This window comes from Populus euphratica, unplaced genomic scaffold (assembly GCF_000495115.2).
Source record: "Populus euphratica unplaced genomic scaffold, PopEup_1.0 scaffold37.1, whole genome shotgun sequence".
Classification (NCBI taxonomy): domain Eukaryota; kingdom Viridiplantae; phylum Streptophyta; class Magnoliopsida; order Malpighiales; family Salicaceae; genus Populus; species Populus euphratica.
Window position 1 is genome coordinate 239,630 of NW_011499909.1, and position 62,125 is coordinate 301,754.

General features: G+C 31.3%; 4 protein-coding genes and 1 pseudogene across 6 annotated transcripts; 1 reads left to right on the top strand and 4 right to left on the bottom strand.

Moving 5' to 3' along the window:
- Positions 1-8,976: 8,976 nt before the first annotated feature.
- On the bottom strand, positions 8,977-15,654 carry LOC105133716 (uncharacterized). 3 transcript variants are annotated; one of them, XM_011037801.1, is made up of 14 exons: positions 15,523-15,654; positions 14,134-14,207; positions 13,406-13,492; positions 12,686-12,761; positions 11,549-11,613; positions 11,143-11,244; positions 10,928-11,017; positions 10,776-10,850; positions 10,637-10,669; positions 10,389-10,469; positions 10,262-10,300; positions 9,930-9,995; positions 9,587-9,631; positions 8,977-9,502 (listed from the first exon to the last, which is right to left on the bottom strand). In XM_011037801.1, exons 1-14 carry the CDS (start codon positions 15,563-15,565, stop codon positions 9,320-9,322), a joined length of 1,059 nt encoding a protein of 352 aa, XP_011036103.1. In that variant the 5' UTR covers positions 15,566-15,654; the 3' UTR covers positions 8,977-9,319. The 3 variants fall into 3 exon arrangements, with proteins under 3 accessions (XP_011036103.1, XP_011036105.1, XP_011036104.1); XM_011037803.1 differs by lacking the exon at positions 14,134-14,207 and adding an exon at positions 13,113-13,172 and having other exon boundaries at positions 15,523-15,598; XM_011037802.1 differs by lacking the exon at positions 14,134-14,207 and having other exon boundaries at positions 15,523-15,653.
- A 3,503-nt stretch (positions 15,655-19,157) lies between these two features.
- Positions 19,158-24,168, bottom strand: LOC105133717 (probable WRKY transcription factor 75). Its single transcript, XM_011037804.1, has 2 exons — positions 23,762-24,168; positions 19,158-19,440 (listed from the first exon to the last, which is right to left on the bottom strand). Exons 1-2 carry the CDS (start codon positions 24,067-24,069, stop codon positions 19,269-19,271), a joined length of 480 nt encoding a protein of 159 aa, XP_011036106.1. The 5' UTR covers positions 24,070-24,168; the 3' UTR covers positions 19,158-19,268.
- A 6,421-nt stretch (positions 24,169-30,589) lies between these two features.
- Positions 30,590-51,007, top strand: LOC105133718 (sphingosine-1-phosphate lyase-like; annotated as a pseudogene).
- Positions 36,403-44,541, bottom strand: LOC105133794 (ABC transporter G family member 28-like). The gene is made up of 15 exons (XM_011037917.1): positions 44,467-44,541; positions 43,532-43,662; positions 43,341-43,417; positions 42,559-42,834; positions 41,366-41,429; positions 41,121-41,267; positions 40,958-40,992; positions 40,687-40,760; positions 39,572-40,485; positions 38,458-38,754; positions 37,863-38,342; positions 37,502-37,650; positions 36,962-37,251; positions 36,656-36,789; positions 36,403-36,556 (listed from the first exon to the last, which is right to left on the bottom strand). Exons 1-15 carry the CDS (start codon positions 44,539-44,541, stop codon positions 36,403-36,405), a joined length of 3,297 nt encoding a protein of 1,098 aa, XP_011036219.1.
- Positions 51,008-52,496: 1,489 nt separating the features above from the next.
- On the bottom strand, positions 52,497-55,807 carry LOC105133719 (uncharacterized). Its single transcript, XM_011037805.1, has 5 exons — positions 55,426-55,807; positions 55,271-55,337; positions 53,903-54,702; positions 53,187-53,466; positions 52,497-52,769 (listed from the first exon to the last, which is right to left on the bottom strand). The coding sequence occupies exons 1-5, from the start codon at positions 55,429-55,431 to the stop codon at positions 52,750-52,752; spliced, it is 1,173 nt and encodes a 390-aa protein (XP_011036107.1). The 5' UTR covers positions 55,432-55,807; the 3' UTR covers positions 52,497-52,749.
- Positions 55,808-62,125: the final 6,318 nt, after the last annotated feature.

The window sequence follows — 62,125 nt, forward strand, 5'->3', positions numbered from 1 at the left end:
TAAAAAAAAAGAACATGAGGTCCTTTTCTACTATGCCTACCTTTCTCAACTCGGAGCCTATCAGCCCCACAGGCAGGGGGGGGAAAACCCAGAGAGAGAAGGGAAGTCGTGTTGCCGAGATTTTCTGATTTGATTTAGTGTTAGTTGGATTGGTGGCCAGATGCAAGTGATTTTAAAAAAGTTTTTCAAAATTAAAACGATAATTGATCAAGTAAGTTTAATAAATTTGATTAATTTTATAATATAAATAAAAAAATATGTAGTTCAATTAATGAAATTAAAATAAAAAATTAATTAAAATATAAATATTGAAGAATCTTATAGAATAACAAAACAAAAATTAAAAGAATAACATAGAAACCCGTAGAAAACAAAAAAAGATAAAAAAATATGTAGTTCAATTAATGAAATTAAAATAAAAAATTAATTAAAATATAAATATTGAAGAATCTTATAGAATAACAAAACAAAAATTAAAAGAATAACATAGAAACCCGTAGAAAACAAAAAAAGGTAGAAAAAAATGACCCGAACCCATTCGGGTTGCTTTAGTTGAAAGCAAAATCAACAAAATTATGAAAATCAATTATTAAACAACTCAATATTGACGAGTGAGGTTTTCATAATTATTCAAAATTTGTGAAAAAAATCTATAAAAAACATATAAGAAAATAACACAGCTTAATCTTTAATTAAATGAATTATGAATGCTGAAATTGGAAAAAAAAACATGAGGTTTTATATTTAAAAACAATATGCTAACTCAGGTGAATTTCTTAAACTTGAGTTAATCTTTCAAATTTACAACATGTAAAATTATATATATTAGCTCAATTAAGAAACTCAATTTTTAACCATTATAATTTTGAAAGATGAAATCGAAAAAAAAATCAATTTAGAAATTTTTTCAAGGTAAAAAAATAACAATAAAAAAAAATAAGGATCGAATTTGAAAGGAAAAAAAACTAAAGAAGAATAAAATTGTAAAAAAAAATAGTTTTAAAAATTATCTCAAATAAAAAAATAGCAATAAAAAGAATGAAAACCAAATATGATAGATAAAAAAACTAAAAGATGATGAAATTAAAAAAATTAATTTTATAAATTATTTCAAATAAAAAAATAATAATCAGAATAACAAGAAACAAATCTGGAGAAAAAATAAATTCAAATGTTGCTTTGAAAATTTAGAGTCAAACACAAAAAATCAAGGTTGCGAGAGAAAAGAATGGAAAAAAAGACCGTCAGCGTCAAACCGAATATTTACATAGCCCTGGAAGCCACCATATCACCCTTAACACGTCGTTCAACAACGTGACAATAACTTATACACTGACGTATGTAATGCACGAGTCAATAATTTTTTTAAAAAAATATTTATACTTGTTCATTTATGAAATTGCCCCTTTATCAAATTGATTATAACAAAAAAAATACCAGAAAACTTTTTGAAGGTAATTAAAGAAGTTTTATTTTTAAGAGTAATTTAGTTATTTTACTGTACTTGAAAAAAAATTATAAAAAGCCCTTAGACTCCAATTTTTTAAAAAATTGGTTTTAATGATAATCTAGTAATTTTAGAGTGCTTTTTTTTTCAACAAAAAAAAAATCAATCTTCCCCTAATCAATCCAATAATGACCAATAAATTACATGAAAAAGATATATTACCCTTAACAACAATGCCATTAGTTTTTGTTGAAATGGGCAAAAACATCAAAATATTTTTTAATCCATGATATTTTGTGTCTTTGTTTATAGTGAAACCCTTATCCTTTTAGGTTTTTGTTAATTTATTAATTATTAGATTTTTAATTTTTATATGATTAGTTTTAAATTTGTTTAATTAATATTGTGTGTGTATTGATTTTTTTATTTATCAAAAATAAAATCAGAAGATTATTTTGTTTTTATTCAAAGTATGGTATCAGAACATTGATTTATGAAATCTTTGAACCCTCAAGTTTTTTTTTTTAATCTTTATTGGTGTAACGTAGCAGCAACAATTTGTATCTCCTCGAGCCTTTTTGACAAAGGCAATAATGTAGCTATAACAAGATCTTCCATGCTCAGAAACAAGTGACAAGTGGTGTCAAAAAAATAATTGATAACAAATTGGCATCTTGTTTGCCTTCCCAAATCAGACTTCCATGCACTCTTGTGCAAATAAGAAATTGAATTGAATGGATCCCTTGATAAATTCAGGAGGAGTAACGGTTGTGCAGTAGTAGGAGAAATAATATAGTAAAAAAAAGGGAGAAAAAGAAGAATCAAACCAGTAGAGTTGAATTGAACAAAATTAATGCCAAGAAAAAAAAGAGTGAAAAAGATATTAAATTGATTTAAAAAATCTTGGTTCCTATTATTGTTTAAACTAACGATGTTTTTAGTGCCAAAATCGTTCAAATTATGATGTTTGGTCCTAATTGATAAAAATACTTGTTGCCAAAAAGAGAAAATTCTTTTATATTTGAGGCAAAAAACCAAATCACTTGCGTAATCATATGATAAGAATCAAAAGAAGTATGTAAGAATCCAAAAGTAAAGAGGTAGCTGTTGATATCTATAACCCCAAAAATTATGAACCGTTGTATATTCTTACTAATTGTCTGTAAAATCTAAAATGCTTTATCAACAACATTCTATGATGGAAATGATGAGTTTCAAGTTTTTATCCTAATCAAGAGGCTTTCGTTATCACATAGCATGGAAAGTAAGTCCCTCTCTTTAAGTATTATGGAGAGCCAACCGAGGTTTTTTGAAAGCTAGATCATTATGACAAAGTGGTCATTGAAAGATCATAATGGCAATGTAGCATATCAAAATTCAATCAAACATCCAAGGGTATATATATTTTTTCATGGAAAGTTCACGAAGAGAATTTAAGTAAAGAGCAAGTTCTAAACTTGCAAGGATACTTTTTCTTTTTCATTCAATGAAAGGTGGTGCATCATATAAGTTTGAAATGGAAGATGATATTGTTGAAAAACCTGTGATATTGTTAGTAATAGTAGATAGTAGTGGTTAGGTCTCAGATACTATTTTACTTGTTTCTAATAATATATGAATAATTGATTATAGCGTTATAAATTATATGTTCTTTGACTCTAAACATATCTCATCTCTTAATTCATCCCCACAAAGATTTATTTTCATTGGAAATGATACTTTGATCTTAATTACTAGATAAAGTTCTTTAACCCTTACTGATACCCTGAGTTTATATTAGATTCTAATTATTCTATTGTTTGATTATAACGTGCTATCAATTCCTAAAATAATCTCAAATTTATTTTATAGGGTAATTTTCTTGTTTAATTATTTTGTTTTTAAAGATATTTGAACCAAAAAAATGATTGATTATGATATCAAGCGAGAAAAGTTATATTGCTTGGACTTAAGGTCAAAAAGTTTTAATACTTTATGTCAAGATTTAATGATGGTTTGTTTTGATAGGAAGAAAACAATGGTTGAGATTTGGTTATGACATTGACATCTAGAGCGTGCTTTATTGAGTTTATTTGAACTTTTTTTTTAGTTTTCAATATGATATTTGTGATGTAACAAAAAACCATCATACTTCATTTATAGTAAATTTAACTAAAGGACCATATTCATTTATGAATATGTTTTTTGATGTATGGGGTTTATCTAAAGTCAATATTTTGGATGGGTCATGTTGGTTTGTTACTTTGATTAATAACTATATTAGGATGACATGTTGGTTTGTTGCTTTGATTAATAACTATATTAGGATGACCCAAGTATGCTTAATGAAATCTAAAATTGAGATAAACTTGTTATTTTAAGAAAATTATAAAATAGTTGCATCTTAATATAAGATATATGTCATGGTTTTTTGTAGTGATAATAGAAGAGAATATAATAGTTATGAACCTTGACAATGTTTGGAAGTACATGGACTTGTTTATCAAACTATTTATTCCAATACATCTTATAAAATATGATCAATAAGTGTAAAAATGTTTGTTTAAGGTTGTTTATGCTTCATTAATCAAATCTTGTATACCATTATCTTATTAAAGAAAAATACTTAACTCCATAGCATATTTAATCAATAAGGTATCCTTTAATTTTATTAACTTTTAAACAACATTTTAGGCTCTCACTAATATAACTTATACCTCAATAGTCCTAACCTTACTATCCAATATTTTTTGTTATGTTGCATTTATACATCTTTATTAACATTGATATAATAAATTAACTCTTTAAATGTTATATGTTTTTTTTAAGTATGTCAATAATAAAAAAAAAGATACCAATATTATCATTCTCCAACTTAATAAATATTTATTACAATGGATATTATATATATATATATATATATATAAAGAAATAATGTGTTTTTTCTCTGAGCCTAAAATTCAATGGGAGTATTAAAAGGAAATTCAAACTCGTGATTTTCAATACATGAATTTGGATATTAAAAGTGAAGACTTATAAGCTAGATTAGATAATCAAGAAGGTGAAATGGATTTAAATGGTGTAATTTCAAACCAAAATGATGATGAACACTGGGAGATAAAGATGTTACTATAAAAAAAATATTTCATTTGAGTTGAGATAAAGATATTACTATAAAAAAAATATTTCATTTGAGTTGGAATCTCTTACAACTAATATATGAAACCAATTAATTATTAAGGATATTACTTACTTGTTATTTGAGTTAGTAATAAAAGTACCACATCGTTACTTTAAAGATATTTCTAAACACATATATGAACTTAAAATTTCTAGTAAATTTAAATATCATATGAGTTATTATATATCTATTCTTAATAGTGTATCCCTGTGAAAAAGTAGAATATATTAGTTCTTGAACCCTTTACTAAGAAAGAAAACAATTGGATATTGATGAATTTACATGGTTAAGTGCAAGACTAATAATATAATCAAATATTTTAAACAATCTTTAGCTAAAGCTAGCATAGTTAGAGTCTTATTATCTTCATATAAAGTTAACTAATAATATAATCAAATATTTTAAACAATCTTTAGCTAAAGCTAACATAGTTAGTGTCTTATTATCTTCATATAAAGGAGATAAAAAAAAGTTATAGATTTTATTTTTAAATACTTAATATTGAAAGATAAAATTAAAAAAAAAATATTCAATAAAAAAACACGAGTCAACCTAGCTAACCAAGAAAACCGATAACCAGGGTCATGAAATCGTAATAGCTCCATAGATAAAAAAAACATTAAAAAAAATTATAAAACTTAATTCCAATCATCCTAATATTGCAAGATGAATTTGAGAAAAAAATTAATTAAAAAATAAAAAAAATAATTGAATCAACATGGTTAACTTACATAGCTCGTGATCGAGTTATAAAACCAAGATAACTTTATATAAAGTAAATTAAAATAAATTATAAAATTAATACATAGTAAAAGGATAAAAATAAAAAAATAAAAAACCTAAATTTTAAATTAAAAAAAATCCATAAAAAAATTGAAGGACCAAAACATAATATATTAATATATATTATGCTAATCTAGCTAGCATATGTTAATATTAATATTAATATATTATACCTTTTTCATTCCCTCAATAAAAAAATCATAGTAGTATTTTCTCTATATTGAAAATTCATATAAGCAAAGTCATTATTTTACTAATGAAAGGAAATTCCTATCTTAATCAAAGCTGACCTCTTAGAAAAAGCATCCGTCATCCCGCCATAGGTTTGGTTTCATTGTAGGGGACGCGGCTGTGCCTGAAGTTCCATGATCAGTGACTCTTTCATTAAAAGACGGATAAAAAGCTAGGCCCTTTGGCTTCGCTTCCTGGTGGTTTCTAACTTTTGAGTTTAGACTCTAATATATCATAACTTATTGCATATGTTAAGGAATATTGGAATGCCTAAAGTTCTATGATCAGTGACTCGACTCTTTCCATTTAGAATACGGATAAAAAGCTCGGCCTTGTGGCATTGCTTCGAGCCCTAGGTGGTTTCTAACTTTCGACTACAGACTCTTATGATCATAGCTTATCGCATATGTTATGGAATGCTGGAGTTCCACCTGATCAGTGATGCTAGCTAGTAACGTGATCGACAGAAATGGAAACATGGCATGCATTGCTCCATCATAGCAAATTAAGCCCTATATTATTCAGCTCACTACGATATGCCAACGTACTAGGTTTTCTATAAAGTTTACAGTGAGAATATTAGAGGATAAAGGTACACGTATGGGCTTAATTATATTTATACAAGTCCCGAAACTTTTGACATATAGTCATTTTAATCCCTCTAATTTAACTTTGGGCTCAACAACCCTCACATTTTCAGTCCTTTTATCACATATGGTCCTTCTGCATAACCCATTCCCCCCAAAATGCCTACTACGTGTACATATATAAATTAATGGATAAAGGTACACGTATGGGGTAGACATGCCCAAAACTCACTCCATGAAATGAATTTACTAGAGTCTAAAACTATGTTTTATCCTTTATATTTTATTTATTTATTAATATAGATATTCAATAAGAATTTATATGTATTTTAATTAATTTTATATATTTTAAAATTAATAATACAATAATTGTAAATTTTAAAGTACATAGAATTTAGACAAATAATATCTAAAAAAGCAGACCTATACCTAGATGTTCGTACACTACTATTTTGGTTTTCGGAAGAAAAACATTAGCTTATAAAATATTAAAAGGTTTCAGCCACTTTCATCGGACTTTTATTTTATTAAGGTGAGGGTCCCTCGACGTGAAGAGACTTGAATAATATACACACACTAAAAAAGTTCATAATTCATATGTTTTCATGACAGCCACCACCTATTTCAAGCAAGTGGCCCAAAAGTTGCTTTACATTTCATACCATAATAGCAGTGCTTTTGCGAGGAATATTCCATTCCATTAATATTTAACTTGCTTTTCGTTCCTTGTTGTTTCCAGTCATGCAGCATCATAGCATAGAATCATGTTAAGTGTACGACTTTCACTGAACAGGGTAAGACCCAAGACTGAATTAAAGAAATAAATATTGCTGTGGCAATTTATCTCCTTGCCTATTAACAGTTACAATTTGCAGGCACTAGTACGAGGAAAAACCCTAAACCCCCAAGTTTTTTTTTTTTTTCGATAAATAAAAGAAGCCAAAGGGTCTAGAGAATACCACACTCCTACAACTACATTGCTTAATTGACTGCGAAGGTTGCCATCCAAATCCTTCATGATTAACTTGACCAAGTGATCTAAGGGTAACAGTAATGAGCTTATACAAGGTAAGTAAGCAATACAGCACCTGAGAATAGTCAGGACCCAGAGAGCTTGTGCATAGAACTTGAAATGTTCATGATTCAACACACATGGGAGTTGGGCGATCCTTCTCTTGTTCTCTGATGGTAGATGTTCATTTTCTGCAAACTGAAAACATTCATTGTAAGAATTTGATGTTAACGAAAGCAAACCCTATCTCTAAAAGCAAGTGCATAACATGTACTGTGCAGCTATGGAAGGACATGTTGCAGCATCAACCTGGCCTTGGACATAATATGGTTTGGATATTGAACCTTTCTTTCATAATTATGTCAAAATCTTAGCTCTATTGTTTACGTAACTGAGATTATTGCAGATATCCAAACAAAAAATAGAAGGAAGCTTTTGCAACCTCAACATAGAGGAATAATCGTCTGTTTGTTAGAACAAATGTTTTTGATAGAAGACCACGGAGTTGGGTATTGAAAGTAACCTGCATTATATTTAATTGAAACAAGAATTGACTACCTGATTAATAGCAACATAAAAAAATATATTAATTTTTATGCTATGTAGTCAATCAATGTGGTATAGATTTTGTTTATATAAATATATTTAATTTATTAATAAAAGTTTACTTATCTTTAATATCAATCAAATATTTAGTTGCTTGTAGATTGAGTATTTATTTTTATTTTTATTTAATTTAGAAATATTATTTTTTATGTTTTTTTTATTTTTCCTATTTAGATTAGAAATTTTATTTTTTCTTACAATGTAGGCCAATGACTGTTTTTTTTGACTTTAAATTTTGTATTACTATGTTTACTTTTTAACATAATAAAAAATAAAAAGACCTAAGAGATAACTAGAATTTAATTATGGTGACATGAGATCTAGATTTGAGGTTGAAAGTCTTCTTCTAAATGCAGACCCATAAAAATAAGTAATATAAACTTAACTCTTAAATATTAATATCCACACACAATTTAGTTCAACCTAGTGTATACAACTCGCTTAGATCCAAAAAAAAAATTTGAATAAATTGAATATATGATTTATAAAATAAAATAAAATTGAATATAATTATTAAAAAACCCACCAATTTATATTTAAAAAAAAAAACCCGTAACATCGATGGTGTGACACGAGTTTAGTTAAATCAGGGCTCACTCTGACCCATATATTTATCAAAAAACCGACCCGATTTACTTCAACCTAATATATACAACTAGCTTAGATCCAAAAAAAAAATGAATAAATTGAATTTATGATTTATAAAATTAAATTGAATTGAATATAATTATTAAAAAACCAATCAATTAATTTTTTAAAAAAAACACCCGTAACATCGATGGGGAGACATGAGTTTAGTTAAATCAGGGCTCACTCTGTCATGGAATCCCGACCCATATATTTATCAAAAAACCGACCCGCGGATATTAAAGAAACAACCCGTCCACGCTAAAACATGTCAAAACAATGACTATGACATGTGTTGCTTGGAGCAACTATCAGCTTCAGAAAATGGCTCCAGTTCCACTACACCTGCTTCCTTCTTAAATGCTTTACTGTCAACCGTCTCTCAAGATGCCAGCACCATTTTGGAATTAGCATCCAGGCTGCTCTTCGATCCTTAACATGAGATGAGATGCTGCTTATCCTGAGGAAAGCAACGCCAACAGTTTTAAGCCAAGAACCATGCGCGCCAGTGATACATTTGTAACATCGAAAAACAAATCTCCCATCAAACCGAAGACGTGATGAGGAGAGTTCTTCCATTATTATTTGGCATCATCCTTTTAAGCAGAAATTCTCACACGTATTAAGAAGTACCTTGTTTTCCCCCTTTCCCCTCTAAGATCCACTACTCATATTTCTAACCTATATTGTTCATATCAAGAATGATATTAACCTTTAAACATAAGCATCTCTACAAAACTCAGCACCATTCTGGTATTTGTATTCATAAGGCGACTCCTACCACCAGTAACAGCCAAACTTGAAGCATCTCCCAGAGTAAACTAATTACAGCACAGGAGTAAAATGATTTTCATTGGAAAATATCATCATGATTGCTGTTTACTTGAACTTGTTTGTTGCGCTACACTGTTTATTGCGCTGCGGGTTCTCATAAGAAATGCCGGTTTAAACCACCTTGTTCCATTACTTGTTTCTTCTGGTGTATGGATAACATTTGAAATCCCAAGGCTGCTAGCAACCTCAGCCACTCCTGAAATCTCAGTACTTCCCTGGAAACGTTACATTAAAAAATTTAGATGTCAAGAAAATATATAAATAAGGGTGTAAAGTGCAAAATGAAATTCAATCTTAACCTTCTGGCTGGAGGCTGATGCAGCATTGCGAGGGAGCCTTTGAACCTGAGAAAGGAAAAATCAAGGAAAGGAAATTGAGGTAATTATATTCTTCGAAGTGTTGGGAAGAGTTTCAGACAAAACACAAACTGAAAAGGGGGAACATCAAGCAAGCTCATAGCATGGAATAAAAGTCATATACCAATTTTTTAAAACTTATAAGATGGCTATATTAGATTATTCTTGGACTGGGAATCAGGGTAAGTCATAACATATGAAAAATCATAAAAAAACTCTCATTGAAGCTCACAGAATTTATTTTGGCCACAGGCAGAAGAAACAAAGTTTTCAAGAGTAAACAAACCTCTTGAGATCCATTCAAGGCAGAAGGAGTTGATGGTTCACTTGATGGAGCAGGTAATGCCCCAGCCTGGTTAATAACAAGACAAAAACTAGTGAAAACGGTAGGCACTAGAAACCATATTTGGAACATATAGCACTTTAGCAATGCTATTTTAAGCATATGGCCAATGATTAGCATAACAGAAAGAATCATTTGGCCCAGATATGTCCGGTAAAAATAATCAAATTCTAATCTCAAACAGATCTCCCCACTAACCTAAAGCAAGAGAAACAAAACAGACATTATCTAGCTTTTAAAAATATAGGTATGGTGTCTCCAATAACTACAGCTACCTTTGATGAGAATGCTAGCCGTGAACTGGAAGCTGAAGTCTGCAGAATTTGTGGAGCATGGTTAACAGTAAAGTCAAATAACAAAGTATTGAAAAAGGCAAAAGGAATCAAAAAGATGTCGACGTGCCTGGACATTCTCTTCAAGTAAGTTGTTTTCCAAACTGGAGGCATAGTCACACAGCCTCTTTACTCCTAGGGTTGTCAAATCCTAAATAGATGTCAAATTAGATAACAGTTACCACAGGTAGAATAAACGAATCATTTCTGATAGCACTGCATATGATAATATAATATCAAAATCAATAACAGTTACCACAGTTGGAATAAACAAATCATTTCTGATAGCACTGCATATGATGTTGATATAATAATTACCTGTTTCCCTTCAATTCTGCTAATTTTTAGTTCCTAAGAAAATTAAAAAAAAAATCAAATAAGTTTCTGATTTCACATCCAGAATGAATTTTTAAAAAATGGATGAACAAAAGGAATTATTAGTATCGAGATTGATCACCAATGTTTCAACAGCATCACGGACATATCGAACATCGTTGCCGATCCTACTTGAATCTTCTCGCAATTCAGTAACCTACATGTGCCAACATACTTTCTATATCAGTATTACTACTGCACTAACAAATTAGCTAATATCCAGGTTAGACCCACCCTTTCTTGAGTACTGGCTGTCAGTTCTGCAATGGCATTCAAATTTGTGTCCACACCATCAATCTTTGAAGATAAATGCCTCCTGGTACTCTACAGACCAAAAAAACATGTATTGGGATAAGAAAGCTCTAATTTCAAAATCCATAAGCAAAATTAAACATTTCAACTCTAGTTTTATTTCATTGAAAAACCAATACAAAAGTTCAAAATCTTACCCTGATTGACCCATAAACATTCTCTAGTTGTTGGCCTATAGAAGTGCAAGCATCAGATAAACTACGCCTGGTTGCAAACATCATATCAGGAAGTTTCCAACCCTGAAAACATACAACAATTATAAGAATAGAGCACCAGTCAAACCAAGGAACAGGATGGAGCTCAGGACATATCAACAAGAGGTAGAGTGATAATAAACTCAAGTATTAACCAATTGCTGAATTTTGGTTACTTAGCACTTCAAACCTCAAGGGAAGAAATATTTTTTCAGTATTAATAATACTCCATTAAATGATGTAATACAAGGAACATGAATTAGATCCTTATGATATATTGTAATGTTTGACAAAATGGTGCCTATACACACATTACACCAAAAGATCAATCGAAAAAGGAAACCATTACCTTCCACCAAACATAGCCATATCCAACAACTATCACCACAACAACTACACCATATTTATTAGCGCCTGCACATTATAGAAGTGTCAGAGAACAGTCCAAAATTAGTGCATAATCAAAGCCAGCATATATTATAGGAACTTGACCAAAGATGAGTAATTAGCAAGTTGTTTATATGGAAGATTAGCACTTGATGTCAAGAATAAGAACATGGTCTAAGATTTCTCAAGAGACTATACAGAGATGAAGTTGTAAAGAGATAAATAGCACTCGCGTGCAAAGATGTATAGAAGCAAAGACAAATTTGATCGTTGTTTAAATATGAAACAACAGAGCATACAGTTGAGGACCCAGATACATTTCAGTGAAGTAAATTTCCTAAATTGGAAATCGAAACATAACAAACAAGTAAATGGAAACTCAAGTTCACAACACACAGATGAACAACAATGTTGGACAGTTTCAATCGATGGTTAAATGTGAAACTGTCACAGCATAACCATTGAGAAATGAGAAACCTGATACAGTTCAGAGATGTACATTACCACATCAAAAAAGGAAAAAAAAAGGTTGGGGGGGAGGGGTGTAAAAGATTGAATAAAGCAAGGACATCCATAGGCACATAAACTTTACAGGTATATTACAACAGAGAAGGACCTAGCAGCACCACTTCCCCTCCGAGAAAATTAGAAATTACAAGAAACATTAAAAAATTTATTCTGTTGTTCTTTGTGTCATGGATTTTTGCAAGAGAAAAGGACTTTAAAAACCCAATATTATATTACATTGGACATTTATTTTAGTGTATTTCGTATTTCTCAGTGTAGATGGGTATCTGTGTGACAATATAGTGCAGATTCAGCCATAAACTTTTTCAAGCAGACTGTTGACTGGAGTGACAAATACATACAATGCAAATATGGTAACTATGTGAAGCAGACTGTGATTCCTGGAAATACAAGTTGCACAACACAATAAGGAGTATATAGCCTCATGATGCTTTCAGTAATTTTTCAAGCAATAAAATGGGCAAAAGTTCCACCATGACCAGTCCAGTCCACAGATGTGTGGTTAGAACAGGATGGACACAACATAACTCATCTCCTGTTTCAGATGCAAGAGAAGGATCAGAATCCAAACCTGTCCCATTTGCAGTTACAATTGTGACTGGTCTACTTGATGCCAACATTTGCAGCTCTTGTCGAAGGCTGGTTACCTGTAAAACATGCAATCTAGTACTCTCAATCTCTAACAGACACTTCAACCTAAAGCACATGATAATTCATTTCCTCAAATGATGAGCACATATAATTACAAAAGAAAATTTGAACAAATTAAGTCCTGAACAATCAAATTAGATCCAATGAGTGACTGTTTAACATTCAGGCATTCACCAAAAAAAAAGGAAAAAAAAAAAGATGAACAAAATTTTGTTCCTACGCAATAAATCATTCAGACAGTACAAGTTCTGAAGTTTATTTGGTTGTCCAAACAAATGTCAGGAAAGAAAGCCTAAAAAATAAATTATTTCCAGAGTAGGAAGCACAGCAAAATGAGTATTTCTCACCATCTTATCCTGTCACTTCGAGATTTTTACTTTTGCTACCAAATGAAAAAAAAAAAATCCCTGTCATAAAAGTTAGATTTTAAAGAAGATTTCATTTAGTCACTTCAAAATGCAAGCAGTCATCACCAACAACACTATCAGTTACAACTGGGTTACTGGATTATCTTCGAGAAAGTGCAAAGGCAAAATCATTATCAATTGAATTGGATTAAAAGATTAAAGCATGTAAGAATGTTGCAAATTGAATTTGAATAGGGAGAACTTATAAAGAACCATAAAATTGACAAGCAAACCTGAGCCATCAAAGAGTCATTTGGAGGCTTGCTAGACTTGCTAACTGATGAAGCAGTATCATCTTGTTTAAGTTGCCTGAGAGCAATCTGTGGAGAAAGATAAATCACTAGCAATCAGTATGAAGCAGACTAAGAATTGCTGAGAATCTAATGCTACATTTTGAATCGCATTATAGTTTCTAAAAGACATAGGCAACAAGTATAAAAAAAGTACTTGACAAAATATTTTATCCAAAGAGTCAATTAAACAACAGTTAATCAGTGACAACAGATGCTACAAGCAACGTGGTAAACCAAATTTTATGCAAATAGCTGGGTTCAAATAATCAAGGCTGTAACATCACAATAACATTCAAGTTGTATTGCATTCAATGAGGTCCTACATTAATAGAACCCAAAAATTAAACAAAAGACAGATTATCTCGTGAATGACTGAATTGAAACAATGCAAACCTAAGACACGAGATTTTCAATGCACTCCACCGTAGACACTGAAAAATGCCAGTAAAGACAAGCAATAAAAGACAAAAAAATCATCACAAAAGCATGTCTAGTAAAGATAATACGAAGTTATAGGTAAAAGGGCTGATGTAATGGATCATAATCCACCCGTTAAGACATAAATAATAGAGATACTGCAAGCAAGTCTACTATGAATGAAGATAAACCCCCAAATATTCATTGAACTTTTTGAACTTCTAAGAGATCACAATAAGTCATATAAGTACCTTGAAAGCTCCTGAAACAAAACTAGAAACATCAGGCATGCGCCCCTCTTTCGCAAGAACCGAGCCAAGAATACCTAAAATCCAGAAGACAACTAATTAAGTAAGAAAATTATTTCTACAGAGCATGGCTTTGATTTAGATCAAAAGGAAACATCTGAAGGTACAAAGGAGAGAAATTTGCTTATCAAGGCTAGGATCACACATGGACATTACTGTACCAGTCTGATTAAGATACACTAGACAGAAGCATTAGACATGCATAACAGAGATGGAGTTATTGACTATCAGCAAGGGGGTCAATAAGGTGGTTGGAATAATGGCGAGATGGGGGTAAATAGGCTTCCTATGAAAGCTTGACCAGGACCTCGGTGATGGGTTTAGGGGTACGGAACAATCTAGAAAGAATGAAAGTGATGCCTAGTCTATTAATAATCCCCGACCACTAAAGTACCCTAAGTGAGTGTTCCCCAGCATTCCGCCCATTCTGGACTCATATTTCTCCAACTAAATAAGATATGGCCCAGCTAACATGATTATTAGATTTTAGACACTGAAGTTGTTGCCCCTCACGAGCACATATTTTCACTTTTTTTCTTTTTTGCCTACAAGATAGAAGGCACTTATTATTCCACTTCAAGGTACTACATTTGTCTAATTAAATACCCGATTGCTAACTAGCCCAGCATTCTAGAATTATCCCATCATCTAATTCAACTACCAGTGGCAAGATAAGGGATTCAAGTTCATTTTTTTCTGGTATCATATAAAGCCAAATACTTACATTCACTTCAAACACAAGAATACTCATTAGTATTATCAAGAAGCAGAAGTAATCAAACACAATAATACTCATTAGTATTATCAAGAAGCAGAATCACTTTTAATAACTGTAAAAACACACACACACATAGAGAGAGAATTCTAGCTATTTTGAGAGCTGCACGGTAATTTCACAGCAAATCAAGTATGACCGATGACATCAATGCAACAGAACAAAACCCCTTGACCAGACAAACTAGACCAGAATCTCACCAACTCAGTGTTGCAATTAACTATAGAGCAAAAGAAAGCAAACACACCAAAAAGAAAAAAAAAATCCCAACTTTATATCAAGAGCCTAAGGTCCCTAACACTGACAAAACCCCTCCCTAATACAATCGCACATAAACAGGCACATACTTCGTTTCAAATTTAGAGCTAACGAACAACATGTTCACACACTAAAAAACAATCGAATCAAGGGTTCACCTCCAAAAACCTAAAACTCACTCACTGCTCCACACATCCCAAATTAAAAACAAATACAATCAAATCAATTTGCGACTAAAATAAAGAAGTTCAAAGTTTATAGGAAAATTAGAAACATAAGATCAAACAAATTTAACGGACCTGCACCGACGAGAATAGTTAACTTGCCGAGAGTAATAGCCATGGATGGTTAGCCACTGATAACAGTAATAATAATTTAATAAATAGATGGGTTTTTTTTTTTAAGTTTGATTTTGAATTAAAAGAGTGCGAGCAAGAACAGAGAGCATGATTTTTTTGGGGAGTGAAAAGGCTAGCATTTAAGATTGGAGACCAAGAAATATATATTTGTGCTTGGGGAGTGAAAAAGCTAGTATTTAAGATTGGAGACCAAGAAATAGATTGGAGACCAAGAAATATATATTTGTGTTTATGCTTGTGTTGTTGGGCTTTGTAGAATCGGGCTTTTGTCTGGTGTGGTGCTGGCTGCTGTCCAGCAACTGTCCGTTTTAAATTTATATATTAAGATAATATTTTTAAATTTTTTTTAAATTTAGTTTTAATATCTAAATACTATAAAAATTCAAAATATAAAAAAAAATTAACTTAGAACAAAAAAAAAAAAAAACAATACCACCACCACAAAAACAGATGCACCTCGTAAACAGACGGAAAGTGAATCAGCTTCCCGTATCTGTTGATTTGTAATCCACCTTTAATTTCGGCTTTGTTTTACAACGTTACCCCTCCAACATCTAATATGCAAAAAATACCCCTTTCTTTTTCATTTTATTACGAGCATACGCATTGATGTGAGCATGATTTATTAATTTTAACTGTTTGGCGGTTGATTTAGCATAATTCTGAGGGCTGAGGTCAACATTCAACTCCCAATATATTATAACAAGTTTTTTCACTATTGTTTTTTCTTTAGATTTTTTTTAAGATTAAAAAAAATTAAAAAAAAATATAAGGGAAGTTAAAGTTAAATTTTCAATTAGTTTAATATTAAAAATTAATAAAAATAATTTAAAAAAAAAAACATATAGAAAAATACTATAGCAAAACAAAAATTATATAGAAAAATATTCTGACAATCCATAATGTTTTTAAAAAATTACGAAGTAAAATTCTCAATTAACTTGATATGAAAAAAATAAAATTGATAGAGATATTTTGAAAAAAAATTCATAAAAAAAAATATGTAGAAAAATATTATAGTAATTCATAATGTTTTAAAAAAAATACAGAATTAAATTTTTAACTAGTTTAATATTAAAAAATTAATAAAGATAATTTAAAAAATACAAAAAAAAAGACAAGTTTAAAAAAAATATAAAACCCAAAAAAATTTATAGAAAAAAAAAAGAAAGAGAAAATCAAAAAACAATACACAAAACAAAAAAAAATAACAAAAAAAATATGGCCTGGTAAAGCTATAATACTGTTAATATATAGATAATTATTATCACATGTTTTTTAAACTCCAAGCTGTGGGGGTTTGTCATCGTGAAAAGGCAAACTTTCAAGGATAGGCAAATCAGGCGAAGCGGGGCTACAAACAGACAAATGAAAGAAAGAAATCATAAGGCTGCGTTTTATTTTTTTAAGTTAAAAATTAATTTTTTATATGTTTTGGATTATTTTAATGGGTTAATTTTAAATATAATTTTTAAAAAATAAAAAAAATATTATTTTAATATAAAAAACATTTTAAAAATAATCACGATTATATTTTCAAATACATCAAAATCCTTTCACCGTGACCATGTTTGTTTGTGCTGTTTGGATGCAGATCCTCAACACATGTAGACAAATCAAAAACTCAAGAGTCTGAACTCGATTAGGCTAATAAAAAATATTTTTTTAATATAAAAATATAATTTAAGTAATTAGATTTTAAATATATTTTTTAAAGATTAACAATTTTTATAAATTTTAAAATTATATAAAATTTACATAATTATTAATTTCAAAATACATAAAATTAAACAAACTAATCTAAATATTTATGTTAATAAAAAAAAATTCCTTATGCTATGCTTCTTCGAATTTCATGGCGAGCGCGCGTGCTTGCACTTTGTTTTGGAATGAAGGGAGCTCCAGATGGCATGGCAGTCTAATTTTCTCTCCAGATTGCTTTGTACAATCTATAATCTTCACTGTAAGAAAAACACGGTGGCGTACTGATCAATATCTATCAATCTGTCGTTAAATGCCTTACTTTGTGTTGATATGTGTCACGAGTGGGGTTTAGTTTGGTCAAATAACTATTAAATATAGCTTTATAGTGTATATATATAGATTGACTCCTTTTTTCTTTTTTTCTTTTTACATCGAATCGTTTTATTGTATTTATATAGTATTTGAACTTTAAATTATTTTTTATTTGAAAATATATCAAATAATATTATTTCATTTTAAAATTTTATTTTTAATTTTAATATAGTTTACCAAGACATTTTAAAAAAAATAATTTAAAAGTGTACATATAGCAACTTTTATATTGAGGTTTAATTTTTACCTTGTAAACGAACATACATGGAGATTATAATTACATAGCGGTTGGTTATTATTCTAAAACAAAAAATATAAAGATAAGAAGGATAAAAAAAAAATATTTAGTTGAAAAGATAGGAATATAAAAATAAATATATTTATGAAATAATTTAAAAATAATTTTATGTATTTTTAAAACAGCAAATGCAAAGAGAACTTGTCTCCAAAGATAATATTTATTATTTATAACATATCATTGTAAAAAGCTTCCAAATTAAAAGTTATTAAATTAATACATGTAAAAATAATTTTAAAATCCAAATAACAGATCGATCTGGTGTAAAGCCTAAGTCACAGGTCAAACGGACCTAAATTGACTTGAGTCAGTGTAAAAATAAAAATTGTTGTTATTATTATTAAGGCTGTAAAACCCGATTCAAGAGTTGACTCGAGACAAGCCCCGAGTAACAAGTGGGGTCGACTATTGACCCAAGTTAATATATAAATAAAAATAATAATTATCACGGTTTTAAAACTTGACTCGGAAGTTAACCTATGATACAGACTAAGAAATGTGTTAAGAGGGTCAACATGAGCTGATTTGAATCAACATAAAAATAAAAATTATTATTTTAATAGTTTTAAAACTTGATTCGATAATTAATCTAAAACAAGGCTTAGATCATAGATCGAGAATGTCAATATAAGAATAAAAATTTATTATTATCATAGTTTTAAAACTCAACTCGAAAGTCAATATGAGGCAACGTTTAGGTTATAAATAAAAAAGGTTAACCTGTTTAACTCAAAAAAAAATTTAAAATAATCAAAGTAACCTTAATAATTTAATCTATTTTTTATATATAAATAAAAATCAACAAGTATTTGACCCGGATTTAATCCTGAATTAACTTGGTTATTTTATTGAATCAGGTCAAGTTAATTTTTTTTTTATTTTTTCTTAAACTCGAGTCATCTCAAGTGTAGAGTTGACCTAATTTCAAGTTAACCTATCAAATAAATTTTGGTTCTATAATATTTTTAATTTTAAAACTCAATATGAAGTAAAGTAAGAAAAATAATATCTAATTATTTTTAAAAATATATAAATTTAACAATAATATATATTAGAAGTAAAATAAATTTTTTTATGTTTTGTTTATCATATAACCAAATAGAATATAGAAACTATCATTTTATTTTATACACTATTACCAAAGACGAGTGTATCTCCATCTCTTTTTCTGTTTTATCTTTTGTATTTTCATTGTTACTACCTTTTATATCTAGAGATAATAACCAATACTAACATAATTTACAAGTCTAAGCGATTAAACTGCTATAATTTCTTCAATCTAACTTAATGTAGGGACTTAGTTACAAGGATATCAGGAGTAGATTTGCATCTGCCTCAAGATATGCTCAAAGTTATCTGTAGACTTTTCAATCTGATGAGAATGCGTTCCTTCATAGGTTGTCACCACGATTCCTTCATCTTTAGTTAATCTTTGAACTTGCTTTTTCACATTACACCCTTGATGTGTGCACCGATAGTAGCTTCTGCAGACAGAAAACAAAGAAATAATTAGTTACATAAACTCTATGATTAAGGTCAATTAAGATATGTTAATTTAACAAAACATGACTAATTTAGATATTTCCAAGTCAAGGGGATCATGCAGTGATTTTCTTTCATATATAATACTGGGTCGTCCAAGTTCTTCCACCTCAAGGAAGCCTACCTATTAATTAATAAATAATTCTTCATTGTAATTAAAATCTTTCATGAATCCATCATCCAAATTATATATTCACTATATATTCCAAAGCATATCGTGGTCACAGAATACGAATTATTTTCCTATCGTTGGCTACTTCAACCGAGGCAAGTAAAGCGAGGAAGATAACGTTTACGTGCTAACAATTCACTAAATTGCATTAAAAATTAATATTCGACACGTAACTATTGAAAAGATGTTGAAGGAGCACTAGTGGACCTTGCGAACAATATTTTTCCTCTACTACAGGATCGAGTCCCGGACACTTGGAATTAGCATCCTCATCAGCAACTTGAAGCCACCGATGAGACAATGTGCCATTCTGATGCATATTCATTTTGGGACTGTTAGGTATTGAGCTTGGATCACGAGAAACATCAAAAGAGAAACTGCGAAACCGATGAGAAAGAAGGAGAGGAGTCATAATACCTTCTGTCCCTGCCAACAATTTCCAAGTATTGATAGTTTCTGGCTCTCCAGGTCGTGTGATAATCAGAGTTTTTGGAACAATATTTGGGATTTTTTCTTGGATCATAGTAGACTTGCGCACAAGAGATGAACACCATCTCTAATACGAAAGTTTAGATTATTAAGTGAAGGATCTATCTACCACACACACACCTCTTTTTTTCAATGGGATAGTTGCCACTCATACCTACCTAACAAATATCTCCCCCTCGTATGTAAGTATGATCCATTCAAACACAAATCCTCTTTTAGCTATCTAACCATAATCATCACTCGTCTCAAAGAGTTGTTTGTGTTCAAGAGAATGTATGACATTTGCATTATCCATGCACACAAGAGCTTGCTTACACACAGATAGATATCATCTTCAATTTAAAAACTTAAACTAAAAACTTAAACTATTGGCTCATGCATCCAATTTATAACCATCTCTCATTTTCTCATTTATTTATAATATATAATTATTAGTCATATGTGCAATCTAACGTTTCCTAATTTTACAGCTTCCAATTTCTATTTCACCCTCTGCTATATGAATTCGCCTCGACTGAAATGACAAAACCACAGAAAGAAAAGGTCAATCTCCATCCAAAATTTTGCACAATTAAGATTATGATACAGAACTAAATAGTAATTACAATTTAATTAGTACTTAATATTAAAATAAAACAATTTTTAATAGGTACATGAATATATTAAAAATAATGAGACATTGTCCAGTATTGAAAATAGCTAGACGGAATTGTAGAAAAGGGCAACACACTCACACCAAATTGATCAATCATACCATCTCAATTTATTTTCTATATATATATAAACACTAGATTTTTTTATATATTATGCTGCATGTTAGATTATTTTTTTATAACATTAAAAACAATTCTAAAAATGTTAAGAAGTAAAACATTCTATGCATATTAAACTGAAATACTTTTAAAATTTTAAGATGGTAATATATTGGATGATATATTTTAAATAAAAAATATTTAAAACAGTAACATGAAACCTTGATAACCCAATAAAATCTAAATCAAAACAAAAAAAAAAGCTTAATTTTATTTAACCAAATATTAAAGACTGAGAATGAACTAAAAAAACATTCAATTAAAAGAAAAAAGGCTAAATTTAACATATAAAAATCAAACATTTAAGGACAAAATTAATGAAAAAATAAAGAATTGTATAGAAAACAAATAAAATAATAAATGTTGAATAATAAAATTGATAAAAAAAAATGAGTTGAAAAAAAAAAAAAAAAAAAGATGCAATTGTAGAGAGACTGAATCTCAATATGCAAAAACTAACAAATAGATGATAAAATATGATAGCCTTCAATTAAAAAACAAAAACCTGACAGAAACTCTCCCCAGATCCTAGGCCTTGTCCTGATTCAGGAAAGAAGAGATTTTTTCAAGCATGAGCCTAGCGTTCTCCCCAGGAGGAGAGAGAAGATGGAACACATGATTCTCTCCTTTGGCCTCCATGATCTCCACTTCTCCACTCCATTCATTCTCCCTCAACTTTTCATAGTAGCGCCACCCCCTATCTCTCAGCAGATCCTTTTCAGCGACAGCAACAAGCACCTTGGAGCACTCCAGCCGAGCCAAGTTTGGATCGACAAGTGGATTAAGTAAAAGGTCATCGCACCCATTTGATGTAGGGCATGACAGACGCCACAGACCTTCAGCGAATGCTCTTTGTGATGATTCCTTGGGCTCATTACCAATAGGATCCTTACCCCAGAAGTATGGATGACCTGAAATTCAATGAGAGATAAAAGAAAGGAACGAAGCAAACTGACATTAAACTGGAGGGCCTAATACCACAATAGGAAGGTAGGGCCCGCGATGAATAATCAAACAACACTAAAGAAGGCTATTTTAGGCTGCCATAAGCTGGCGGGCGGGCGGGCCGCTGGAGCATGCTTTGGTGAGACTAGCTCAGTACATGAATAATTGTGCTAAACTGCATTGACCGACATTTAGACAGAAAATCATTGCTGAGACTAGCTCAGTACATATATACTAAAGAAATAGTGGCCCTTAATATTTTCTATAATACTGTAACAGATCCAATCAGAAAATTCCGTGTTTTTATTTATATCCTTCTTCCTCCATAATTCTACACTCGCGCACTTTAGATTAATACTTGCTATTTTCCTGTAACATTATTCTCTTAACTAAGAAATGAAAATACAATATTTATGCATTTATAAAATATATGAACTAATAAATTGAAAAATAAATGCTAATGTAAATAAAATTTTAAAAAATTTTGATGTATAAAGATCAAAAAATCATAATTTCTAATATAAAACTAAAGTGAAAATATATCTTTATTGTTTTGCATTTTAATTCTTTTTATTTTAATTATAATCCTTTTTAACATTTTTGATAAATTGGTAATGAATTTACATATAAAATAAAGAAATTAAAAAAAAAATTAAATTATATATAAAAAACTATTGTAAATTATTGTTATAAAACACTTATTTTAGAGTTTTTATTAATATATTTATATATAAATGCTTTGAAGACAGGATTTGAAGTATGAAAATCATTCCAATCTCATGAATAGAAATAAACAATCTCATTAATAAAAATAATAAGAGAATTCAATTCTTCTAAATTAAATAGCTTGTAGCTAAAATTTAATTGAATAAATTATAATCTTGCTTGTTTGTTTAATAAAAATAATTTTATTTAAAAAATAATTTTTATAAAAAATAAATAATTTTTAATATTTGATAAGATTACAAAAATAAATCGTAAAATATTTTTTAATGTTTGGTAATGTTAAAAAAATAAACTAAAAATAAATTATTTTAATTTTTTAAAATTTATTAAAAGAATGATAATCATATTTTACAGATAAAAAATTTCATGGAAAATAAAATTGAAAAAAATATAATTTTATAAATTATTTTAAAATAAATTAATAATAATAAAAACTAAATTTAACAGATAAAAACTTGAAAGATAAGGAAATTTTTAAAAAAATATATTTTATAAATTATTTTAAATAATATAAATTATAAAAAAATATGATCAAATTTAATAAATATAAAAAATTTAATTAAAAAAATAATAATTAAAATTAATATAAAAATAAAATTTAAACAAATATTAACAAAATAAAATTTAAAAAATTAATTAAAAAATTTATAAGTAAGTTTGAGATAATTAATGGATAATAAAATATTTTTTATTTAAAAGAAAAATAAAATATTTTTTATAAATCAAACTAAAAAAATTAATAAAAAAATATTTTTTATTAATTAATTTTTTAATAAAAAATAAATATAAAAAATTAAAAAAAAATTATAAGTGATTACTTTTTAATAAATAAATGTTGCCAAAAGTTCGATGTTTGAGCATGAGCCAAAAGAAAATTTTGGTATAGTCATCCTTAATTTTCTCGGATTCGGAAACTCTTATAACCAAACACGATTTTTTTCACTGCCATATAAAATACTGAATTTGTTGTCTTAATTATACATGTGAGGATTTTATAAAAAACAATTATATATGTTGAATACTTTAAATATGTTGTATTGAAGCAAATTAAAGAGTATCGTTAGTTATAAAAAAAGAAAAGAGAAAAAATATTAAGGAGTATATATAGTACTTAGTTACCTGGGAAATTTGTTGTTCTTCACTGCCTTTTGACCATACTTTCTCCATCTATAGCCATCATCAAGTATATCAACCTGGCTCCTTGTTTGAAAAGCATACTTAGGCTTTCTTATCTTCTTTTCTCCCCTTTTCTTCTCCACTCTCCCTTCACTTACAGACCCAACAAAGGCTCTGTTTTGAGAGATGTTGTCGACATTTAAACTGGCTGCAGGAGCTTCCATCTCTTGCATCAATCCCAAAAATCCATTTCCCTTGGCGCCTTCCAAGTCAGTAGAACCATAAGAACTGGGCACCATGTTCAAAGACATGGAGGAAGCCGGTGTGGTTGTTGAAGATGAAGATGGAAGAAATAACGTGTAGAAGGAGCTGAATGCGTAGGAGCTATTTGGCTAGGTATACATAAAGGTTGGATTAATAAGGCGGCGTACTTAACCTTAGCCCCCAGTTTCTTTATCCCACGTTAGGTGGCGTAAGCGATACGTAAGAGATTACTTGAGATTAAAAGTACAAACGCAAAGATTATTGGTAATATACTTAATAATTTCTTCCAAATATTATATGTGGTTTTTAAAAGTTTAAAACAAAGATTCCAACTCATGAGCATGAGGATTGATAAATAAGAAGAAAAAAAAAAGTTGATAAATAAAAAAAAAATGGTTAAGTTATGGATAGCATGCATGAAAGTTCTAGATTAATTTCTAATTCCTTGGGGTTTCTTTCCAAACAAACAAAGGGTCGATAGTTTTCCAGAAATTAATCATTCTAATTATAAGTAAAATATTAGTTATGATTATACAAAAAGATACACCAGTAGCATTATATGTGTGAAAAAATATACTTATATAATATTATTTGAGGTATTTGAGTATATCATAACGATTACAATTTAAAATATTTTTAATTTAAAAATAAATATTATAACGATTACAATTTAAAGTATTTTTAATTTAAAAATATTTAAAAATAAAAAAAATTAATTTTTTTAATATTATTGTTTCAAAATAATATAAAAAATAAAATATTTAAAAAAATATGATTTAAACCGTGTTTCCAAACTCTATTATAATATTTAATAACTTTTCTTTAACTGAAAAATTTTTCTATTAACTAACTTTTCTAATAACAAACAAACATGAGAAAGTTTAAAAAGTGATTGTGTTTGATATTGTGTTAGCTTTTGTGATTGTGGTTTTAAAAAAATTAATTTATAAAAAATACTTTTAATTGAGATTGGTTTGATATTTATATATATTTGATTAAAATTTTAATTAAAATTGAGGTTGAATAAAAAGTAATTTAATATGTTTAGTTAAAAATAATACTTTATATCAAATATTTCTTATTATTACATTAACTTATTTACAATTTCATCATGTATGAAATTCATTTGATAAGAATTACAATTTTCATGATATTTTGAGCTTGCAATAAAATCAGATAAAATATTATCAGAAATAAAATTGAAATTGCGATCAAATTTTACAAATACTACGTCATTATACAATATTTTTCTAATTTATATAATATTATTAAATAATATTAAATACTAATTTTTTTAATAAAATATAATTAAAAAAAATTATGGGATCGGACACAGTCGAAAAAACAATCAAGATACTATTCAGGTAAACAATGTCAAATGAGATTCACCTGCACCTGCAGTATTCACTTTTTGAGGTGAATAGTATCAGGTGAATTAATTGATCTAGACATGTTTACTTCAAAAGGTGAATACAATTATCACCTCATATAGATGCAGTCGCGTGATAGTTGCTTCTCATGAAACAGCTGTTTTAACATGCTTTAATAATTTGCATTTTAATGTTACTAAATGAATTGTTTATGCGGTTTGCTGCAACCGCTTAAATAAATGGTCTTTAAATAATTATTTATTTTAAAAAAAAATTAAAAAAAGTTATAAATTATGTTTTTTTATTATTGTTGTTTCAAGAAGAATTTCAAGTGAGATTCGTGCAAAAATATTGTATTTTAATTAATCAAATATTTTTAAAATTTTAGTTGGGACAAACATATTTTCAACCACACTGAAGTATACTCCCAATTGAACCTTAATTGCAAAAATAAAAATTACTTTTCTTTTTTTTTTTTGCTTTTTGCACTAAAAAACCTAAAAACTGTTAAATAATAATTATTTTGCTTTTAGAAATATAAAATCATGTAAGAATATCTCTAATAATAAAGCTATTTAGAAGAGTCAAATTATTAATATAATCTTTTAAATGGTGAAAATAAAATTTATTTTCTTATGTATACTCCAATAAAAAAAATATTTTCAAAACCCATTTGTATTCTAATATATTTAACATTAATATTTTTTATTTTTTTAAATAAAAACACTGAGAAAAGTTGTAGAGATAAAAGAATGAATCTTTAAATAATATATTTTAATGCTCTTAACTCTTTTGATAGATATTGAAAAATGATTTTTCTCTTGAAAAAAAATATTTTATCTCTTTATTTAGCTTAAGAGTGGAGAAATTTTTGAACAAAGTGTACATCAACCATAAATTCCTCGTCGTCTCTGGAATCAGTCGCTTTTCTGGACGGAGATGTGTATAATATATATATTTGTTTATAATATATTTGGGAGCAAGACTAGTCATATATAAATACGTTAATTCTTCAGAAAATCAGTAATAAAATTCGATCCCTCAATGAATTTTATTTTATTTTTATTATCACGTGAATCAACCTCTTAGAGGGTTATGGAAGATTAATAGCCATGAGTTGAAACAACCAACCCAAAATTTATGCGACAATAAGAACAAAAAAAGTCGTGCTGCTATCTTTGAACTGGTAATCTTATTATATGTCAGGGCTAATATTTACGATATTAATATTTAACGGGTCAAGGGTCGCTGGTTTTGAAAAGGCAACAAATCCAGGCCTGTTTTGACTATATGCTGGTGAGATATTAATTAATTAAGTTGCACGTACAACCACTTATATATATATATATATATATATTTTAACATGGCACAAAATATACAATATATACTCAAATTGTAAATTCAAATGGTAAAACTATAAAATTATAATAAAAATTTTAATTAATTATATGTTAATAATTTCAATCAAATAAAAATTAACAATATAACTCAATTAAAATAAATAATAAAAAAGTTCAAATACTTTTATTTTATTTACATTGATTCTTCTATTTTTTAAATAAATCGATCTATTTACTTCGTTATTTATAAGAAATAAATTCTTTTAAATTTTGATAAACTACGAGAGTCAAGCATGTTAATTTATAATTTTTATTTTATTTTTATTCTATATATTTCCCAACTAAAATAAAATAATATATCAATTAATTATTCATAGTTTACATAAGAAATTATAAAGAATAAATATGTATTTTAATTTTATGAAAATAAAATCCATAAAAAACTTGTATTGTTAAAAAAATTATAATAATTATAGTCAAAATTAAGTCATTGATTATTAAATTACACAAGTTTTATAAGATATAAATTTAAAATAATAAAAATATTAAGGTATAAATTATCAGAATACATAATTTTATATTTTTTAAAATTTATAAAATTAATCTGATTTTATTAAGTTTAACTAATTTTATTAATTTTCTAGATTTAATCTGATTTAACATATTAAATATATATTAACTCATAAAATTATAAAATTTTAAGACTAATAATAGATTTTAAGAATTAACTTGTTTCTTTTTACGACCTCGGTACCAGCCAATGTAAGAGATTAATTAATAATAATCATACAAGATTAATTAATAATTATGATACGGAAGCATGTGTACTTCATTAATTAGCACATAAATTTATATTAATTTGTTTTCTTTTGAAACGGAGCGCATGTATGTTAGTGGCCGGGCCGGTCATTTTAAGGGTAACTAGTTTTATCACCCTGTATAATTTCAGAATGTGCAAATATTAGAAATTGATAAATTATGAAAGAATTGTTAACGCTAATTTTAATTTATGCATTTTTTATGTTTTTATTTTGGAGGTTATTTTTTCTTTCCAGGAATAAATAATTTTATTTCTATAAATACATTAAGCAAATAAATTATATATATATATATAATTAAAGATAAATTATAATACTCTTTTCAAAAATTATAAAAATAAAAAATATTAAAAAAAACTAAATTAAAAAAGTCTCACTAAAAAAATTAAAAATAAAAGAGACCCTGGAATTAATTGAAATTTAAATAAAAAATACGAGGGAATTAATTGAAATTTAAATAAAAAATACATGAAAATATAGAGGATATTAATTTATTTTTTTAAAAAAATAAAAAAGCTAGTCGCTGATAAACTAGAATAATGTGACTAGTCTTAAAAAACCAAATAAAATTTTTTTTCAAGCATGTGCTTGGTTTGATTTCCTCGATAGCGAACTATATTCACTTTGTTTTTTTTTTATTATTTTTTTAAATATAAAAACAAGTCATTTGTAGTTGCAATCAGCTTGTTGTCTCTTAGGTTGTTTATCACCATAACAATGATTAGAAAATCTGAGGGAACTTGACCTGAAAATCCAAACTTCACCTATTTTTACCTACTAACAACTCAAAAATATCATAAAACCTTTTATACCACTTGCTAAACTCAAAATACCCTAAAAACACTAAAAATAATGAAAATAAGTTAAATTAAAAAATATAAACATATCTCAATTTACTTTTTTAAACATGTTTATATGAAACAATTATTATCATCAAACTTCTCGCATCCAATGAAATCCTTTGATGTTAAAATTGTTATTCTTATTGTTAAAACATAACAAATTAATAATTTTATTTTTCTTTCATCATTATTCGATGAGTTTTTCTGATCTCTCAAGCATATAGATTGTAAAATGAATAAAACAAAATCTTGAATCAAAATAAATATTTTAAAAACTTTTTTAAAATAAATATCTTTGAGATTCACTACTAAATTTTTTTGTGTTTTACAATATGGTCATTTTACTTTTAATTATGTCTTTTTACAATAATTTTAAACTTTAATTGATGGAATTAGGTCAAAAAATGACTAAATCAAAAAGGGGGGAAATTAAGATTAAAATTAAACAAAAAAAAGAAAAAAGAAAGAAAAAGAGAGGACAATTTCTTCATTGTTCATATAAACAACGAAGTAGTTCGGAAAAAACACCAAATCTTTTAATAATCTTACTAGTAAAGTCGCAGGAAAAAACACATATCTTTTATAGGTTTGTTAATTAATGAAGACAAAGAATATCTAGATAACAGGACAAAGATAGTAAAAATAGAAATGTATTTAGTTGAAAAAATAAAAATAAAAACATAAAACAATATTTATTATTTTTATAATATCATTATAAAAAACCCTCAATTTAAAATTATTCAACTAAGATATGTAAGGATAAAATGATTATTATCATATTTTTAAAACCCAATTCAAGGGTTGATTTTGGACAAATCCTGAGTCAATTAAGACTTATTTTTTCAATTTATCTTGTACATCACTATAAGTGGCAATGTCATGATTTTTTAAATAAAGGAGTTAAATTACTAACAAATACTTGATATTATACAGGCATGTATTATATAGAAAAATCAATTTGAAACATATACACTAACTCATATCAAATGAAATTTATTTAAGAATATTTTTAAAATAAAAAAACTTACATTATAATTATTCTCTTCAAGTTTTTATATTTTGAAACCATTTCATAATAATTTATTATCAATCTAATCGAAGATATCTTTCTTAATGTATACAGATCAAATTGTCATTTATCCATTTATCTCTTATTCTATTCCACAATCTACTTTTTATAATATACATACAAGAAAGAAAAAAAACTATTTACTATAGTAGTTACAACTGGTAAAAATAATGACAATTTGATAAGTATATATATCAATTTGAAAAACTCTTCCCAAACTGTTATTCTTTATTTTTATCATTTTCTCCGCAAGACCATCAATATCTTCAATACTAGAAAACTCACCATCATTGTGTAAATCAATAATATACATATCAAGTTAGTCACCAACAATCATAGGGTCTATTATAGAGAACTTATTGGGATAAAAGTAAGCAAGGTGAATAAGTGTTTCTCTGTTGGAAATAAAAGAAGAGTTATTTAAGTTTAAACATGCCATACAAAAAAATAACTTTATACTCACCTCAGTGAAATAATCATCTTGATTTATTAAATTATATATCAATGATATTGTTAAACCATTAATATAACTGTGCAATAATTTATTGTTAAACAAAAATTAGTTGAGTTACACAATAATTATTAGGATATTACATGGATTTGATTTAACTATCATACAATTTCAATTATATTTAATTATAAAGTAACAAACACTCATATATATATATATATATATATATAAACATGTGTTAAGCATGGAGTTGTTTTCATCTAATATGGTGAAATATATTGCATGGAGTGTTTATTCATGTAGAAAAATGATGATAATTAATATTTTACTCCAATATTTTTACACCAGATTTTCTATTTAATAATATTTTAAAAAATTAGTAGTAGTATAAACTAAAATATGCAACTAACATTTTCTAGATCATTCATTATGTTTTTGGGGTTATATTTTCAAATAAGTAGCTTTGTTTTATAAATAATAGGTACCGATAATATAGAAAAAGTAGAGACTAATTAGTTTTTCTTTCCAAATCCAAGTTATTGAATTTTGTTTATAAACTTTATAATTACTTTTTGAGTCCCTGACTAATGAAATAACGACTGATTAAGTGATTTTAAAATTGTTAACAAAATATATTGAAGCACTGTGTCTCCACGTTTTAAAAATAACAAGTCATCCATAGAGTTTTTGTTTGGCAGATTACTTAATCTCTTAACTGAAAAATGTAAACCTAAAAAATTTGATTTTTATTAGCTATCTATTAAAACTTAAATCCAAAATTCTCAAACTTTCTTAAAAGAATAACTAAAAAAAATAATGAAATAACTCCGACAAAACTTATTATTTAGAGAATCGAAGAAGAAACTAAAGCTAAAACTTCAAGAATCATAGCAATCTTGGAATTTTTAAAAGTGGGTAAGATGTATATCCAGTCAATACAAATAAATCAAGAAAAAAAGAAGAAGAAACCAACCTATATCCAGTCAATACAAATAAATCAAGAACAAAAAAGAACAAACCAACCTACTTGAAAGAAGACACAAATAAATTGATAAGAAAAAAATAACAAGAAGATAAAAAATATTGAGATATAAACCCACAAGTTGTGGTTTTTTTCTAGCCATGTTATTTTCTACTTTCCTTTTCTTTTGTTTAATTTTTTTTTGCAACATATAAGTTGTTATATTAATGTTTTAATATAAATAATATTTTTTAAAAAAAATATTAAAAAGGCAATTACCTCTCTATACCTCTGTTGGCTTGAGCAATTACCTCTCTATACCTCTGTTGGCTTCACTTCTAATCATTATTATTATAAAAGGCTAGCCTTGAATCATATTTGGTAATGTCCAAGTTCAAGCATCTCTTGGTGCTTGGATTACAACGCAAAGGAAGGAGGCCAAGTGCTACATGACATTTTGGTTATCCACTCTCAAGAGAGAACCTAAGTGCCGCGTGTCGCAATATAAATTTTTTCATAATAATAGCAATTTTTTTAAATTTAATAATAATAATAATAATATTTATACTCATAAATTTTAATGAAAATAATTATATTTATAAAACAAATAATAATATTTTGAGTAGCAATAATATGAATTATTATAAAAATAATATTATTTATAACAACAAATACAATAATATTTTAGAGATTAATACTATTAATTATACTTAAAAATAATATTAATAGAACAAATAATAATAGTTTTGAGATTAATACTATTAATTAGACTAAAACAATAATAATATTTTTAATACCAACACTATCAATTATACTAAAAAAATATATTAAGAAATAATATAATAATTATTTTAATATTAATTATACTAAAAAAAGTAATATCAACAAAAAGACCAATAATATTTTTACCAATAATTCTTTTAATATTAATTATACTAAAAAATAATATCAATAAAACAAATAGTAATATTCTTACCAATAATTCTTTTAATATTAATAATAGTTTTGAGATCAATATTATTAATTACAAATTTTTTTTTTTAATATAATTATACTAAAAATTTAGGCAGCCCAAACACTATGTGGCGCCTGGACTACACCGAAGAGAAAGGAAATAAAGCGCCACATGACGTATGTGAAGGGGTGTGTCTATCATATAGACAGTAGCCCAAGAGTCGCGTGTGTGTTGGGGTGTGTCCAGCCTTCAGAAAAGAGTCAAGCGCCACGTGTGCGTTAGGATTGATGTTATCATCATCATCATCATTGAAATTTAAATGATGATGATGATAATAATAATAATATCACTTCTAATTTTTAATTTTATCTTTCAAATTAAATATTTGGTTGTTTTCAATATTAAGAATAATTTTTTTCTTAATAATTTTTTTCTAATTTAGTATTTATTTTATTAATAATATTGATTGTTATCAAAATAATAATATTTATAACACAAAAAGTAATATTTTTAATATTAACATTTTTTATTCTAGTAATAATAATAATATTCATAATCCAAATAATACTATTTTTAATACCAAGAATGTTTAGAACATAAATAATAATATTTTTTATATTAAAACTTTGAATTATTATAAAAATAATAATATTAGAACAAAAATAATAATACCTTTGAGATGAATACTTTGTATTATAAGAAAAATGATAATATTGACAATCAAATTATAGTATTTTTTATATTAATACTTAGAATTGTTGAATATTTATAATAATACTATGCCGCAGACTCAAATTTTTTTTAAAAAAATACCATAAAAATTTATAATAAAAATTATAATATTTGTTTTCAAATTTATTTATTATTTTATTAATAATAACAAAAATAATAATATTTCTAAAAAAAATAATAATACTTAGAATCATATGACCTATAAATATTGAGTCTTGATGAAGGATCCAATAGAATTGGATCCTTATGCTAGACCCATTGTTCACGGGTCCTAACGCTTGACTTATTCCCCTTGAATTTAGAGCCATGATCCAAGCGTCACTTATCCCCAGCCCAATGCAGCCTAAATGCCATGTGTGCACTGAGGAGTGCCTAACCTATAGGTAGGAGCTCAAGGGCTACGTGTGTGCTAAAATGTGCTCAGCCCCCAAGCAACAATCCAAGCACCACGTGTATGTAGAGGTGTGACCAACACCACTTCAACCTAGTGCTTGGGTCCTGTAAGCTACATCCTCTCCACTTGCTTCCACTAATAGTATAGTCCACAATTAAAAGCACTCATAACGCTACAATATAAAATAATACAATTTATAGTAAATTCATTTACAATAAACAGTATTCCACGCTACAGTGAAACATCGATTAGCTTGAACTCAAAATTAAATATTTTTATGTTCCATGTGTCGTTGGCTGATATGAACTAATAAATAAATCAAACGAGAACACCTTAATTTCTTAAATTGAAATTAATAGAGTTTTTTCTAAAAAAATCCAAAATTAATACAACATTAATCATCAATATCACCAAACTATTTAAAATAATATCATGCATTTATGTTAGGCGGACAAAAACTTTTCACACAATTATATATATAAAAAATCACTTTCAATGAAATACAGCTAGTACATTATATAAGCAATTGCGACACCTGTTTTTTATTTTTTTCCCCTTCGCCACGAACCCTAATGGCCATTATTGTATATGTTGGATGACTTTCATTCAATTTTGAGTGGCAAAAATGCACGTAGAATTTCATGGACATGGAATGTATATATTAATAATTAATTAAATTACACCGAATAGGGACAATACATGTCCATATTTCCCGTACGTGTACGTATAGACTTTGTCTCCTTCAAAGATTTGAATAGACTTTTGATTAATTTCTTGGAAGTCAATTTCTATGAGATGTTGAAAAGAATATAGGGCACAGATTAAACGCGGGATTGAACGAGACATGATCCGAGCTAGATCTTGACATGTTCAAGCTTTGTTAATTTAAATACACAAAATGGTAAGAGTTAATCATATAACTTAGTTTATCAAAAGAAGTTCATATTGAAATGAAACAAAATCCCAGTACCAGACTTTCACCTTGCACAGCAGCCGTGCCGTTCAAGCTTGTTTTTGTTTTCCAAAATTATTTTTAAAAAATTAAAATTATTTTATTTTATTTTTATTTTAAATTAATATTATTTTAGTGTTTTTAAATTATTTTAATATGATAATATTAATTTTTTTTTAAAATAAAATAAATATTACTTTCAAATATTTTAAAATAAAAAATATTTCAAAAAATAACAACTATTACGTATTCATGCAGCAGATCTCGAATAAAACCTGCGTTGAAGTTTCTTCAAGATATTAGACTATTTCCGTTCATCATCATTTCTTAATATTCTTGGCCACGGGCCGTAATTCATGACTTTCATTGCTTGTGATCATTGCGGCCACTTTTTTTTTTTTTTTTTTTTGTGGGCAATACGGGGCTTCACTTCTTTGCTGTATAAATTATTATAATTGCATTACTGCCTGCTTTTATGAACAATCTACCTGGTTATCTGGAATTTAAAAATATATCTGAGCAGCTGATGAAGATTAAAGTCAAGTTAACAGTACTTGGGTTGGTGCCTAAAGATAGTATTGGACTTGTAGATGTGTTTGTATCTGGTGTCATAATGAATATTGTTTTTCAAAAATAATTTTTATTTATTTTTTGCTTCAGTGCTTTAAAATAATAATAAAATATCAATTTGATATTTTTTTGAAATAATTTATACTTATTGACAAGCAAGGCCTAATCAAGTATTGTTTAATATTTTGCTTTGACCAAGGCTCTTCTTCCAGAGCTGGGTGCTTATGTTGCTTTATAAACTTCATCAGTACTATCACGAGTTAATTTCTGTTCATTAAAAACGTATATGAGGCATTTGTGCCTGAACAAATATTAGAAGAAGAGGGGATCAGTTCATGAAGATCATAACAAAAAGGTTGATGGGATCGAATAATCTGGAAAAATAAAAAAAATTGTGTTTTTCTTTGGATTTATATTCTAAACAATAGAATGAAAAACAAACTTACTTAACAATTAATTAAACCGCGTCTTCTAATATTACGAAAATAAAATATTATAACAAAGATGAGAGTTTTTCAACAACATCGTAATCTTATTATGGAAGCTCTACATAATCTTGGAAATGAATTTCAGTAACGGTGCTGTTAGAGGAAATGTAAGCGTTAAACTTATTCTTATAGGATACCAAATTTATTTTATGGAGTGTTTGTTTAGTATGAATTATTTTATAGAAAAGTGTTTATTTTGTGTAAAGTATTTCACCTAAAAACTAGTCAAACATAAAATATTTTTATAGTAATTTATTAACTTAATACGTTTATTGAACATGTTTTAACTTGTAAATTATTGTGAAATATTTTATTAAGTAATGAACTCATAATATCAACTAATTATTTCAATTATTTTGACTGTATTCTCTTCTTCTTTCAAACAATAATTAACACTACAATTACTACAATTAATATTAGCATTATTATTATAATTATTACCACCATCACTACTATTATTATTCTATTATCATTATATTTTTCACATAATTATTTATGAAATATTGTAAAGTTTGTTCCATATAAAATATTATTTCTTAAACCCTTTTGTATTCGATATATGTTCATCAAGTAAAAATATTTAATATGATTCCTAAGAAAAAGGATATTTAACAAGAAAAAATTGATGGGCTATCGTAAAATAAAATTCGATGTTAGTGATAATATTGCAAATTTATGAAATTAATATTTGTTCTTAGAAATATTTTGGACCATGCAATTCATTTCAAACTACAATTCATTATCAAGGAACCAATCCCATTAAATCTTGATGAGTTGGAAAATATTAGCGATGTAGCCCATAATTTAAGAAGCTCAGTCCCAATTAAAAAAAAAAACATTTATAAAGCAAATCCCAGTTCTGTCTATGTCTGTGTTCTGGTTGAGCCCTGGGATTATTATGTTTTGCTGCGACTCATCGCAAATACCCTGAAGTACCACTTACTTGGTCCGGAAACAAAGAGGATTGTTACTGTCATGCTCTTAGCTGGATGGACAAGACCTCAGGAACAATTTACTTCATCCTGGACAAGACTTCACCAAGCAAATATCTTGCACAGACCAGATCTTGAACAAAATAAGAGACGCATAACAAAAAAAAATAAAATAAAATTGAAGCCTGTTGTACTTGGCAAAAAAATCAACAACGCACAGTATTGAGAAAAGTTGAGAATAAGTTTCTATTCCTGGTGTGTAGTGTTGGCTAAAACAGGGAAGAAAAAAAGTCCACTTATCTGATCTTTACACAAATTATCACGCAGAAACGAAGCAGAGGAACCTTAGTATCATGATTTTAAGTTCTGAACTATGTTCCATGACTTCAAATTCCCTTTCAAATAATCTATGCAAGCTCTCTCCATGAGAGCAAGAGTCTTTGAATTGACACCCCCCTCCCCTCCCCCCCTACTTCTTACAAGAAGAAAGAGTACAGAAGACTTCACTACCCGTGGAAGGTAATCATAATAAAGAAGGCAGCAACACGGCTAGCTATACCCGTTAAAACAAGACAGATTAAGCAACGATACCAATGGCCTAGATCATACCCACTTTCCATGAGTGAACCACACCTTGTTATCAGCCAAACTCCGTAGTACCTGAAAGACAGAATAATCAGAAGGTAAGCTGGTACATTACATGGAAAACATTAATTAATCACCACATGTGAAGGAGGAATATCAAAGTCAGACACCAACCTTTTAGCATTTGATATCACAAATGCTTCCAGTGCCCACTTAGTATAGCACAAGTCAGATATGTAATCCACAACAACGCCGTTTTCACTTTGGGTTGCTATCAGGGTTAGAACAACCGGAAGCAACACTGACCACTGCACAGCACAAAACAATGCCTCGTTAGCGCGAGTGAAAACGTTTGCAATAAGCGTATGTGGATATGGATTGCATGTCTGTTCATTATACGAGGGCGATGGATTCATGATTTACCGACTTAATTTATGGAACTAACAAGTTCTCAATGCAAATGGTACTTCAAATGCTCACCAGTTGGGCTGGACCAGGTTCGAAGAAGATGGCCATCGCGTAAGCAATTCCCGTCACACAATACACCAGACAGATTAAGACTATGTAGTTATCTAAGACTGTTGATCTTGGATTGTTGAAGAAGTAGAACATTGACAGATAGACAAGTGGCTTGACAATTGTGCTGAAATGGTCTATTGTATCCTTTGCAAGAAAGTATGCCAAGCTGCTCATCCCAGAAGATCTCTCTCTCCAGTAATGTAGCTTATCCAGGGAAAATGATCTCAAAGCCGCAATCTTACACAGCAGTGCTGAAAGTCCGAAAAACATTTAGACTAGTGGGAATGAACCTTGTACGAAAAAGCACTTCATAGAGGAACATAGGGAAGCTAATGTACAGTGAAAATGGCAGACTGGCATGCAAAATAACAAGCACCCAATAGAGTGCAAATTTGATCACAAGTTACCCTACATTTTAAACATCAAAAGCCTACATCTAAGCAAGAATATTCTAATGGAGCCTTGCATATACAAGAACTGCAAAAGGTTTTGGTCACTTACAAACTGCAATGACAGTGTATGTGTAACCAAGCACCCCAAAAGTTTCATCGCTCACTTTAGCTAGTGTTCCTAAGCAGATTCCAGCTAGCAATAAAATCAAATAATCTACAGCTTGTGCCCTTGCTTCTCGTAGCCGCTGCTTTCCAACCCTACAAACAAGCCATTCAAGAAGATTATGTTAATTTTTATGATGAACGCAAACTCAATAAAACTGATCATCCCAAAATAGAGTAATTTCGCGTGAGAGATGCAAGAGCCTAATATTGCACAGTACTTCAATTAACATAGCGCTATTATCATGATAATAATGGAGGGTTACACTTTACATGCACCAACAATAGAGAAATGGGACCTCCCTTACCTCCCAAGGAAGTACCTATACTGCTGATATACTCCAGGGCTTCTCCGTCCGGATAAGTCGCCTGATTTTGATAAATCGTGCAGCAACTTTTCTCTCTCTGACTCAACATTAGCTTTCAGATCCTGCCAAAAACCCCGAGCAAAAGACTCTGTTTCAGATCCAGCTTCACTTGCTCCATGAGCAGAATTTTCACCGGAGGGTAGTCCCAGCCCATCTGAATTCTGCAGCATATCCATAGGAACTGGGTAGCCATTATGAAGCATCCATCTAACTGGAAGTTGCTTATAGTTCACCCCCGATTTTGGTTTTGCAATGCCCTCCAAAACGTCAATGAAGTAATCTGGAGGATTCACACGCTCAGGTACAGTAATCCCAAGGCCAGCAAAGTACTCCTCAACTTTCTTTGCTGATCCGTGATATGCTGTCAAGCCACCTTTAGCTAGAAGTATAAAATCATCAAACATCCTGAATAATGTATAGCTGAAGCAACCAAGAAAAGCAAAGGGAAAAAAAGGAAAGTTAATATTCTCTTATGGCCACTATATCACATAATCTAAAAAGACAACTTTCTATCATAATAGAAAGGGTAAATTACCTAGGTTGGTGTACAACCATGCATATGTTTACTCCTTCAAGAGCTTCACGTCGAAGAGCTCTAAGTAGCAACTGGGAGGATGAACTGTCCAAGCCAGATGTGGGTTCATCTAATATCAGAAGTGAAGGTTCCATAACCATTTCAAGACCAACATTGACACGTTTTCTTTGGCCTCCAGAAATTCCTCGCTTTTCCACTGTCCCAACCAGAGAATCTCGCACTGGCTGCAGGCCCAAGGCCTCTATAACTCTTTCAACAACTAGAACCTTTTCTGGTTTTGGTAGATCAGCGGAGAGTCTACAATAACAGAAATCCAGTAAATATATATGATAAAAAAAAAGCAAGTACTGTTAAACAGCCACAGCATTTGTGACTGTGGGTGTAAGAAAGAGAGGGAGAGGGTAATATCTAAGAAGGCAGAGAAAATTAATACATAAAGGGTGTGTCTGTATGAAAGAGGTGGGAGATATAAGCAGGCAGAGCAAATAAATGAATAACAAAGGAGGAACAGAGAAGAGAGAACAATTGGACATTCTTGTTGTATTGATGCAATATGTGTACATATAAATATATGAATGATGCCAAGCAGACTGATAGAAGAAATAGAAGGAAAAAAAAGGTTTTCTTTTACGAGAAAAAAATCTTTGGCACACCATGACGAAATTCCACATTTGCAGGAAGCTCCAATGCCATCAATTACAATAACAGAAATATTCAGAAAATTTTAGCTTCCCTTGTTTGGTAGAAAAAAGTACATATAAATGTGTACAATCAAAATTAACCACCAAATGCATGTAAATTTCTAGCAATGTTCATAAGTTTAGATGTTTTCCAACTCAATATCCTAGTCTGAAATGCGTTAGCATAAAAATCATTTTATAGTTTCTGTTGTTCAACAACCCAGAAAAGCCAGGTTCTACTTCCCACCATTTAGGGGGCTTGTGTCAGTCAATGTTGGCTAAACACAAGAAGGACTAACACCAGATACATGCATTTTGTTTGATGCATGAAAACTTGTTGGATGTCAACATTAATGTCATCACTATGATGGCAATGTGAATTGAGACTAACAAAAATGTGGTTAGTAAGGAATTGTGAATTTATAGTTGTATACCTGCATCTTGCACTGAACCAGAGATTTTCCTCCACTGTCAGGTTTCCATGCACAATATCATCTTGAGGCACATAACCAATGATTTTCTTGTATGCTTGGATCGGGTCCATCTTACCATTCACAAGAACCATACCAGACACGGCGCAACCAGTTGCTTTTCCTGTCAAAGCAGAAAGAAATGTTGTTTTTCCAGCCCCAGATGGACCCATTACAGCGGAAACTCGGCCAGGCGATAATTTCCCAGTCACACATCTTAGCAGATGTTTGCGTTTACTCTTCAAAGTGAGGGTTAAATCTTTAAAAGCAATCTCCAAAGTAGGCCTTTTCCTCATTTCAATATCGTTAGCCATTGAAATTACCCCGGAGAAGGTCAAATTATTGTTCTGCTCCTGCATAGCTTTCTCTCTCTCGATCTGTCCATATGCATACCTGAACATTTGACTCTGAGTATGCAACTTCTTACCCCTTGGTGCATTATTTCTTGTGTTTTTATCTCCAATCTTAAAATCGAAGCCTTCATGACCCTCGGGATTGTTCTCAATGTCATCCAGCATCTGTGTGAGGTTGCTCTTTTCCTTTTTCTTCCCTTTTGCAGATGATTGATAAGATGAACTACCTCCAGGCATAGGTGGTAGAGCAGCATCTGTTCCAGGTTTAGCTTGACCTAAACCTTTTAGCTGTTCTGCTGGCTTTTTAGACTTTGTACGAGAAAATGTGCGTGACAGCTGAGTTTGCAGTCCAATGGCACCCTTCTTGGCAATGTCTCTTGCAGATTTCCATTTTTCACGAGCTTGAGCAGTTTCTCTTACACTTTGAACTGCCTTCTCCCTTGTCTTTGCTTGTCTTCTCTCTCGAGTTGCAAGAACTTGATCAGAACAGTTATAAATAATGATAAGCAGAAAGCTTAATCCAGCCTACATTGACAAGTGAAGCGATTAGATCTGATGGTTGTGCACACAGGATCATATATAAGAATATTGCGATTTTGAAGTATGTCGTAAATATTGTGTGCATTCTGACACTTATTTTTCTGCCATTCTTCTCATAATAGTATACCGTAATGGAAACTCAAATCCATCGCCAGACAATGATTAAAAGGTAAACTGATCACTCACAAAAAATAAAATGCCGTATGCAGTGATGTTCTGATTTGTTGAGCGTGGTTCACAAGTTGCCAGCTTAAAACACCCTGCAAGTTCATTGTAAAAGATTATACATGCTGCTAAAATTGAAAGAAAATAAATCAAATTACTAAACCGAAAGGCATAGATTCTTAACAAGCAGACACCTAGCAGATGAAAAAAGTACGCCCCGGCAACAGAGTAACAAAGTAGCACAGACTAAGACAGCAAACACAATATCCTCTCAATAAACTAGTAAAAGAACCTGTTTGAGACGTTGAACCAGTCCTGCAGTAATGTCTGAAACAAAACGCAGCTTAGTTTCATTAGTGAAAGGAAAAGCAAAACAGGTGGCTGTGATATGAGGAAAGGTGAGAAATGCAATTCAATAGATAACTGCTGGAAGTTTCAGGGATAATTATCAATACCCACGACTGCAAGGAATTTTTTGGATATTGGACGGACAGTATGATCCTGCTGAACAGAATAACTCGCCGCTACTTAAAATATCGGCCCAAACATCTGCTCCACCACATGTATGGTTTGGGTTTCCAGGAGGCAATTGGTAATGGTATCTGCAAAATATTTCTGGTAATAAATATTAATGTATGCATGATAAAACAGAAAAAAAAAAGCCTTGAAATGAAAAGGCACGAAACAAGAATGAACTTACGGGTCGCATATGCCAGTGGTTTTGTTCAGTTTCGCTAGTGGGCAGTAAGCACCCAATGGACAAGCTTCAGAGACAAGATAGAAAATGTCAGAATATAAAGAACGTTAGATGTGGCTCTATTAGGAACATATGACACAATGAATCCAACAAACTAACTTTCCAGAAAGAAACCAAAGTAAACAACAATTTAAAATTCAGAAATGAAAAACAGAATACAATAACTCCATGTAAGCCAGAAACATTATTAAAACAATTCCACATAGAACCAAATTCAGGTGAAATGGTAACTTCTTTTACGGGACTCTGATACAATCACTGTTTTCCAAGGAGCACTCTTTTAAGTGTCTTGATCATCTCAGCATCATCCATCAGAAATAGGAGCAGTACTAAAGAGATTCATTGACTTGATACAGACTAAAGGGGCTGTACAGAAGTACTTCCTTGGCTTGTCTGGACAAACACTTTGGTTGCATGCTATTACAACCCGAGACTGAAAAAGGAATCTTCAGGGCAGCTTGGAAAGTGAAACAATTTTTCATACTTCAAATATAAAATGGAAACTCTAAATTTCTCTGTCTGTTCAATTATCTTCTTCTTTTCTCTGCTAATGCATGGACAGAATTTGAAAATGAGTGGTAGACTTTCTTCATGCCCCCTTTCCCTGGAAGAAGTTTATGAAATTGTAATAAGAGGCTCAGATTTGGGAAGGTCACTTCACCAATTTTCCTCCATTAAGGATCAAAATACTTTAATACTTTCTTCTTGCCAACATATAAATTTGTTGCTAGTTTGCTCTTCAGAAAAATGGAACACGGGGGGAGCTAAAATGAGATTGAAAGCATACAGCATGGCCTTTGAGTCATCTAGATTCTGGAGTGGAGATGAGTAAAACACACCCCCAACACTTTTTAAGGCCTTGACATTAACATTCGACTTTATAACTTGAATGGTCATGATCTGAGGTCACTGAGAATGAATATATATAGAGAAAGAAGTAGTGGTCATAAGTCCAATGTATGCGGATTTCAGGGAAGATCTCTACCCATGCTAACCAAAAACTGGTAATTAGCCCAAGGAATGCAACAATATTACCAGGAGCGCATAACATATGCAATTCCTAACTATTGCCATGGTTCCAGACCCAAAAAAAAAAAACCATTGCCATGATTGATGGTGGGTTTCGGAATACTTACGTATCATGCAAGTAATACCATGAGGGCAGAAGAAACCCTCACAACAAGTTGCACAGCTTGTAGTTCTATCAGGAATGACCTTTGAATCTCTGAGGTCAACCTTTTGACCTTTGCCAACTCCACAAGCCCATCCTGGTTCACATCCAGAAACCCATGAACTCAAATTACAGTTCTTGTTAGGTTTCAAATAGTTTGCTTTCTTTGTGCCTTTTTCAAAGAAACTGTTGAAGTAGAATTTTATTTCTGCTGCTGTGCATATACGTGCTGTCATATCTCCTGATGCACAACATGAGAAATGTCAGCAAGATTTACTACAGAAAGAAAATGGATTAATAAACTAAGAGGAGTAGCTAAATGTTTCGATAATATAAACCAAGGGGAGTAAAAAAGTTCATCCAAGTAAGAATAACATAACTGAAACTAGAATTAGAATGATAACTGCAAAAACACTCCACAAGTTTGAGGGAAACTTATAGAAAAATATATTTAAATATATAATTAAAGAAGCAAACCGGATCTATTAAATTAGGCATTAAGATTTGCTTTGTGATAGAATAAAGGAAAATTAGCGGGCATGTGCTATGTGTTATGAATCGCTCTTTCTTTCCAACTTGTGAATTGGTTTTCCATAAAGGAAAGAGAATCCAAACAAAATGTCCGTTGAACTAATTATGTAGCGTTCATTAAACCTCAAAATGCAGATGCCTATGTTAAAAAAATACACAGAAAGATCTAAAACCTTTATCAAATCATTGTTTTCAGGCTCCAAACTTTGTACATACCGTTTGTTTTCTTGGCGCAATCGGATATGAATTGTGTTTTTTTGGAGAAATTGAATGCCATATTCCAATCTTCATCCCTGAAAATCCAAATAAAAAAGAAAAGAAGAGAGAATATGACCACTTTTAATAATCAACACTCATTCCTCAAATCCACCATTACATTAAAACGAAATAGTGGCTGAGTAATCTACACGTCAATAATGCAGAAACCAAAATATTTGGCAATATCTTGCTTGAACACAGAGGTAAAATTTGAGAAACTGTTGTAGACCAGCTCTGAAAATAGGTCTTCTGTGGCCGTACTGTTGTCATTGCCATCAGACTGTTGACAATAAATAGGGCTCAATGACAGCGCTAATGCAAAAACAAAGATGGATACAGAGAGAAAACAGCAATGGTTGTGTCTTAATTTATTAAACTTATCTCTGATCATATCTTTGTTAAGAACAAAAAATGTAATGGCTCAAGCTTCAAAGACGTTAAAAGTAACCGACTGACTATATGGTAATGTAAATACAAGGAAATTAAGATTGTTGGAAAAAAAAAGGTTGTGGAAATTAAGGTTAGTTGGAGATGGGGTTGATGATGAGGAAGAAGGGAAGAGATGTTATTTTTTCAAAATAAGGAAAATAGAGGCCTCAGGATTTGGAGAGGGTAAGGTTTGGTTTTTTCTCGGAGGAAGAAATGGCAGGGAGGAAGAGTAGGAGATTCAGACAGTTGGGTCTTTCTAAGTGTTTTTTCAAATCGGGGAGAGACTTACCTTCAATCAAATTATTTTTTACATTGTCAAAACAGTTTGTAGCTCAACTCGTTCGTGCCTATGCCCCTCTTCCTCCAAGTGTTTTCAAAAAAACTCCTTTACACATCCTTGATGTACACTTTCTTCTTACTTTTCACATTTATAATATTTAATTTTAACCAATTATCATAACTTTCCATCCACCTGATAGGAAGCTTATTAATTCTGGCTGAATGCTTGAATCACTTCTATAAAAAAAAGAATTTGATGAGCCATGCTGTTCCTCCTGGAAAAAGATTGAAATCATATTTTTTTAGGGAAAATAGCATTTAAGTAAATGTGTCTTGGTTGTTCAACAATCATTCAGCGTTGCTTAGACACATGTACAGAACATGGGCATTGGAGAGCTGACCCGTTGCAGGGTTTCTTTGGCGGGGAAGGCTGGAACTCCCATAATCCCATTAATCTTTCCAAATTCCCTGATCTCAGCGTTTTTTTATGAAGAACAGGAAGGAAGGAACAAAGAAATGAGAGAGGCGAAAGAAAGGGATGCTGAATCTTCGGTGTTGTCTTCCTTTAGCATAAATTTTTGAAGGTCAGAGAAGCATGGGAGAGGACACTGTCGTTCTTATTCTTAACGGAGAAGAACATCTTCCTTGACTCAGACAGACCAAGACCTGAGGAATTTATTACTAGGCTAAACCCACTTGTTTGTACATTGCTTGATGTTGGATTTGAGATTAGAGATTTGGAGCATATCTATGATATCAATCACTACATCATCAATAGAAACATTTCGGGAAGCTCTTCTCGTTTGTACTCAGTAGATAATTCACTAATAAAGATGGGCATTGAAACTATAACTCTTAAAAGAAAACCGAGAGAGCTCTCTCTACAACTGGATTGTCAGCTCGAGCTTTGGTCCTCGCAGAAATTTGAGATCATTTCTTCATCTTGATGATGGGGTGAAGCTGATCAAGGCACCTCCTCAATAACCTCTGTTCGCTGAAGAAATATCAAAACAGGAAAAGTAAAAAAATTAAAAGGTGAAGTATCATGTGGAGAACGGCATTAGCATGGAAGACTTGAGTATAAGAGGCCATAGATGCAGTAGACGCCACAGCAAAAAATAAACAATCATAGCAAAAAAAAGAAAAAGAAGAAGAAGAAGAACTTCTCTGTCTTTTGATTACAATTTCAGAAAAAAGAAGAAGATAAAGACAAGAAAAATAAAAAAATAAAAAAAGATTTGTGTTTAGTTATAGCAGATAACACATGATAAAATATAAAAAAATCTATTTTATTTTTAATATATATTATTGTTAAAGTTAATAATATTTTTTTAAAATTTTAATTTATATTAAATGTTAAAATTAATAATATTATAATAACTATAATTATAAAATCAAGATTGATATGACAAATTGACTTGGAACTAGATCGATCAAAGATTTGGATTGGTTTTAGTTTTAAAAACATAAACGAATAATTGAATCAACATGATCCAGTCACGAACCTGGTCAACTAGAGATAAAATATAGGTTAAAAGTCTATTAATTTTAAAAAAACTTTTGTTGTTTTAATTATTTAAAAAAAATATTGGGTCAACCAGGCCTGCGATTTAAACCTTATCTTAAATTAACTCCCCTATTAATTTTAAAAAATCTTTTGTTGATCAAAACATAATTGCTTTAATTATTTTAAAAAAATATTGGGTCAACCAGGCCTACGATTTAAACCTTATCTTAAATTAACTCCGGAGTCGAATTTTAAAAGTATGATAATAACCATTTTTATTCATGCGTTGACTTGGATTGACCCTCTTAACTCGTCACCTAAACCTTGTCTTGGTCAACTTCTAGGTCGAGTTTTAAAACTATAATAATAATATTTTTTATCTTTCTATTGACCTAGAGTAATTTGAGTTGACCATCCTAATCTGTAACCCTGGCTTTACCTTGAATTAACCTGAAAATCAGATTTTAAAATTATGATAATAATCACTTTTATTTTTATGTTGTCCCTTCCTATAGTGACTTAGGCTTTATCTCTGATCAACTCTCAAGTTGAGTTTAAAAGCTACAAAAATAATAATTATTTTTTATTAAGTTGACTAGGGTCAATATTCAACCACACTTGTGACTTGAGCCTACCTTAAATTGATTTATAAATCAGTTTTAAAAACTATGATAATAATTATTTTTATTTTTACATTGACTTAGATCAATTTGATCAGTTACCCGGTCCTTGACCAATGACCCAGGCTTTTTCCTAGATCTATCCTTGATTGAGTTTTAAAACTATTATATTTGAAAACATGTCTCATTTAAAACTATTTTATATTAACTCGAGTTTATATTAACATTGACTTAAGTCAACTTGATCCGTTATCCAAACTATTTTTTTGATATTTTTTTTTATTCCGATCATATATCACATGTTATTAATTTATTAAATTATTTTATATTAACTCAATTTCTTTTTTAGTTTGACATTAAGTTATTAAGTTTTAAACTTTATATTTTTTTATTTTTTTGCAGGTTTTTTTTATTTGATATCGTAAGTTATATTTTTAATTAATTTAATCTGAATTATCTTATATTATTATCATTGAATATTTTTTTAAACATTAGAAAACATTTGATCTGGCATGTGGCACAACAAGAACACCTATCTAATATTAACTGCAAGAGGAAAAAATCACAATTTGATTGCTTAAATTTACAAGCTATTATAGGGGGGGACATGAGGAAAAAAACTCAAGTTCTACGAAATTTTGATTGGGGCATTTCAAATAGCGGTCGTACACAGCCTCTGCTTGTTTTGCAGCACCTTTCCAATCATAGAGTTTCTTTTTGCTTGAAATTATAATTATAATTATTTTTTAAAATATTTTTTATTTAAAAATATATTAAAATAATAATTTTTTATTTTTTAAAAGTTATTTTTATTATTAACATATCAAATTTAAAAATATTAAAAAAATTAATTTAAAATAAAAAAATTTAATTTTTTTAAAATATTTTTAAAATAAAAAACAAATATATTAAAAAAAAAAACACAGAACAAATATTCAGCAACTTGCAAGTAGTGAAATCCTCAGGAAGACTAAAGTTATTTTGAATAGTTCACTCACATAATTTCTCATCCCTTCGGGGCCACTTCCCAGAAGTAGACATATCGCCTCTCTAATTGTCCGTACCATATCACCAGGATCCGGTGACCTGCAAGTACAGTCATGTCCTCTCCAGTAGAATGTCCCACAGTAAGAGAAGTAACAAATTAGCTGTCTGTATGATTTACAAGCTTCAGCTAATTCTTTTTTTTTTTATCAAATCATGAGCCTCTTGCTTTGGTTTTCGTACCTCTTCTCTCTCTTTTTATTGCCCGAATCCTTCGATCATTTCTTCCTCTTATTTACGATAATGGTCTCAAATCCACCATTTTAGGGTTTCTGTTCACCTCCATCTAGTAAGTAATTACTTAATTAATTCACCCTTTCATTTGGATTCTTGAAAGAGATTTTATAAAATTATCGAATCTCTCTCTCTCTCTCTCTTTTGTTGAATAAAAACAGGATGGTGCCTGGTGTCAAGGGTTACATAGATGCAGAGAAACAAAAGGTAAGAAATATGAATTCCTTTTATTATAAATGATGGGTTTTGTTTGTTTGTTTGTTTGTTTGTTTGTTTTTCTGATTTTGTGGGGTCTGTTTTTTAATTGGTTTTCGATGACTACGAAAATGGGAATTTTGAATCAGGCCAGGCAGGGGAAACATTAAATGAAAAGTTAGTAGCTTGATTGTGAAATTCTCCAAAAGGTTTTTGTTTGTGGGGCTATTTTCTCCTTGTGGCATGGTTGAAAGACCTAAAATTGATAAGCAAGAATAAGATTACATATAATTTATAGAACAAATTAGCTTGGCAAGAAAAGAGGTTCTAGTCTTGTCTTTTAAAAGCTAAAAATCGTCATAATCCAAAAGTTTAAGCTATAACATAAGGAAGAACGATTTTATATTAACTCACTAGCATTAATTACTTGATCAAGAGAGTGCAATTTATTAAAGATCAGTCTATATTGAGGTCACGATTAAGCTCCAAGTCATTTAGGGCCACAGGAAGGATGTTCCATGCAAGAAAAGGAGTTTATCTTTCCTATTGGAAATTGGACTAGGAAATGCAATAAAGGGTGCTTATCGAGCAATATTGCCCTAGTTTATATAATTTCTCTCAACCTTTGACAGTAGACAATGCTCTAACTAAGAATGCATGTCTTTGGGGAGACCCCATCACCATGATGTCCTGGCATAGGAGTTTAGAGGCCTTTCTGTATCCTGGACTACCTTTTCTTTCTAGGTCTATGCAAAGGGGCTAGTCCAAGGTTCTGCAATTCTTCACCAGGACAACATGTGACTATCGTTGGACTTGACTGAAAGCTGTAACTGGTTTTATTATTATTCTACATGTGTTGCATCTGTCTGTTGTGTGCTTTATAGATTTTGGTACATGGTATGAAATATGAGACAGTCAATTGCTCCTTCATTTTCTGTCCCTGGTTTGGCAAGTTCAATTTTCTTCCCATTTCAGGTACCCGATTCCACCTTTTGATTTTTCTGTTAAAGGAGTCACCTCAATATCAGTAGATGTGCATACATGTGGACTGGCACTAAAAGGAACAAGTGTAGTTCTATACAGAAAACATGATATTAGAAAGGTAAAACTACTATAGGTTTATCTGTAAAAAATTTACCATCTCGCCAGTTTTGAATTTGATGAAACATATTATACTAGTACTTTTAGTTTCCGTCATGCTGCCTGGCATTTTGGAACTAGTGTTTAATTCCTTTCCTTTTTTTTTTCTTTTTCTTTTTTTCATTTTGAGCAACTGCTACATATTGTTATCAGATTTTTGTTCCTGAATTTCAAATTGAAGACATCTTGCGTTGCTCAAATAGTTATTTAGCTGTTCCTCTTCATTATCATTGATTCCAAATTGCATTAATCTTGCACTGCTCACATTGTTAATACAGAGCCATATTGTTGCTTGACTTCTGAATTTTATGTTTCTGTTGGTGGTTCTTTTTTTAAATTCTTTCTTATATGAGTTTCTTGTGATGGCATCTTGACGGGCATGCTATTGAAAATTTGTGCACTGGGCTTCTTCCCAGCAGCATCAATTTGTTGCTGCTAATTTTTATTAATCTTTATCAAATAAATTATCAGGGATATAAGGGCTGATTTTAGGTTGATTATTCTCAAGACTCGCATTAGTAAATTGTCAAATGTCTGGGCATTCGTAAGCACTATTAATGTGGAAAAGAGAAGAGCTTATCTTAATATCGAGTTTTTATGCAATAGACTTTTCTAGTTGGCTGTTTGAAGCCTGTGCTTCTGGTGTTCTAATTGTGTCCTTGCTGCAGTGACTGAGTGATCAGGTGGGCTCTGTCTCCCCTATCATTGCTGGAAGCAGGCCTGGGGATTTGATTGCTGGGGCTTGGGCTTCATTAATGTCACTAGGATTAGAAGGTGCTACAATGCTTCTTTCCCTCGTTGCCTATCTAGATGTTCCCTTGAATGCTTGTGTTTAACCTGATTTTCATTACATCGTATTGGGTACCTGGAAAACACTAAATCAATAATGGAAGTATCAAAGAGAATATAAAAGGGGTCTATGTTGTTTGTACCTTCATTTTGCCACTCTTTTGAGTTGTAAATTCTTCGAACCATTGAAAATGAGTCATTCTGTTTACAGGATCAAGGAAATACCTGAGTTATTTATCACTGGAAGGCCAGACGTGACAATTGTGGCAATCAGATCAAATGATCCAGACATATTTGAAGTCAATGATATCATGACATCCAACATGCTGGCATCTGAATGCATTGCAGAGACCCAACTGGTAGGCTTTTTTCTTTCTTTTTTTCCCAGAAGAACTGTGTTTCTGTAGGGCATAATATATGCATGGTCATCTCACGTTCTTATTGTCCCCATTAGAAGTTAGCCACCTTTGGCAGCAAGCTATTGTTCCTTGATTTGAGGCACAAGAGAATGCAAAGTTTTTTTTTTTTTTTAATAGATTGATTCCAATTGTTTGTAGTGGCTGGCATTGGTTTATTTTCTTTGTATTTCAGTCCCATGAGTTGCGTCTGAGCACTGATTACAACTTTTAAGGTAGTTGAATCAGCTTTCATATCTGTGTTACCCTTCAACACGCACCAGTTTTGAGGACTTCCTCCGGGATTTGAGGGAATCTGTACGTTCTGCAAGTTATTTTCACCAAAGGGGTTATCAAAGTAACTATGTAATTTTGTTACCTTTAGGGATGTTCATGTTGGCTTTTCGGAGGTGGAAGTGAAGGATCTTCAGTTACGGCTTCATCTGTTTGATTTTTTATTTTCTTTCTTTTTTCTGAAATCATCCAGGTGAAAGAAAATCCTGGTCCAATAAGTGGAGGGCTAGCCCCAATATATGGTGCTGCTGGGAAGATACCGGATAGAGGAATGCTTGAGGGATTGTTGGTAAACTACATGGACAGTACATGCTGATGACATTCTCATGTCATGGGAATCAGAACGTGTTGGTGAAACCTATAAGATGAAATAAAAACTCCATTGATCAATATTTATTTTTTCCATAGTCACCTTGCATCGAGTTGTAAGTATGTGGTGCATTGAAGTTCGGATTCTTAAGTAGTTTAAACCATTCAATCCGAATTCTGGAATATGGATGGTGAACACCTCCTTTACCGGACAGGGAGTTTCACTTGAACAGAACTTGCAGGTTGGGGTCCTTTGACAGTGCTTAAGGCATAATCTTACCTCTTTGACAGCTGTTTTGTTTTTTTATGCAGCCAATTCTAAATTAGCTATTAGATTACGCTGTTATCATGAGTTGATTGAAACATATGGATCTCCGTATTGCATGGTTCCATCTGTTTTCTCCATTAACCAACCAAATGCAGCATAAAAGCATCAAGCTCAGGGAACTGCTGGTTTCCTGTTGTCCTAAACCCCGTTCGGGCCTATGATGTTTGGGCCAAATCTACTAACAGAGATTTAAAGAGTTGGGACTCGGGAGTCATAGAAGTCGTTATATGTCATTTCCGTGCAAGCTTGCCTTCATCTTCAATACAAGTCCAATTATTAGTCAATATGTAGACAGGTGCAATTATTACTTCTTCCATCCAAGTTCCTGAAAGGTATCCCCGTCACTAGATATTTACTAGAGAACTAGCTACGTTTGTGAAGAAGTGTCCTTTATATCTGTCATGTTTTAAAAAAAGGTTTCTGCTTTAATCGCACCGATGGGAAGTGGGTGTGTGCTGGGATGTATGGGAATGGGATTCTGTATTTCACAAAATTAGGATGTACTGATGAATTTGGGGGCATGAAGGCGTATTGAAGTTTTACTTGTGAATTATGCAATTTCACTGCCATGATATCATCTCCTCATGGTGAGGTGTCCAATACGTAGTGTTCTCTGCGATACCGCGCTTGCCCCGGGTATCCTGGCAATCAGCTAGTCTCTGTATCTTGCATGAAAGAGCAAATACCGTCTGTCTTGGTCATTCCGGTTCATAATTTGCTCCTCTGTTTTGGATAGGTCGCCTGTCTAATCATCCACGCATGAAAAAGTTTTGGCAGGTCGAGGCTCATCTGCTGGTACCCGATATGATTCTATATGATTCCCAGATCATGTGTAGTCATGGTCGAGGATGATGTTTTTTTAGAAACACTTGCTTGGATACCGAATGTGTTTCGAGTGAAAAAGACAGAACAGTACATTATGCGTCAGTTGGGTTCTTAGGGATACGGCCGACAATCACCCACAAGACCAGTCATAATAAAGACTGATAAAGGCAAAACCACTCACAATTGGCCAAGACTTTATAAAATGTAGCAGCAGGGCTGCGGCATCTGCCTTTTAGAGCTCCGAGACAGGAGCCTGTAATGCAAAACATTTGAATGAATCAGGAGACTATCAAAACCAAAACAGAATATTAGACCCATGATAGCTGGTAACACTACTTAAAAAGCAACTGGCCTGTAATATATAGTCCTTGAACAGTCTTAATAAAGTCATGCATGGATTCAATTCTTCTTCTGCACGACCATACCCTTGACATTAGTTACTCACAATTGCAACGGTTCTTTCTTTCTTCTGCCTTTCCTCGCTAGGGTTATTCTGTGATCCTCAAAGCTTCGTATGGAACCATTTTGAATAACAATCATTAATTCTATGGTATTGTTTTCTTTCGATATCTTACCATGTACATTTAGCATCCCTGTTAGTCATTCTTGTGTAAAAAAGCTTTGGCAGCTTGAGCCACATTTGTCTGTAACGTTTTGGCTCATATATATGAGCTCTTTGTTTGGGGTCAGTCTATCGTTGCAGTTCATTTACCCAGAGAAAACAAAATATAAAATTTAACTTGGACATAACTAAAATATGTCTGCCACAAACAGATATACATAACAATTACTCGAAGGCACCTACTGTAAGAACTGCCCTTTTTATTTATTTTTCGCACTCAAGTTCTTCATAACATAATAATCACACTCACATTTTAAAAGCATCAATCACCTATAAGAACATGTTTTCAAACCATTATTACTTCTTTCTAATGGAAGAAGATATTTTAAAACCATACTTGACTGCTGCATTTGCCTTTCACAGCTCCAACACCAGGTCTGCAAAGCATAACACACAAAACTGAATTAGGACAGATACAGCTCCGAACAAAACAAGCACCATTACCAGCCATATGATGCCTGGTGCTGTTGCTAAAATTAGGTGATCCGCATCATGTCCCTGCTCAATCAATCTTCATAATGCTTGACAATAATAACATGGAAACGATCAAAGAACTAACACTTGAGAGAAACTAGAGCAGAATCTCAAAAGACCCCATATATAGTCAAAGAACAGATATGTTTGTCTTTTCATTGATCATGAGAATCAGAAACTGATCCCAGCCATATGTTTCAGAATTTGAGTTCTAAACAGTCAGGTTGTGATCACAACAAATTTAGTGAACGAGTACCTGAAGAAATAAGGCCATTTAGTTATCGCTCTAACAAAGAGCAGTTCTGAGAGGGATTACTTACAGTCTGCGTCTGTTTTAATCCAGCATTCCCTGCTTCCATTTGAGTCACAGCCAGTAAACATGAAGTGAGGTGGGTTAGATTGACTCTTGAAGCGCCTTATGCTCATCTTTGGAAGGGTTTGGGGAACTATGGTGATATCCTCATCCAGGAGCATCTGTCCTCCATTGTTGTTTCCCCCATTGTTGTTGCTCTTCTTATTCTCGGTTTTTGGGGGCTTGTCAGCCTTCCTTGTGGATGTTGAGCTTTCAGGATGAACTTTCCTGTGGAACATGTGTAGGATCTGCACAACACACATCAAGCAGAACTTCACACCTAGGATATTGCACTAATTCAGTATAACAGAAAATATGCTGGGCTCGAAAAATATGTTAGGTAAATATACATGAGCAAAGAAAAATAATAAAATATAAGGGTTGATCTGTATTTCTGTCTTCTTTTTAGTTTTTTTAATGAGGTCATTTCATGAATTTTTGAAAGCAAGCATTTTGGACTTGGTGAATTGCGTCATATTTGCTGAGTTTATTTTTTCAAGTTCATTAGATGATACGCGGGTCTCTAATAAAGCGACAGTGACAGTATTCTTTATTCCCTCATCTTCCAAACCTCCCAGCACTATCTGGTGGGGTTTGAACTTGGAATTCTCAAGTTAGTATTATTGGTTCTATATTTATCAAATCAGGATTTTGGCTTAGAAGTTATGGTATCTGTAGACATACCTTGTGCAGTTTTGTTTCTGCTGAAGCAGTATCAACAGTTGCTCCTCCAGCGGAAGTAGAGCTTCTAGAAGAAGCATGGAGCATTTTCTTCTTCAGAATCTTTTTCATGAGATTCACGGCAGATTTATCAGCCTCCTTCTCCACGCGCTTCTCCTCCCTCTCAAGTTTAACACCATAATTTTCCTCTGCTATTTTTGTTTTCTGAAATAGCTCGCCAAGTGATGTCCTGTGCTCTTTCTTTGCCACAGGTGCTGTCTCCGACAGTTCAATTGCTGATCCAAAGAGATATCCCTGCAGAGGACAGACTGCATTGGAATCTCGACCTTCCATTGGCTTGCCACTGAGTGTAATGGTGCTGCCATGACTGCTTCTCCCAGCACTGACATGACTGTTTCTTCCTGATGAGTCATTGCTGCAATCTTCTGCCAGAACCTTCTCCAACTCATCATTGATAAGCTTAAGTTCATTCTCTGTCACTTCAGTCTCTTTCTCAGTTATATTCTCAACAGAGATGGGAAATGTTGGTGTTGAAGGGTCAGTGTTGACTGGCTCCGAACCAAGGGTTCCAATTGCCAGAAAGCCATGGAATAGTTCGGATATTGCGGCTGAAGATTCTTCTTCATAGTCTTCTTCTTCTTCTCCTTCTTCTTCTTCCACTCGAGCTGCTTCTAAGCCAGCAAAAGACTTTCGAAGGTGCTCTTTCTGGGCTTGCCTAAATGTTCTGGTCCCATTGTTCGGTTTCGTGTAGTGTTGTTGGTCATCAAGGGATGGCTGTCCTATGAGGCAATTGCAAGGATTGCCTGACACACACACGCAAAAGAAGGAGAAAGTTAAATGAACTTGATTCTAATAATGCATTTTGGCAGGAATCCAATCCAATGTCTTGGTTTTTAACCATATTGCGTTAAACTAAGGTACAAATTTAACGAGTTTTCTGCTTTCGCATATTTTCAAATAAAGTTTATTTCACTAGGGTCTTATGGATGATATTCTATTCATAATAGAATGCAGCGTAGAAAATTATTGCCCTAGCCAGAAGTCTGGAAATATTTCTGTTGTATTATGTTCATCATTTTTGCTTTTTCTTGGGGGACGGAGGTGGCATCGCACATCAGGTTTCTGATGGTGGCTAACTACCTTTGCTGGGAGATTAATACGATCCTGAAATTCAAGAATTTGTCTTCTGTGCAAGTGTATAATACGAGTCATGCATGGCAGTCTTTTCGTTCTGCGCTTACATTTTGCCTTTCCTCTACATGTGGATAATCTTATATTAACCCAAAAATCTAAGGCCATCATTTCCATGATCATGCCTATATTTGAAATAGGGAAGTGTTTAGCAGGAATATAAAAATTGAAGATACCTACCAATAGCAAAATCCTTCAGTGTTTCACTACCATTTTGCCGAAGCTTACGGTGCATCCAACCTAGTAACTGCAATAAAGTGGGATTCATAAATTAGCTCAAGAAGCATTGAGAAAGATCAATACTTTACTCTTTTTCACGTATACAGTAGACTTACCTTCATCTTTTCTCTCTCTTGAGAAATAAACACTCAGTTTCAATCACTTTGGTTGTTATGAGAAGCTAGGAGAGGAGTTGCATTTCATAATTACAGGTACAACTGTTTATGAATAAGATAAATCCAATGATCTCAGATGAGGGTGGCTGGAGAGAACCAAAAAGATAGTTCCAAGATTTGGGATGGGAATTCTTTGTCAAGATCAAATCATGCGGTCAAAATGGACAGTGTGTCCTGGACTTTATGAGCAAATGGTTCTGTATAAGCCATGTACTCGTTTGGGAGTGAGGTTGATAAATTCTTTTGCATGATTTCACTTTGATCACTCAATCTGTTGCAGTGTTTTTACACTGTTGAACATTTATTGGCCACACATCCGATAGACCTGTATTTGCAGATGCATTTTATAAGAAGTGGCTACGTGAGATGACCCGTGTGTTGGGTTATTTAAGTAATTAAATATTTATAAATTTATATGGTTTGACAACTTGTCTATTTTACGGTATTAGTGATTTATATTAATCATTCAAAGAAATAATACATACAAAGGAGAAGAAAAAACTCTTTTCAACTTAACTCTACTCACTCTAGTTCTCTTCTGCTCTCTCTTGTTTCTTTATATGTCTCAGCTCTTCAATATATCTAATTATAGATAAAGTTGGGGGGCATGAGATATAAATCATGTCATGATTTATACCATCAATTAAGTCTCTATTATATGCCAAGTGGGAGATTAGGTATTCCTACTTGCATATAATGGAGGTGAGACAATGCTTGTCTTTACTTTCTAACAATCTCCCACTTGAAAACAAACAATGAAATTATCTTTTATCTTTGAAGACCAACTAAAGTTTTACACAACTTCAGTCAATCAAGTCTAACTCCATTAGTTAGTACTCTTTCTGCTATAAACATCTCCTTCTAGATCAGTGTTTATAAAATCTTTAAGTTTCAAACCACTAGCTATAAAGGTAAAACAAGTCTCTGATGAACTTTTTAAGTACCTCATGATCTATTTTACCACCTCCCAATACTGCTTTCCAGGATTGTTTATATATCGGCTTATAACTCCCATTGCATGGACAATATCTGGTCTGGTACAGACCATCGCATACATTAAAGAGTTGATAGCTGAGGCGTATAGAATCTTATCCATGTATCCACATTCTAACTTAGTTTTTGGTGATTGGTCTTTGTTGAGTTTGAAATGATTCCCCAAAGGTGTACTTACTAGTTGAGCATTATCCATATTAAATCTGTTGAGAACCTTCTTGACATACTCTGTTTGTGAAAGCTTTAGCCATGCTTTGTCTTTATCTCTGATGATTCTCATGCCAAGTATTTGTTTAACAACTCCCAAATCCTTCATTTCAAACTGTTTTGACAACTGTTGTTTCAACTTATCAATCTCTTCAATGCTGGATCCTACAATCAACATATCATCCACATATAATAGTAGAATGATGTAGGAGTTGTCAAAATGTTTGACAAAACAAGAATGACCAGCTTGACATCTTGTGTATCCCAAACAACACAAAAAGTTGTCAAACTTCTTGTACCATTATCTTGGAGCTTGCTTCAAATCGTATAGGCTTTTCTTTAGCTTGTAGACTTGGTTCTCCTTTCTTTGTATTGCAAACCCCTCTGGTTATTGCATGTAAATATCTTCCTCCAATTCACCATGAAAAAATATTATTTTTACATCTAATTGTTCAAGATGTAAATTTTCTGCAGCTACAATCCCCAAAACAACTCTGATTGTTATGAGCTTCATAACTGGAGAAAATATCTTAGAGTAGTCAATCCCTTTCTTTTGTTGAAACCTTTTTACAATAAGTTTTGCCTTGAACCATTTGCTTCCATCATGCTCAGTCTTTACTCTATAAACCCACTTATTTTGCAAAGCCTTTTTCCCTTCAAGTAATGTGGTTAGCTCCCAAGTCTTGTTCTTCAACAACGAATCCATCTTGTCCTTTATAGCTAACTCCCACTTGCTTGAGTTTCTATCTTGTAAGGATTATTCATAAGTTAGCAATTCACCATCATCTGTCAACAAAATATAATTTAGTAGAAGTGTAAACCGTTGTGGGGGCTTTACAGTCTTTAAAGACCTAGAAAACATAAACAGTTGGTTCACTTGGCTCCGTATTTTCTTGTGTAGTAGTAGGTACAGATATGCTTGAATCTTCTTATAAACACTCTTGATTTTTGTTCTACTCAGTAACATCGAAAAGCCCTTCTAATCTTATGAATTCAGATTTTTGTGGACTTGTATTGAATCAATTATATCTGTTTCTACACTTGATCTATCTTTGTACAAAACTTTCTCATTAAATATCATGTTCCTGCTTCTGATAATCTTTCTGTTCTGATCATCCCAGAACTGAAATCCAAATTTTTCATCTCCATAGCCAATAAAGAAACATTTCTTGAATTTGACATCTAGCTTGTTGCGAGCATCAGAATCTATATGCAAATAGAAAACACACCCAAAGACCTTTAAATGAGAGAGTTGTACCTTCTTTTCTCTCTATACTTCCTCGGATAATCTGAACTCCAAAGAAACTGATGGTCCATAATTGATCAAGTAAACTACTGTATAAAGTGCATCAGTCTAAAATGTTTAAAGTAACCCAGAATGCAACCTTATGCTTCTAGCTCATTCATTGATGGTCATGTTCATCCGATCAGGAATATCATTCTGTTGTGGTGTGTCTAGAATGGTCTTTTTCATTCAGATACCTTTGACAACGTAATATTTTTTTAAACCTCCATCAATATATTCTCCTCCATTATTACATCTTAAGCATTTCAACTTCAGACCTAATTCAGTTTCAACCATAACCTTCCATTTCTTGAATGTTTCAAACACATCAAATTTATTTTTCAGAAAGTAAACATATACCTTCCTACTGAAATCATCAATGAAAGTTAAGTCACATAATACCGAAAACCTCCAAGAGATGCTATTGGAGAAGGTCCCCATAAATTTATGTGTACCAGTTCTAGCTTACTTGGTCTTAAGGTTTTGCCAACCTTTAAGAAATTGAGCTTCTTTTTTTTTTCAAAAACACAGCTTTCATAAATGTCTATATCAATATTTTTTAACTCTGGCACCTTTTCCTTTAACTGAAGTATCTTCATCCTCTTTTGACTCATATGGCCGAGTCTATAGTGTCATAGCTGTGCCTAATTTTCTGCTTCAATAAAGGCAATAATATCTGCAAATCTTGTGGTCATATACAGGGTGCTAGTTTTCTTTCCATGAGCCAAAACCATTGCTCCCTTCGATACCTTCCACATACCTCCAGAAAAAAGGATTGAATGACCACTATCATCAAGTTGTTTGATGGAGATCAACTTCTTCTTTAATCCAGGAACATGCCTTACATTTTACAAGTTCCATATAGATCCATTCATTGTCTTGATTTGCATATCTTCTATACCTATAATATTTATTGGTTATCCATCAGCCAGATAGACTACATCGTGATCTTCAGTAATATAGTTTTGTATCATTTCATGGTGTGGTGTACAGTGGAATGAAGCACCAGAATCAAGGATCTAAACATCAATTGGACTTTGTACAGCAAGAATCAAAGTATTTTATACCTTATCTATAGTAGCGCAGAGTCAATTTCAAGTTTTTTTGGTTTTGTGCAACTCCTCATGAAATGACTAGATTTGCCATAATTCCAACATTTAACCTGTTTTCTGGGTTCAAACTTACTTTTACTTTTGTATCTTGATTTTGATCTACCTTTAGATAACCCTCTATCTTCTCTTTTTCCTTGAGTGTTGATGTTGAAAGATGAACTTGAACTTGAACTTGAACTTTCATCTGAGTCTTTCCTTCGCACTTCATCAACTAAAATCAAGTCTCAGATATCATCATATTTCAGTTTGGATTTTTCAGCTGAGTTGCTTATGGCTGTTCTCATACCTTCCTAACTACTCGGAAGCAAAGCTAACAAAATGAGTGCACGGATCTCATCATCAAACTCAATTTTAACAAATAACAATTGATTTGTGATAGTATTGAAGTTGTTGAGATGTTGTGTAACAGAGGTGCTTTCTGTCATCTTCAAGTTGAACAACTTCTTCATCAAGTGCATTTTATTATTTGCTAAGGGCTTCTCATACATCCTAAACAAGACTTCACAGAGGAAGATGAAGTTTCTTCCTATATAGATAGTTTTCAATTTGTATTTTCCAACATCTAAAATTTGTCCCATCAAATTTTTTAATTCCAGTAGCCTTTATTTCATCTACTATTTTTAACACTTCTCAAATTTGAATATGCTAAATCTGATCTTAAGGATGTGTTCAGAATGGCCAAAAAAAGTTGGAAATGCCACTGAAATCACCTAAATAGAACTTTGGATAGCTCAGATCTTACCAATCAAACTTTTATATTATTAGACACTGCAGATGAAGCTACGTGTCAGCGGGAATAGTGTCTACAGCGCGCTAGATCAAAACCCAATATGCTGACATGGCTATGCTGGCATGTCAAACATGTAAGCAACATAGACCCACATATGATGATGTGGCAGATCCACGTGGATTCTGATCTTACGTGCTTGTGCTGACTTGTACTAGTGACGTGGCTGATGATTGTACAGAATTGTTGTTGTGGATGATGACTGTATAGAATTACTATTGTGGCTGCTGACTATATGCTGCTATGTCAAATCAATCCGGTTCAGTTGCATGTATTTGGGCAAAGAAGACGCGTGGGGCACCTCGGTACGCGTGGGCAATCTTGAAGTCGACGCGTGTGGGCATACAGGACGTAAGTTCTTCACCAAGTTTTCACCAGTGGATTCGTCTCATCTTCCTTTACACGATGGTATGTTCAAAAATACATTTTGAGAACTTTGATTTTTGAGTTTGGATCAAATACTTTTTTTTTCAAGAACAAGCTCTGATACCAGTTGTTGGGTCATTCAAACAATCAAACACATATAAATTTACGTGGTTCGGTAACTTGTCTACTCCACGAAGCTAGTGGTTTATATTAATCACTCAAAGAAACAATACAAACAAAGAAGAAGGAGAAAAACTCTTCTCAACTCAACTCTATTCAATCTAGCTCTCTTATGTTATCTCTTGTTTCTTGATATGTCTCAGCTCTTCAATGTGTCTAATTATAGACAAAGTTGGAGGCATAGGTTATAAATTATACCATGATTTATATCATCAATTAAGCTTTTATTATATACCTAATGAAAAATTAGTTATTTTTACTTGTTATATAATAGGTGGGACAATGTTTGTCTTTATTTTCTAACACCATGGGCCTTTGGAATTTAACATGTTTTCGCACATGCAACTTCTGTATTGTTGCAATAACACCAACTGTTGCAGCATGGTATTCCACTAGGTACTTCGCGGAAAGACTTCGGGCTCAAAACTAGGGACCGAAAAGAATATCATGTCGGAATTTAATGAATTCAAGGACAATCTGACAAAGAAGAAGATCTTTTCTCATTAGGGCACAGTAAGCGGAAATGTCCATTGCTTTCTGGTTGCTCGACCCCAGGGTGTGGTATTTCTCTGTAGGTCTTATCAGATAAACCATAATAAATTGTGATTATCTTTAATAAATATCTTGATACTGCATTTTCTGATCTTAAAATTTGCCGCCATGTTTTGCTATTCAGAAAGCAACTTGATGTGCGTAACAGTTGGGAAGCCTGAAGCTCCAGAGTCACGGACATGACTAAAATCTAAAACCTTCTCTTGGTTCTGGTTCCATGGCCAATTTGTTGGAGCTATAATTAACTCCTTGTTTTATTTCCTCGTACAGAACGGAACTCCTCAGAGTCTGATTTCAACATACGGCTATATGACCCACACCGCTTCCTGGCAGTTTTTGCTGTGGATGGCCAAGTTGCCAAAGCTACTGTTCCAGTTGTGTTTTTTCGGAGTAAGCGATCAAATATTATAATAATTTATTACAATCATTATATATGTTTTCTTAGCTCATTTGCCTGTTTGCCATGAAATACTGACTCTGCCCCACAAGCAACTTCAAGAATAGGAGCGAGCAGAAAAATAAGAGAAGTGTTTTTAGCTCAGAGACAAAAGGTAACAGCGATATCCTGGATGAGAACAAATACCTTTCCACGCTAGTGTACTCATAACTTATTGAACGCAAGTATCGAGTGAGCAACTTTGTTTTTCAGTAAGTGTCTCAGAGGACAATCAGGGCTTAAGATTTGGATTTCTACTAGGTGGTTGCAGGTTCAAACTCTGCGAGGGCAGGAGGGTGGAGTTAGAGGGGTACCGTGCGCTCTATGTAAGGCCTCCCATTGGAACAAAAAAGAAATGGTTTCAATAAAAGCTGCAATAAAAATTCTTTTGTGATGACAGCAGATGTTGAACAAATTCTTATAGAAGTCGCCTTAGCTCAGTTTACTTGTTCTTTGGCTTTCTGAAGCGTGTAATTGGACACACTACAATTCTAATATCTAACTACTTCTGCTTGGTCTACATCACGTTACCTGTCAATACTAGCGGCTTTAAGCAAGGCTGTCAGAATAGGCTGTCAATTCTGTTTTTGATAAGTATTTCGTTTTACAATTAAAATGAAATGCTGTAGTTTTAGAGTTTTTCGGCGTGTTATTTGGAATTGTACTGTTCTCATACACACAGATATATATATATATATATATATATATATATATATATATAT

Excerpts from the sequence above, each read along its gene's own strand:
- LOC105133716 (XM_011037801.1), bottom strand. The coding sequence starts at position 15,565 with ATGGCTATTACTCTCGGCAAGTTAACTATTCTCGTCGGTGCAG. Across the intron at positions 12,762-13,405 it reads ATGACTCTTTGATGGCTCAG|GTAACCAGCCTTCGACAAGA; the intron begins GTTTGCTTGTCA and ends CATGTTTTACAG. Across the intron at positions 9,632-9,929 it reads CCTTGAATGGATCTCAAGAG|GTTCAAAGGCTCCCTCGCAA; the intron begins GTTTGTTTACTC and ends TTCCTTTCTCAG.
- LOC105133719 (XM_011037805.1), bottom strand. Across the intron at positions 54,703-55,270 it reads ACTGAAGGATTTTGCTATTG|GCAATCCTTGCAATTGCCTC; the intron begins GTAGGTATCTTC and ends TGTGTGTGTCAG. Across the intron at positions 53,467-53,902 it reads CAGAAACAAAACTGCACAAG|ATCCTACACATGTTCCACAG; the intron begins GTATGTCTACAG and ends TGTGTTGTGCAG.
- LOC105133794 (XM_011037917.1), bottom strand. The coding sequence starts at position 44,541 with ATGGGATTATGGGAGTTCCAGCCTTCCCCGCCAAAGAAACCCTGCAAC. Across the intron at positions 36,790-36,961 it reads AACCTGGTCCAGCCCAACTG|TGGTCAGTGTTGCTTCCGGT; the intron begins GTGAGCATTTGA and ends TGTGCTGTGCAG. Across the intron at positions 36,557-36,655 it reads GTGATATCAAATGCTAAAAG|GTACTACGGAGTTTGGCTGA; the intron begins GTTGGTGTCTGA and ends TCTGTCTTTCAG.
- LOC105133717 (XM_011037804.1), bottom strand. The coding sequence starts at position 24,069 with ATGTCTTTGAACATGGTGCCCAGTTCTTATGGTTCTACTGACTTGGAA. Across the intron at positions 19,441-23,761 it reads AAGAACAACAAATTTCCCAG|AAGCTACTATCGGTGCACAC; the intron begins GTAACTAAGTAC and ends TTCTGTCTGCAG.